Genomic DNA, 60948 nt, shown 5'->3' with positions numbered 1-60948 from the left:
TCAAATATCAAAATAAAATTCATAATTATTACTCAAAACTCAAATAACCTCCATATTTTTTATTATTACTCAAACATTCTTGAAAATAAAATAAAATACTTCATATTTATTTTTAAAAATATGTTTTCCAAAATAAACTCTTACAAAAATTCCTTTTTATGCGCAAGGTTTACCAACTGACTTTCCAGGTTAGAAAACCATTTTCAGTTGACTGTTTCAAGAACAGTTTCCAAACAGTTGATCATGATAATGCAAAGAAACTAACAAGATAAGCAAATGAATAATAATCTCAAAGATGAACAAAGGCATAAGAAATTGCACCTGCAGCCACTAAAGTTGGACTGCAATCACAAGGAAGAGAAATAAAATTTCTATCAACAACCTGCCAATTCAGCACTTTCGATGCCATCAAGCATACAGGAGTCTCACATACTTTGTTTTGCTTCAAATCCAAAAAAAAAAAGGGACAAAAATGCTGTTTTGAGTTCTGTATACAGCAAGAGGCAAATCCTACAAAGGCTGTATCTCCATGGTGGTGTGTTCGGTGTCATTTTTAGAAGACGGTGCAGCTTCCTGGTTTCCACCTGCATTCATCTCTTGAACTGGAGGAGGATTAACAATGGTCATGGGCATGGCAGAATTACTGGATAGATGTCCCTTCATCTCCCTATGCTCCTGACATATAGCACACCAGTGCATGCAGCAGTGCACCAGGCATGGGTCACACGGTGAGTTCTGCAAACAAGCAGTAGAAATATGGGTGAATAACACATGATTTTCCAGTATGAATGACACTGCTAAAGAGGGAATTCATAAAAGACCCGCATCTTCTGAAACGCCAAACTATAAAAGATAAGTAAGACAGCCAGATACTGTCTTTACACTTGCAAGTCTCAATTCTCAACAGTAGTGGTGATAATGAGGTTTGGAAACACATAGAGATCAATGGATATAATAATAAATTTCCAATATTGAAATCAATTTGGAAATTGCAAGTATTGAATCAATTTGGGGAAAAAGAGTTCACAGAATGAATAGCAAAACTGATAATTTCAAATGAAACTCCGAAAATTGTTAATAGATGCAGGAATTCATCATTACAATACAAAATATTATGAATTAAATGCATGCATAGTAAGCATAGGTCATGTAGAGGCAAAAAGCGTATGCTATGAAGTATTAAGCATATGCTAGAACACCCATTTACAGGAAAATCTAAATCCCCTCCTGTAAGGTTAAGCCTAGCTATAAGATCTCCACTCTATTTTAAAAAAAATACATTTCCCCCACTTGAGTTTTAGCCGAAGTTGCACCTCACTCCCTCTTTCTGCCAAAATGCTGATGGAAATTGCAAACTCATGGTTCATTTTTATTGTTTACCAGAGACACATACTACCTTGAGTAAGTCATTATTGTGCCCAAACACATGAATTATGTACAGAAGGTTCATAAATATAACTCCATTCTATTCCTTAATGGAATTCACGTTACATTACCAACAGGGAAGTCAATGCATTTTTGGAAAATGGAGGAAGGTTCTTGTAATCAAGCTACATGTCAGATGAAGGGTACAATTTCCCATTCATGTAATACTATAAAATCCAACCTTGTAAATATCTAGCAGCTTTTAATTTTATTTATTTATTTGATAGGTAAAGATCAAATATATTAACAGTGTCTAACAAAACGACACATGAAAGTATACACGGTGTAGACAAAGGGGCCAAAAGGCCAACCAAAATGGGGGGGGTACATAAGAAAAAAAAAAAAAAAAACTCCTTAACCGTACTTAGAGCTCAACAAATCAATAAAGTCCATTATGAACACTAACTCCAAAAAGTTATACATAAAAGAATTGTTTGATTACTTGATATGCTTTTTTGTATTATCAAACACTGTCCTATTTCTTTTCTTAGCAACTTTTACATTTGTAAGTGCAATAGAACATGAAAAACAGCAGATTGAGTTCCTAGGGGTTCATATATAACCCAAAGTGAAGGACTACAAAGAGTTCACAACTGAGGAGATCTTGAGACAGATCTCGACCAAAAGAGACATCAACGAGACATCAACCGAGATTTTGACCTTGTTGACAAAACATAAAACTAATACAATCCCCTCAAATAGGAGATACAAACAAGGAAATGACAATTATCTTCACTTCTCTTTGGAAAAATCCAATGCCTGGTTATCAAATGGTGAAATATTGGAATATCCATTAATTCATTTTAATTTAGCATAACAGCACAAGCTTAGGTCAAAAGAATTCCAATGTCAAACCAGGCAGTGCACTTCAAAGGCTGAGAAAATTCAATCCTCTCAACATTCAAGTCATACATAATAATTCAGATAAAATATCTGTTGCATTACCAGAAATTTCCAAGGTAAGACGAAAATGGATACAACTCCATAACCACAGAAAAAATAAAATAAAAAAATTCATTTAGTACAAAAAAAATAACATCTAAAGTGAAAAGAATCCTGGTATGAAGTGGAAAGTAGGAGTGTTGCATAAAATTAGTATATATTTATGTGTTTTGCATGTCATTTCACAATCAAAGGCATATTCTTGGGCAAACTCTCCTTGTGAAAGCATTCAGCGTTGAGATCCTAATAGACATAAAAATGGAAATCACCTTGAGATGATACTGCTTCTGCAATGATTGCCGAAACAGGCCAGTATAGATACCACACATCCACCAAGTAAATAGCAGGCCTTCACAAATGAGAAATGACGTTTTGGGATCAATGCCATGGAAAAGTGCTGTTGCTGCAGCAAGTGTCATTCCACCTTCAACACATAAGGCATGACAAACGCAAGCATTGGTCCAGGGGATATCTTCTCTCAGTTGCTCAACATTATGCCCAAACAACACACAGGGGCAAAACAGCCCAGTCCAGCCTGTGAGACATGGTTAATGGTTTCAGAATAATCAAGGATCAACTAAAAAAGATTCACATGCACTGCAGGAAAAGAGAAGTACAATAGAACATACCTGCCAAATTGTTCTTCATAATTAAATTTATACTATAAATAAAACTTTTTATAACGATGAGACTCAAATTGTTTGATAACAGGATCATTTTTAAGTACCAGTAGTTCTCATCATCATCACCATTGCCATCCAAGCAATCAGATACATAAGAGTCTGTATGGTGAATTGGCCTCTTAATTTTTCATATTAGAATCTTGAATATGTGCCCAGAACAGAAAAGACTGGTGCAGTGCTGCATTTGCACATGAAAAGATTGGTGCAGGCTAGCATTTACATGTGAATTTTGTCATACCCTTCCATTCAGGTGCCACAATCACCTCTTCTCTCACTGCTCAACTGACAGTCCTTATGCCGCCATCCTTAAGGCCATGTAAATGTTTTCAACTTAAAATATTATCATCTTTGATGGAACTAAAAAGTGAAATCTACTGCAAGTAAGAGCAAACGACTAAAAAATGACAAAGAATTTCAATAGCACTGTCTCTTTTGCCTTGCTGTATTCTAAGAGGAAGAAAATCCTTTGAGCAGTGGAAAGTAGGAGTTTCATTCAGTAGCACTATCCTCGCTCGACTTTTAGTATATTTGTATTCTTAATAGTAAATCATAAATACTATACTTGCACTATTTAATAAACTACAAATTTTAGTAAATTTGGCTTTTATACTTACCATGACTCATTTAAAGATAGAAGGATGAAAGATTTTAACTTTTTTAATAATTTATATATATTTTAAACTTCTTATATTATTTTATTTTTAATAATATATAAATTATATATTTATGATATCACGCTAACATCACTCTTTGACTGATATTGAACCATCAGTCCAACCTGTGACCCGATAACTTTTAACCGGTCTAGTTCTAAAAACATTGGTCCTTCCCACTTGCACTTCCCATGCTTCAACCTTGTTAGCCAACCCAATTTTGTAACCAACCTAATATACTTTCTATTTCACATATCTAACCTAATGAAATTTTCAGTTGCAAAAATAAATACAATTATGTAGTAGTTATGCTCCATAAAGCTCATAATTGATATAACAATACATAAAATGACTTTAGAACTTGATGAAAAAAATAGTAGCACATTGTAGAGGTTTGGCTTCAAACACAATGTTGCTACATAACCTTTCCAAATTTCTAATACAAGCACAATATGCGGCTTTGTGTCTTTATCTAACAGAAACAATGCAGAGAAAGCAAAAGGTATTTACAGAAAATGCCAGATGAATTGGTGAATGTGAAAATTTGTATGTTCACTTGCTAAAGATAAAGGCAGATTGAAGTCTTACAACTCTCCCTATCTTCAGCACAGCCACAAATCCCAGTTGTCCAATCTTCATCAGCTGGGGGCTGGTAGCTTTCAGGTAGGGGTTGCCCACATTCGTTGCATCTGTGAACAATCAACTGTCCAGTGACAGACATGATCAGCAATGCACAGAAAGAATCCGAAACAGTGGGCATTCCAAATAAGTAAGGAAATAATGATTGTTGATTTGAGGTTGAATATGTGGAAATCATTATCATTTACTGAGAAAACATGGATTGGATTCACACTGCACAAGTTTTCAATCTTATTCCAAAAATAAGGTCATTTTTCATTTTTAAGAAGTTTCTAATCCCATTCTGTCTCATTCTCGTTTGAATAAAATAATCTATTCCCTCCTCATTTTCATATATAAAATTTGCCACTTCAAATAAAAAGAAGCAAATAGTAAACAGCATAGACATCATGCAAAATCACAAAACCGTCTTGAATGGTCCACAATTCTATGAAATTAAGACAGAAAGGCATTCAATTTTTTCTTTCTCCTATGGGTTGTGGTTAGTAAGCCCTTTTTCATAGGCAGGCTTGCAAGACAATCAAAGCTGCATCCACCAACACTGAAGCTACATTCAATGATTTCAAATCCTAAACCATATCAAGCAAAAAAGATAAAAATTAAAAATACTGCACTGGTATTAAAATATAAACAGAACATTAAAACTAAGCCAAATCTTCTTCTTTTTTATTCCTAATAATTGACCTAATCCCCACCTGATAGGACAATCCAGTATTCTAGGTCCCAACTCACCAAACCCCAATACTTAAAAACGTCAAAAAAAATTCTTTCCCCACTTCCTCAATAACCAAACAAAGCACAGTAATCTGGGCAATGGCAACAAAGATCCGAAACAGAAATTCAAGATTCAAGCAAATCTCCATCAAACTGAAAAAGGACATAAATTGCAAATTCATGAACGCAAGATTCTGAGAATATGAAGCGCAATACAATTCAAGAACCATAATGATCTAACCTGAGGAACCTCAATTGGTTGATTGAGCTCTCCGGGTGTAATATCCTCCACTGGCGCCTGATCCTTCTTAAGCTTCACGTACCGCGAGGACTGTGCGATTCCCTCCGACATCTGATCCAACACAAAAATCAACAAAAATCAGAGAGAAAACTCGAAACCACCCTCTCCTTCGTTTCTCTCCCAATAAAAACAAAAAAATGCGAAAAAGGAATCATATGAAACCATTTTCTATTTGGTCACCGTCATTATATACCAGAAGCAAAGAAACAAAAACGCTAAATCTAAGACTATTGTTATTATTATCATTACCATTATTAATCGGTACAACGCAAAACAAAACCGCCACTAGACGTAAAACAAAAACCAAAACGACAAAAAGGAAAAATCCCATGCTTTCATTTTCATTAGGTGATTTTCTGTGGAACCAAACGGAAAAGAGAGACAAACCTTGAAGGAGTAGAAAGGCTTAAAAAATTGGCGAAATCTGGGGAGAGTCTCAAAGCACGAACCCCATCTCTCTCTCTCTCTCTGTATCCACTTCAAAACGCCTTTGTTTGTGTGTGAAGTTAAGCCAACGATTTAAGCTCCAATGCGACGTCGTTTTCATTTTGACGTTGCTCCCCTCTCACCTTTATTATTTCTACCTTTCCCCCCTGAGTTTTCTTTATTTAAAAAAAAAAAAAAAAATTGCCTTTTTTGCCAAATATGTTGGATGAAGAAAAGTGAAAATTTTTTTAAAAAAAAATTTATTCGTTTTTTAGTACTAATTTAAAAAATTATTAAAATTAGATGTATTATTAAAAGATGATATTATTCATAATATTAATAAATATAATATTATTATTATAATTCATATCTATATTATTGTATAAAATTAATATTATTTTAAAGTGGTTCAAACATTTTAATATATTTATAATTAAATGAATAAATATTCATAATATAAAATATATTCACCTGTAATAATCCATAAATAATAAACAAATAATATAATGTACTTACTAAAGGATTTTAATTTTTAACTATTTCATTCCTATTTTGATATTTTTATAGGTCCCTTATTTTTCATATTTATTCATAAACATTAAATAATTAAAATCTATAAGTTTGTAACTAATTTAAATTATATTTAATTTTTTTCATTTTTTATAATAAATCAAATATAATTAAATTTATATATTTTTAAAACTTTTTCTTTCTTTAGAATTTTCTAGAAATTAGTCTAATACATCATTTTTTTTTTATTCATGCTCTTGATAATTTATTGACAATGTTATGGAGTTGGATTTTCCATAGATTTGGTGAATCCTTGGGCTTAAAAAAAGTCATAATCATGTATTTTAATTAAAATAGATAAAAGCATGGATGAGGTCAGGATGTTGGTATTAAAAAAAATGTCAAGAAAAATGAAAATTTTCATGTTTAGTTTATTATAAATGTGAAAAAAAATGATTTTAATCTTTGAGCGTGTTCAAAAGTGATTTTAGAAAACGTTTTTAGTATTGTTAACACTTAAATAATAAAAAATTTTAAGTATTAAAAATAGGGAGAATTGTATTTTGACCCCAATTAGGCCCAAAAATTGACAATAGATCCATATATCATGCATATTTAAACCCAAGACCCAAATAAAGTGTGAAAATTAAATTGAAGAATATTATCCTTCATTAATCCCTAAAATACCCTTAATCCCTACATAGGCACATAATAAGTGTAAATTTTAATTTTTTTTTTGTCTCTTTTCTATTCTCAATTAAGTATTATTCATTTCTAACTTTTATTTTTTTTTTTAAAGATATTGAATCTTTTTACTCTTATTATAAGTAAGGATAAAAAAATTTCATATAAAATTTGATGGATAATCAATGAATGAAATTTAATTATTTTTATTATTTTCATATAAAAAATAGTACTAAGGCTTTCAATTTTTATTTTTAAAAATAGTTTTAATTTTTTAATTAAATGTTTTTTCAAAAAGAAAATATAAAAAATATAAATCATATTACCATTTTTTTATAAAGTATTTTTTAAAATAGTTTTTGCATCGTAATTTTTCTTTATTTATAATTTAAAATAGAAAATAATGTTGATTTTCAATTATTTATAAAAATAAATTTTAAAATAATGAAAAATCCAAATGGTTAAAATAAAATTATTATACTTGCATGAATAGTGGTGACCAACAAAGGTTATGTGAAAGGTCAATGGGTATTTTAGTCTTTTGATATTTTATATCATTTCCATCCATGTAAGTTATATGAACTAAATCTTAATTTTTGGGTCCAACTGAGCCCAAAACACAATTATCTCTAACCTATCAGACGCACTATTTATTTAGAATAAGAAAAACATATAGATCAAATCATGAAAAAAAAAAAACCATGGATTTAAAATTAAAAAATAAGTTGGAAAATTCAAATGGTTGAAAGATTGCATGAGGCTAATGCCCACACCCTAACCTAATGCAACTCAACAAACATGAATCGACAGGAAAGACAAAGAAAGCTGCCATTGAAATTTGTTAAAAAAAAAAACATTGAAGAGTGACAGAAGAGAGATAATGTATGAATAGTTAATTTAAGGTTTCCAAAACAGTGATGGATCAGCATTCACCAAAGAAGGATAGAATTTCACTAGTAACTCGTTCAGCTTTCTCAATTTGGATGTAATGATGGCCATCAATCACAACCACCTCCATGTTAGGCACCAGTCCCTTGAATGCTTCTCCCTTTATATATTCCCGTGTCCCAGCTGCTTCAAATCCCAGGTCCTTGTCCCCAACTATATATTTCGTTGGTGTAGTAATTTTCACTCCCTGCCATGCCCCTAGAAGCTCCCAACTCCTATCACAATCCCAAAAGTTAGGAAGCATGGGAAAAAGAGGAGAATTTGTTTTACTTTAAGAGTGTGCTTGGAAGTGATTCTAGAAAACGTTTTTAGTATTATTAGTACTTGCATTATAAAAATTTTCAAGTATTAAAAATATTAAAAATACTTTTTAAAATTACTATCAAACAGATACTAATTTTTCTTTCATTTTCCTATACCATATAGAATATTATGAAAAAAGTACAATACAAATCATGTATTTAATATGAATAATGTATGCACAATCCATAACAAATGTAGATAACATGAATTTGGTATGTCCAATCCACAACAAACCCATCCCAAGGTCGATTTATGAAATCCTAACCTATGTCAAATTTGTGGGCAATTCAAATTCCCATATGTTTTTATGGGTTATTAGACAAAATGATTATTTTAGAATCTATAAAAATATATCTCAAAATTATAAAAGAAATTATGAAATAAGACATGAAAAATTAAATATCTCAAAAACAAAATTTACTATTATTTTCTAAAAACATAAAATAAAAAGTGCATATGGACACTTGAGTATTCAAGACACTTTAATAATTTTTTAAAAATTAATAAACTCATTAATCTAAATGAATTAAAAACTAAGTGAAAGTGTTTGTTTATCTAAGTCAGTAATCTAATATAATTAAAAACTGAATAAGAGTGTTTGTTTATCTTTTCTATTTTTTAATATTTTAATGAAACATCATATAATATATTTACAAATAAATAATATGTGAGTTTGGATTTCTAGAGTTTATACAAACCTTGATCAACTCCCATCAACCTTAATGTACATCACACACGCCTGTTCCAAGAATCATTATTTGGGTGGCCTAACTCGAACCATAATCCTGACTTTGATATCAATTTTTGTATCAACTTTGATCATTTCATCTAAAAAACAATTGATGGTAATAGACCAAACCTTTTTATGACATTCAACATCGCTTAGACCCGTCAAGTCGCAACTCTAATTTTATTTCCGGCAAACTTCCCTAAAACCAAAGATAGACCACTAGTTCCTTTAATTTGTTTTATTAAGTACATGGTCTAAAAAACAACTTAAATGCAAGAACTTACATGTCCATGGCACGGTAGTAGTTCAAACCCCAGTAAATCCAGACTGCTGAAACTTGCTGGCACTAAACTGAAGCTCCTCCTCAGTAATCCATGGAGGCAATTCTGATGGGGTGTCGAGAAAATCAATGATCTCAACACCAGGAGGAGCAGCCAGAAGATCAGGCGCATTCACCAGTAAAAACTTCTTCAATATCGTCAAACAATCATACCTAGAAAATGACTTTTCTGCTCTTCCTGGCTCCTGAATTAATGCACCACTAATTAAAGATAATATCGAGATATTACTGTTTCAATATGAAGTTAAGAACATACCGACAGCAACTGCTGATATAAATGTACCTGAAACTGAATTATGTAGAGACTGTCACCAAATACTTGGTTCATGAATTTTGAGTGGTTTGAGCTCCGGTGAGCGTGGCCTGAAGGGAACGCCGAGGTTAACCAGTGCCTTGACCCTATCTGGCCTCAAGAGGCAAAGGTGCCAGGCCACTTCTGCACCCCAGTCATGCCCACTACAAATGCCTGCTCACCAACACCAGTATTCAGCACCATGTTTCACTACAAAAATGAACTACTTGTATCTCTGGTTAGAATTTAAAATAAGCACGGATGCAAGCGCGGTGGGACTCCGGAAAATACTAAGGAAAGAAAAGGAATAACAAAAGAAAATGATTTATTTAATTTTAATCTATTTTTTATTTTTTTTATATTTTTCTTTGTATTTTTTTTTCCTAACATTTTTTCTCAAATTTTTTGAAAATCAAACATAGCCTAAAAATTGGGCCGAATTTTGAATTTTGATGTATAAGTGTAAGCCCTGCTTGGGGATGTTCTCAAGATGATTATCAAAAAAACAAATTGAGACTAATTCTTAAAGTAGTTATAAAAATTATTTTAGAAAAAAAAATTAAAAATAATTTCTTCCTTTATGAAGTTACCATATACTTACATGATATATAAAATTTCTCTGTACTATTCATACGTTTATGTTTGTCAAAATATCTTAATCTTATTATAATCAATTAACCTTATAATTTATTTTAAGTTGCGTTTAATAATGATTCTAAAAAATATTTTTAATCTATTTAATATTTAAATAAAAAATTTTAAATATTAAAAAATATAAAAATAATTTTTAAAATCACTATAAAATAGGCTCTTATTTTTCAATTCACAACGTTTTTAAAATCATCATTTCTCCTTTTTTTCGTGAGAAGTAAAAGCGATTTTTTTATTTTTAAAATGTTGCAGAAATACCAAAGCCATACTAATCAAGTTTTACCATGCGCTTGAGCTTCCAAGAAAGATGATAGAAAAGCTTTTCCAAGATAGGAAGTGAAGTACCTTTTCTTCTCCGAGCTGGTCCAAAAGGCCAATTAGGTCTCCAACAAGGTGGAGTATGGTGTATGAAGCTGGATCAGGGGGGAATCAGAGTCTCCGTAGCCTCGCATATCGGCGCGACGACGCGGTAGCCATGCTTGGCCAAGTGGGTATCTGGTAATTCCATGAAGACCATAGCTCAGGGAAGCCATGAATGAGGAGAACAAGAGGTCCTTTCCCAGCTCAGCTACGTGCATCCATATACCATTGTACTAATTCTCCGATGGATTATACCCTCCGTACTCATGGTTTGATCTCTCTTTTCCTTTGCTGTTTCTTTTGTTCTGACTTCTGAGTGTTCATCGCATTGATAATTGAGAGATTGGGGCTTTCAACACTGGCGGCTTGGAAAATTCAGAAGACATTTACTTGAGAAAAAGGTTTTGTGCAACCCAATTTCTAGACCCAAGCCCTTATGGGTTTTCATGGGCGCCAATGTCTCTTCTCTAATGGGCCGGGTTTAACATTGATAATCATCAGCTCAATTGATGAGGGGTGCTTCGGCTCGTTTGGACTAGCTTGAAGCCAAAGGTTGTTAATAAGGCCTATTTAGAGTTTGTTTTAATTATTTGAAGGGAAGGAATCAAAATCATAATTTAAAATTTTAGCTGCTAAAAGTTAATTCTTACTTCATTTTGGGCCGAAACGCAATCCAATGTAACGGATTCGGACCATCCAGTTGGGCCCAAGCGGGCCCAAGTTCGAACCCACAGTATGTAAACTCTCTAAACACAGCGTCCTGACCGTGTAAAGCACCATAGGTTCATCGTTCCTCCACTTCATCGCCTGCCAAACCGGGATGGGGAAGAAGAACAAAACGGAGGGTGGCGGAGGAAGAGACCATCAATGTCCTTCGACTGTGTTCGTCTCCAACTTTCCTTACTCATTCACCAACTCTCAGGCATTATCGATTAATCTCTCCTTTCATCCTCCGTTTGGTTTCTGAGAGAACCGCAGAGCATGAGGGGAAATTTTGGACCTTTTTTTTTTCCTTTCCTTTCTACATAAACTAAGGAGATAATATTTGTATTCCCTCAGTCGAGTGGAGTTTTTTGCTTCATCCCTGAAAATCCAGAATTCAAATTTTTGCTTCCTGTTTCGTGGACTAAATTTGTATATACTTTTTGTTTTTTTATTTTTAAAAACGAAAATAGTTATAGATATTATTTAAAATGTACGCTCTTAAATACTTGTCTTTACTCTTTAATGCTATTTTTTTTTTCAAAAAAGCATGAAAGAAATTTAAAAAGTGCTAAGTTATGTTTAGTTCCCGGGAAATAACAATAAAAGAAAATTTAAAAAATTAGAAAAAAAATAGAAATATATTTAAAATCAATAAATACTACTTCAAGCTCAATTAACTCCTTTTAACTTTTTTATATAATGAATAATTTGAAAATATATAAATTATTGGTCAATTTTAATTATATTTAATTTTTTTTCGTAATAAAATCATTCTTTGTTTCTTTACTTTAATACTTTCTCAAACCAAACAAGATAAGGAAAATGATTTTTTTGTTATATTTAATTTATTACAAAAAAATAATAAAAAAAGTCAAATATAATTAAAATCAAATTTATATATTTTTCAAAATATTTAGTATTTGTATAAAAGTGTTAAAATAAAAATAAAAAAACAACTTTAATAATAATATATAAAAATAATTTTTATTTTTAAATTTACTTTTTAGTTTCAATTCATTTTTTTTTCAATTTTCGTAGAATGCAAAATAACTTAAAGATAATTATTTAAAAAAAAATAAGGTATTAAAAAATTTTACTACATAAAAAAAGGAGTTAGTATTTAAAAAAAAAAAAAAAAAGGAAGTGCATCCAAGTGAGATAGACTTTGTTGCTACTATCAAAACACCCACGAAAACAAGATAAACACACAAATTTCCATATCCAGAAAACCACAAATGCATATGCACTAATCAAGTTCAAGAAATCAAAATAACAAAATTTCGAGGCTAGCAATGTGATAAGCTCCACAGTTTAGATGCCAGAGAGAGTCTATAACAAGGTTCATAATGAAAACAAACCATTCTGAGCTCATACTGAAGATAACAAGTTCGGAGGAAACAAAACGCAAGCAAGAGATCCAATGAAGAACTGCCGAAATCAACGATACCGACGAAGGGAGAGCGTATTGTTCCTTTTCCAAGTGGCCCTGCGAGAAGGGCGTGCTTTGTGGTGCCGGTGACCCTTTCCACGGAGTCCTCTGTATTTCTTTCCTGCGGATGTGAGACCGCGAAGCTCCCTGTGTTTGTGCACAGGCTTGCAGATCCAGTTGATCCTTGGATCATTTCGAATTGCATTATGGGCAGCATCAACTAGGATTATCTCATAGTATTTGTATGTAGAATCCTGAATGGAAAATTTTCAGAGAAATTAGCTACCGACTAGGAGCTCACATATGTGTATGTCCCAGCATTATACATATATGAAAAAGAGACGAATTGAGAGCTCCACATGCGTGCGCGAGTGAGAGAGGGGGAGATCAAGAATTGAAAGTAGGATTTCATACTGGCTTTCTCAGCTGTTAACGAACATTTCTTTTTCTTGTTATTTTATGCTTTGACAAAATCTAGCTACCAAGAGTATTATAGCTCAAATCATGACATAGCCAGTTGGAAGGAGTAAGCATGCAGAAAATAAACCGCACAACCAACCTCATTTATCCAGTACGAGTTGAGAACTTTCAGACCACCTAATTTCCGGCCAGCACGTTCTTCAGCAACTGACCTCTTGCTACGTTGGAACTTCAGCTGGGTGACACCCTGGTTTGTAGGCTTTCCATAAACAATGCCCTTGGGAACAGGCCTCTTCCGACCACCACGTCTAACACGAACACGATAGATAACATACCCCTAAAATAGAAGATAGTGTTTGGCATTATAATCAAAGTAAAAAGAATCATCGTCTTGATGCTTATCAAATTAATGGGCCAGTTTGTCATAATTTTAAACTAATGGGGAAGTTTATAAGCCACTGAAATGAGACTCAAAAAAATGGTGGGGAAAGAAAACCCCAACAATGCTTTAATCCATCTTAGTTTTGAATCATTTTGCACTTCTATGGGCAATTTTAAATTATTAACTAATGACATGATAAGATACCAATTCATGATATCTCTATATCCAATACCCTGACAGGCGCAACTGGGTACCAAAATCAAACAAATGGCTAAAAGCCTTTTTTCAAAAGAAAAAAACACTATTGTCAACATTATGATAACAATTCACATGCAGGCTAGATGACAAAGGAAACTCCAATAATCGGTCAATCATCATCATGTACACTATGCTTGGACAAGTAAACTTGTGTCTTGAGAATAGGCTCATATTCCATCTCAACAAAACACATTAGAAGGGATCTAAATGTGTTTTTTCCCCTTTTCTTTGGTGGGTGGTAGGAGTTGTAACAAATATGCATACCTTCCCTTTTAGGTAGGCTTGTACACAAGTAACTCAGATGATTGCATTTCCAGTAGAAGCTACTACTAAGTATCTTAATACATTTGGTTTAATCTCAGCACCCAGCCTCAGCCAAGTTGAGACAAGCTATAAGGCCATAGTTTGAGGAATAGTCCACCTATTAAAAATGGGTGCATGAATAACCAAACAAATAGACACATGTGTGCGTATGGCCGTAAGTTAGCAGCAGTTCCACTTTTAAATGGAAAAAGACAACATTTGAAAGTAATCTCAAGACACAACCTTACAAATAAGGATATTTTCCTTATTCCCCATGGGTTTCTCCTCCTACTCGACATCCAAAACCAATATTGAGAAGCAAAAGGAAAACCTAGCCTTGCAGGAACACATGAAAGTGAGAGAGAATCGATCTGCTTTCACTAATTTCCATTTTACACTACTTTTACAAATTCCAGTGTTCAGGAGAGATAGGATGATGAATAGGATAAGTCATAATACAATCAAGAGAATGAGGGAGGAAAGCTTAAAAGGGTAATGCCGCATAAAGAGAGTCATGTGGTAATTAAAAACCAGAAGGGAAATAGAGATTATAGAACTAATGAATTTCCCCACTCCCTAGAAAGAAATTTGTTTTTATCATTCAGAAAATAGGGAGATGTTTTGGAGATAAGCAAAAGAATTCAACTGTTTTTAATATGTCTGGGAGAACTGGATCCAAACATCAATCCTGTCTCCAAGATTATACGAACCCACAAAATAATGCTGTTGTCCCAATGCCCTCCCATGGAGGTAGACCTTCTGATGGGGTAAAGCATTTAATGATAAATTTTCAAAACAAGGAGGTTTCGCATAAGAGTGTCTGTAGCCTCTCGGCTCAATTAGAAAATAAAGCAAAACTCGAAACTTTAAAATTGAAGCTGAAATTGCCAACATATTATATTATGTATTTCTGGGATCATATCACCAGCAATCCTGCACTTTCTTTTCATGATTGTGATTTTATATTGTTTATCCTTTACTTTGAAATAAGAATTAACTTATTTCAAGATGGAAAATTGAAAAAAAGCAAGTGATTGCAGAAAGCATAAGGTCTTGTATCAGCTAAGGCGTTCCAAACGAAGGCAGAACTGACAATTTCCTAATATGTTCTATGTAAAATGGAGTTCTTACATGATCAAAGGCAACAATGCTTATACAGAATACATCATGGTTAGAATCAATGTATAGACCAACTCAATTCTTACCTGCTTTGCTTTATACCCCAGACGGCGAGCCTTGTCAGGTCGTGTGGGCCTCGTAACACGAACAATTGAAGGGTGTTGGCGATACTCCCAGCACCTGACCCTCTGCAGAAACCTCATAACATCGGACTGCTTCTTTCTCCATAATTCAGAAACATACTTGTAAGCCCCTGACATCACCAAAACCGAAAAACCTCAACTCAAATAAAAAATTTTAAAATATAAATAAAATAAAATAACTTAATAACACTTTCATTCAGTTAATTTACACCATTGTGACACATAATCAAACAGTAACATATTGTTCACCAAGACAATGAAATGCCTAGCCAAAGATAGATCAGAAGCATCAAACTAATCAACAACCTTTGATCCTCCAGAAAATGCAGAAACGAAAAAAAACAGAATCTTAAGTCATGTTTTCGTTGTTTCTTATTTCAAACAAAGAAAAAAATGAAAACCTGATCAAGTGAGCCAAACAACTCTATCCCACTCAGTTAGATCAAGCTTTGCTTTTATTCCTAGCATCCAAACAAAGAAGGATCAACTGATTCAACCTAGATTCCTTTCACTTTCCTACATTTCCTCCAACCAAACACAGCCCAGTAATCGGGGAAAAACACTTTATGGCATCAAGACTATAAAAATCTAAACGTGAAACCTTACACAATAGATCAAAGAATAGAAACCAAAAAACCATACTTCGTTGTCTGCGTCAGATCAATAAATCAAGATAAAATAATAACAGAAACTAGGGTTCGTAGCACAGATATGTACAAGTAAATTACACTGAAGCATCAAATTCTAGGGTTTTTGAGCGAAGGAAAATGCTTAGTTGCTTACCCATAATTCACAGGCTCAAAGGTCCACAGCCTCTGGAGGTGCTCTCTTCCTTCTCTTTAAATAGAGGAGAGCTACGTTCTGGTGTAACGCCCTAGTGTTATGAACGAAAGAAAAATCAATGAAGGATGGATCTTAGCCGGCCATCTGTACAGCTTTCAGATTCGGCTAGGCCTAATTTGAGGCCCAAATTAGGTGGGCTTTTCTTTTGGGTTAGGTCTGAAATTTGACGGCCCATTATTTTGTGAACAATAAATATAGAAATATTTTATTAAAAGGGATAGAGTTATTGGTTTAAAAAATCAATTTTAATTTAATGTTATGTGGAACATCATTTTTTTGAATATGAATTTTCTAAATATAAATTAATAATTTAAGAATAATTATATGATTGCATTTTAAATATTTCTTATTATTTTCTTAATTAAAAAAAAAACTCCAAGTTACATAAATTAACTGTTTTTTTAGTTCTAAATTATTTTTAAAAATTATTAACCCCATTAATAAATTTAATACAAAATGCCACTTAATTTGAAATTCATTTCTCTGACAAGAAAATTTAGTAATTATATATATTTTTGAGTTCTAAATTAATTTTAAAAAGTACTAGACCTATTAATAAATTTAATATAAAGTATCGCTTAATTTGAATTTCACTTCTCTAATGAAAAAATTTATAAATATATAATCTTGTATTGCAAAAGAAATAATAGAGTTGTTGTGAACTAATTTTTATCCATAAATTTTGTGTCTCAATGAGTTTATTATTTGAGTTTCAATTTATTTTTAAAAATCACTTGACTCATTAATGAAATTAATATAGTAAGTATTGTTTAACTTGAAGTTTATTTGCTTAGTGAAAAATTTCGGAAAAAAGTTGATTCAATGTGGTCGAGAAATAATTGAATGGTGTAAACTAATTTTGTTCCATAAATTTCTAATATTAATTGGATCATTGTTTTAATTTTAAGTTATTTTTAAAAATTATTATACTCATTAATAAATCAAACACATTAAGTTTTGTATAATTTGAAATTTATTTGTCAAATAAAATAATTTATAAAAATATGTTGTATATAAAGAAGAAACTAATCTAATTATTTAAAATAGATTGTAATGTTATTAAGTTTTATGACTTTTTAAAATTAATTAAATCGGTTTTTAAGTTTTAAATTATTTTTAAAAAAATTAACAAATTTTGTGTATCAAGTATAAAAATTTATTTGTTTAATAAAATTTTTTAGAGAAGTTCAAAGAAATTTAAAAAATAAACATGTAATTTAAAGAAAGATTATATTTAAATATTTTCAGTATTTGTATTAGACGGTGGAAAGTGAAATTTTTTATATAAAAAAAAATAAAATCGTGACAATAATGTTTACTTTTCTTTAAAAATTGTTATCTATTTTACTTTATTTTTAAAAGCCGAAAATAGAGAACTGTTATCAATTTTTTAAAAACATTTTTTATGAAGACTATATTTTAATCATAGGGCGAAACAAACTCTAACAATGTTAACCACAGTTTAAAACCAATTTTAAATTTGGTCTATTAACAAAAGCAACTTTAAACCAAATCCAAAATTATATGGTCGTTTTGAGTCAATTTTAAATTTGCTCTAAAAGCATAGTTGTGGGGGGTTTTAAATCAATTTTAAAATTACACGAAAGCCAACGTTACCCAAGATTGGTTTTAAAAAAAATATCACATGGGTCGAAATAACTACTTTGACAATTATTATTTTTTAAACTCAGTTTATGCCTACAATAACTTCTTCTTTTTTTTAAAATATAATATATATTTGTTTTTTTCAATCTTAAAATTCAAATCCTAAAAATATTTCTTAAAAAAAAGGTCCTACTAGGCTACTACTAGTAATACCTTTTAAACTACAAACACAAACATCAGTAAGTACACGAAGCATTCTACGTGTACTGTGAATTAGAAGTGCTGAAGCCCAGCCTAAAAAATAATGAAATTTTGCAGAAATTTTAAAATTTAATCAGATGTATCCTTTTTGGTAAGATTAGAAGAATTCATGCAGACAGCGAAACATAAGAGTAAAGAAGGATAAAAATTTTAAAAATAATTTTTTTATATTTAATTATCTTGTAAAAGATATTATTTTTTTTAAAAAAAATTTAAATTATTTAATCTCAAAAAATTAATATAAATAAAATAATTTAAAATAACATATAAAAATAATTTATTAACTTTAAATATTTCCATTTTTTATTTTTTTCCCTTTTGTTTTTCCTCTCTATTCTCTTTTCTTTCAAATGTTATGGAATCAAACATAACCGAGTGGGTGCACAGAGGACCCCAAAGCATCATTAACCTACCGTCAAGGCAATACTAAAATTTCAGGAAACAACGGGAGGCCTCCTAAGAGCTTGTAAGTAAAGATGTGAAGGTTTCTAGATGCATATCCAATAGTAATAACCATGGAACCCAGCAATCTCACATTACGTTGCAGAAAGAAAGCTTCACTGTGCTACGATGAAACAAGAAGTATTTTTCATGAATCACCCAAACCCACCTGCTATTCTCGCAACCATGCACAATTTGCAAGGCAGAATAATAAGCCGCCATCTAAAACAAACCAATGTTTATACTTCATCATCTAAACCAATTGTTGATTAAAGATACAAAATAAAGCACATTCAACTGTGCTTTCCTATTTAGTATACCATTTTAGGCCTCTTTCCGGACAAAGTAGAGCTTGCCCATGACATGGAGAATGGCAACAAAAGCTATAAAACCAATGCTCATGACAAGTACAACATTGGGAGAAATCTTGAGCCCAGGGGCATCATCTGTGTAAAACTGCAGCATGTTCCCACTGGCACCTCCAGCAGTCGCACCACTTGTTGTCCTCCTCCTCCTAAGGCTGGCAGCAGCTGCTGCACTTCCTCTTGGGGGAGCTGCTCCATTTTGAACCATCTGTTACATCCATTTGAAGTTTAGAAACAACCAAAAACAGTTTGGTAAAGATATCCATAAGAGCAAGCCTCTGGTCACTCAAAATGGGTAAGATCTAGGTGTCTTAAACCATTTTCTTTTAGTTAATTTTGTCACATCAATCCTATGTCAAAGCACATTTTATTAATGTAACCATGAGGTATACACTCTTTACTAAAGCCATGTTCCTGGGATTCAAAACATGAAAGGGATCAGACAGATTTCGTAATTTTATACAAGCAAATGCATTTTAGTCACTTGCATATGAATCTAAAATACAAAATGATAGAAACCACTTATAAATGGAATGGCTTTCAACAAACAGCATTGAAGGTACCAAGTTTTTGGGTTTCAACAGAGGATCAATCAAGGTTGGGAGCCATTAGTAAAAATAATCTCAAACCCTGATTGATCATGATTACTACCATAGAGCTTAGTCTCAAATTGCAGGAAAATACTTGCTAGTTTCGGTTATACATATAAACATCAATAAAGTATGTAAAGAAAAAAAAATGAAATCCCTACCTCTGGTGTAATAAAATAAAAAATTTCCTTTCTCAAAAAAAATAATGGAAAGAAGAAAAAAGATTGATAAAAGAATGGGGCAACATAGGAAAATCACTTGAAAAGACATTGCACTATCCTACATTCTCTCCCTGCAACTACCTTTACACTTTGTGCTCCCATACCCAAACTTCTGAAAGGAAATCTGCTTAAATGGGTAATCTTTCTATTGCTCTCATTACCAAAGGGTTTCCCTTTCCAAGAGTGTGTTTGGTTCATCAGCATCTAAACTTGGGAATAAAAATGATATTTTTGGGAGTCAATTCACAAAATAGAATAGGTATAAAGATACCTGTAAAACAATTATTTTTCTTTCGATAGGCAACTTTTCTTTTCCAGGATTGGGAAAACATATCCAATATGAAGTGACCTTTTGAGTTTTTTAACCCTATGCCAGAATCAAGCAACCAAGTTTGTCTGAATCCCAGCAGCTTTTATCCCCAACCTTATCTGGGAAAGTGCAATCATTCAAGAAACAAGGATTAAACTCTTTCCTTTTTCTAAAGACAAAGAACCAGAGCTCCACCAAAATCATGAGCATTGGGTCACTTTTTAAGCCATGGAACACTAGGTAGATTGGTCACAAACAAAAAGTAAAGTTTTAACAAAAAGATAGGTAAAATTTGCCGGAAGAAATCTGTACCTATTGACAACTTAATTTTGCTCTTGTTAAAGGAAAAATCTAATCATGCAATCATAAAAATAAGCTTTTAGTTGACTTTTACATCAACCTTATGGCCATGTTTGGAATGCTGGAATTGAGAATAGGAATGGGAAATCAATTCCATCTCCTGTTCTTTCACATGTTTGGATTGTCTTTGAATCAAAATTCATTGTTGTGAAAATCAAATCCTACTCTCACTAGCTTTTCGATTCCTCTTCTACATGCTATCATCATTCCCCTCCATTCCCATTCATTTCCACGTACCAAACGCACCATAAATGTTTTGTGTTTAAGCTTGTCATATGCACGTATCAAATACGCCATTAATGTTTTGAGTTTAAGATTGTCATACGCAATAAAAATAAACAAACATACAAAATACCAACCAAATTGTGAATTCAGTTTCTAAGACTCAAAATTTGAATTTTTTTTTTCTTTGTTTTTTCTTCCCTTATCTCGGAAACCAAATAGAAAGAGGCAATCTGGACAGGAAAAAATAAAAAATAAAAAATAAAAAAATCAGATCCAACCACAAACATCCCAAAATTCCAATCAAAACCCTGAACCATATTCAGAAACCCTAAACCAGGATGAATTGGGCAAAATCAGATCTGAGTATGTATTCTATGGGCGGGGGTTTTGAGATCAACTATAGGTGTAGGCTCCTTCCGCCCTTTTTGTTTAGCTCATTCGTGGGAATGAATGAGAAAGAGCGGCAAGGACCAACAACGATAAAAGAGAAGTTGGAGTAGGAGCGAGGATTCTCCCGATTCAAAAACCTAGAATCAAAACCCTAAAGCAATCATCATAACACTAATGATCTACATATCTGTGATTTTTACATCAGAAATCGTGGCCAAAATCATATAGATTCTAGAGAGAGAGGAATAAAGTTGGAGAGGAACTCACGTTCGAGGCTTCGAAGTCGAGAGAATCGCGATCGGAGTTCTGAGTTTTGACTCCGTGAATACTCGGCTCAAGCGTTTTCAATGGCCTTTAATTTCGTACAAGCGTGTGGGGACCACCACACATTCCACGTCTATTCAACCAATTGTATTTCGCCACGTGGTACAAATTCAACGCAGATGGTAGATCTCTCCTTTGTTCCGGTCGGATGGAGAAATCTAAATCAAACTACAATAACTAGCGTAGACAACATTTGATTAAAGACTGTTTAAAAAAAAAAAAATTATGGATAATTTTTTAAAAACAGTTTTTTAATGTTTTTTTTAACATAAAACACTTGGAATTTGTTATGTTTTTTTTAGTATTTTTTAAATATCACTTTTATATATAATATTTTTAAATAAAACACATGGGATAGGATATTACCATTTAAATAATTGCTTATAGTTTTTATTAATTTTCAAAATAATAATAATGATAATAATGTCATGTGATTAGTTATTAAGAACTTTTAAGACATGACATAAAATCTCAATTTTTTATGTTAATATATATATATATATATATATATATATATATATATATATATATATATATATATATATATATATATATATATATATAATTAAAAGAAAAAATTAGAAGAAGAAATTGGAATACTTGCAAAGAATTTAATATCATATTTTATGTTTTATTGATAGTCAAGAAGAAATTTACATTAATATAGAGATCATTTATAAGTTCTTACAATACCACAAATTCTCATATTTTTATAACTATCACTTTGATGACCAAAAGAATAGGTTTCATCCAAATCTGATTAAGAAAAACCTAGTGGGAAAAATTGTAATGAAGAAAAAAAGTACAATATTTTTTAAATGATTTAACCATTAAAACTTCTCATTAAAAATCCTATCAATCAAATCCAGTGAGACAAAACTTGTACGAGGGAAAAAAAAATTCATAATAGTATTCTCTTCTATATGCATACATGATTATGTTTTCTTCAATATTACATTTTGTAGATCTCTGAATTTCCACAACTAATGTTGTTATTTCTTAACTTTTTCAATGTAGTAGATGATAACTCTTTTGTGAATAGATATGCTAAATTATCACACAACAAAATTTGTGGAACATCAATTTCACCATTATCTTAGAACTCAAAAGTATAGAAGAACTTAGAGGAGATAAATGTATTATTTTACCTTTTATAAATTCTCCTTCAATTTGTGCAATATAAGAAATATTGTTTTCATATAACTTGACTAGATTATCATAAATGGAGGATAGTCCATAAGATCTCTGAATATGTTGAATTATTGACCTTAATCATGCACATTCATTATTTGCTTCATGAACTTAAGGTATCTTTGAATGATTTGAAAAAGTGTCTACTATTGTTGGTTTAAGTAATCTTCACATGCAATATTGTTGTATTACCATAAGTAAGTACATATCCAATTTGAGATTGAACTTTGCACATGTCTGAAAAATAACCAACATATGCATATGTAATTAATTAAAATTTTGGTTTTTTTGAATAAAAGAAACTCATGTTGGTTATTCCATAATGATATCATAGAACAAGTTTGATTTCATTCCAATGTATTCAAACTAATGCATAATTGTATCATGCTTGCAAATTGGTTGAGAATGCTACATCTGATCATATACAATTTGCAAGATAAATCAATGCATTAATCACATTGAGATATGATACTTTTGTACTAAATAATTCTTTATTTGCTTATCCAAGATTAAACATATTTTTATTCACTTCAAGTGAACAAACAATCACAAGGTAGTTAAGTTAGTGTGATTTGTCCATATGGAAGCATGTCGAAACTTTCTCTATATATGTCAACTGATAAACTAACATGCCATTTGAAAATACTTGATTTGTAGGCCAAGACAAAATTTTGGTTTTTTAAGATCTTTCACTTCAAATTCTTTCATTAAATAATTAATCATTCTTATAAATTCTTCAGAAAATCTAATAAGATTGTAACAATTACAAACCTTTACTTTAATCATACAAGGACATAATTTGATCAAATATATTATCATTGTGACTTGACTTAGAATGTGATATGAGATTTTCATTCATTTTTTCAAAAAATTTAATTCTTTGAGAAATTATTTGTTTAAAGCATCTTAATCATTTAGGGAATTATTTGCTTTAGACATTTTAAATTATTTATGGACTTGGATTCATGCCATTTCATGCAGAGAACAAAGAAAATTGGGAGAAAAACTTTTATCTTTCTCATTCACCTTGATTATCTTATATATATCAGAGTCCTAAATAAGATAAACTCCTAAAAGAGTACAATAAGAAATCTTCTAATATAGGAAAATATTAACAGTAAATATATACACAATAATATTCGTGAAATTATGCCTAATATTTCATCCTTCAAACATTTTTAGATAAGCATGGATTTATATACATTATAAAGTTTATATCACGTCCTTCGGGAATGATCAATCATGTTAGTTAGGAATATGATTGAGTCATTATAGGAGTTATAGAAGGTTTGTGCATGAAACGTTATGCTATAACGTTTGCTTTATCTCAATTACACTTTTGGTTAATAATCCATTGGTATCAAACAATTTTTACATCTTCATGCATCAACTTCGTATCCATTTGGCTTTATATCCGCAAGTATTGGACTTTAAGTCTTGATGCTTGTATAGACAAGTTTAGTCCTTTATCAATTTTTTTTTTCACTTTAACCAATTATTTTGATGTTGACATTCTTAAACATTAGTCTTCCCAGTCATATGTATAACCAATAAAGATCTTTTTCTACTTTTGTGTATACATACCTCTTTAATGTTATTGTTCAACTTATTCCTCTTTTGAGGGTATCCATTCAATTTGTGCATTTTCAAAGGCAATTGAATTAATGTTTCCTTAGTGGTTATATATTTAATTAATTATAAATAATCAACCATTATCATTAATCTTCCATTCTTATCATTTCCTCAATGAGTATGACCTCTTCTCATAAAAATTATATGCATGATTTAACATAACTTAAAGATTACTAAAATCAAATAAATTTATAATCTAAAGGATGAATTTTGGAAAAAATAATTTAAAATGTTTAAAATATTTTTTGTGGAATGTGAATCAATTTAAAATATTTTGTCTCAATCAATTAAATTCTTACAACCCCAATTGTCTAGATCTAATTTTATTATACAAAACTCTATCCTCTTTGTGTTAATATCATAACATGGTATTTTCAAATTTTGACTTGCATCATTTAATGGAATAAACCTTAATCATCATTTGTAATTAAAGAAGAGGCAAAAAAAAAAAAAACCTACTATGAAGTTAAGCTAATCCACATATGTTAATCACCCAAGAGGGATTGAATTAGGTGAGGTCTAAAGTTGCAATTTTTATCCAAACGAATGCAATAAACTAAAGTTGACAACAATATACAATTAAATTAGCAATGACATAAACTAAGAGAAAAGATAAGAAATGCAAACTTAAAATTTATAGTGATCGAACCCAAACCCAACCTATGTTCACTCTCTCTTCAAGTCAGTTGAGGATTCCACTAACTTTTAAAGCTTCAACCAAACTTTAATCTTGTACACTTGGATTCTTAATTCTAAGTGTTGGGAAAACAAGCCATGGATATAGATTAAAGGGTGAATGCAACTAAGATCCTACGTGTTAGGATAGAGCCTTAGAAAGTACGACATAATATGACAGTTTGAGATTCATTAATAAATTTATTGATTTATGTTTCTTGTTTCTTTTTCTATCCATTTTGCATTAATTGGTTATCCAAGCATACACACTCATATCATTTACATTGTACATTGCATTAAGAGTTGCATAAAGAATACAAATCATAGGCTCCTTACAAAATGATAAGTTGTTCATAATAGGTTTATAGGTTTAGGCAAGCCAATAGAGATTGTAGTGCATTACCTCCTAATTGAAGAGATGACTTGTCTTAACCATCAAAATGAGATTCTTAACGTGAGTGCACTAGTGTCTACCGTTACATATTGGACAGGGCCTATGATAAATCATGACCTAAGATTATCAGGTTGTTATGATTCATTAAACTACTATACTACATTAACTCTCAACTTTAAAAGGATATTGAGTTTGTGTTAAAATTAACAAGAGATTTTTAACCTATGGGAGAGACCCAATGTAGTCATATATCCTTATGGATTGGGTCACTAATAGAAGCTAGAAGCAACATGTATTCTCAATAGCGACACTATGATATTTTACAAGATTGAGATAGTGTGTCCCCTTAAGTAACCCAAATGACATGTGATCAAGAAGATTACGGTAATAACATTTTCTTTAGTGGAATTTGACACATGCTCATTGGAATTAGAGTATATCAATGTGGTCACATAATAAGTGAATATGTAACTTAAGGATTAGAGAGATAATCTTGATAGGTTGATAGCATTATCTTGTTAGATCACGAGTGCTAGCTCAAGAGGGGTTTGCATGTAGTGGATAGTAAGGCATAGACTTAAGTTCTGCCTCACTATAATTTCATAAGTTATTAAAGTGCAATTGATTTTTTATAGTGAAATGTTAAATCAACTTTAGAATTGAATTATAAGGGAACTAGTGTTTTCTTATGGATCTCAGTGGTCCTCGATCAAGCTCCTAGTTCATGGCAACATGTTTGTTTTAAGAGATTTGGGTTTTAAGTTCATAAGTGTGGCTAAAGGCGTTTTGGTAAAAGCATAAGGTTATATTTAATCTAGCACAATGGGTCATATTTAATTAATTAGTCCAAAGGGCTTGAATTAACTAAATAGCCTAAAAAGAAAACCCATAAGTTATTTAATCATAAGTTCTTATGCAACCTTATGCTTATAGAAAAACACCCTTTTGTATATTTATAATTAAGTACTAAAAGAAACCCTCTTAAAATAAATGCTACGAAAGAGTATGAGCTTAAAGAGTGATTGTTAGAACCCATAAGAAAATATTGACTCTCTCATAATTAAATTTTAAAGTTGACTCAACATTTCACTAAAGAAAATCATTACACTCTAGTATTCTATGATATTAGACTGAGATGCAAAATTTGGGTTTGTGACCTATTATCCATTACATGCAAGTTTCCTGTGAACCAATGTTCATAGTTCGACAAGATATTAGCTATCAACCTTTTAGGATTACCTCTCAATACTTGAGTTCAAATCCTTTTATATTATGATCAATTGACATACTTTTGTCCACAAAGGACATACGTCAAATTCCACGGAAAGAACTACTATGACTATAAATTATATGATCATGAATCTTTAGGATCACCTAGTGGGACATTGAAGGGAATCCCGGATCACTAAATCTATCAACATTTTGGCTGTAAGTCTTCCATGAAAACCACACACCAAACACCAGAACTACCTCGCATGACACTGTAAGCTTAATATATTGAAATATTTGCATGTATTTATATCTATGCTAAAAATCTAAGGCTGGGCTGGAGAAGTCATCACAAAATCTTATTCAAGAAAAATTGGACATGACAACATACAAATGATAATCAACATGGGAATTAAACAAGAAATAGTATAGGACTAAGATGATCAGTTAACTGTATTCCTTCCTTTCATTTCAATGCAAGGAGTCCTTTCCCACTTTCAACAAACTTCAACAACTTCAATTTTCAGAATGTTCCATAACTTTTTGAAGGGTTCGCCAGAAGTCCAGAACTACATCATCCTCACTCAGAACTTCCAAAATAGTTGCTGGGGAAAGGAACTTCATTCACTCCAAAGAAAAAGAAGCAGTGCCATGCACCCTAGATGTATCTCTTGTCATATGAAATCTACTTGGTAGAGACTGACTTCAACAAAGATCAACTCATCCAGAATTTTGGACCTACTGATCCATGCTCTGCAGTAGGACCTTGACTCGCAAGCTTCTGAATGCGCGAGTTAAATTCTTCAGCCTGATACGAATTAACGTCAGTGTTCTAGCAATGAAAATGGAAGTAATGAAAAAAAACCTTCTATTCTATAGGAACATTTATGGAAATTACAATTATTAAATCCCAAGTTTTAGATTTATTCCAAAGAATTAAATTCTTCAGACTGAAAAGAATGGTATTAGAATTCTAGCAATGGAAATAGAAGTAAAGTTAAAAAACCTTTTCTTCTATGGGAACATTATTTAAATCCCAAGTTTTAGATGTATCCCAAACTGTGACTACAAAAATTGACAACTTTCAGCAGCATATACTATAGAGAATTTTGCCTGGAAAATTCCTAAGCTATCAAACTCTGAGAAACTCTCATCAGCTCAAAAATAATGCTACTACTGTATCGTTTGGAAGACAAAAATCCATGTGTTTGTGTGAGTTTGGATAAATGAGCTAGAAAGTACCTATCCAGTTTGCCTTGATTTAGTTTTCCCTCCACAGGAATCACTTTTAAGGCAGCTGCTATATTGAGTGCAGTGATATCATCTTAGGCAATCAATTCCTGTATTTCCATGATTGGGTCGTCGAACATTGATGACTTTTTTGCCAGTGCACATTGATGCAAATGTAAAATGCAAAACTTAATGTTAGCAGAGCTATCAATTTGAACTCTTTCCTGGCCTAATATCAAACCCAAGGACTCAAGACTTTTCTAAATAAAAACTTCAAAATATGGCCTATGAAAATAAAATCTAGGGAAATTATGCATGATGATACAAAATGCTAAGACAGACAGACCTGAGATAACTCGTCAATGTAACACAAGAGCAGCAGCTATTATTTTGAAGTTCAGTTTTAATAAAATAGCAATTTTAGTTTTAGGTTTGTAGCTCACTGATTGGCGTCTCGATCTTGTAATCCTAGCACTTACTTTCACCCAATCCATACACCAGTAAGTCTCAATCTGCTGATTTGCCTCTGTATACTAGCAAAATTCTCTGCAGCAGGTATATGGAACATTTCTCCAACACCACATTAAGCACAATGATCCTCTCTTCTTTTGAAGAACCAGTCCTCTGAATGAATTGAAGGAAATGGTTGAGGCTTTCCTGAACTTCAGGAGGCAGAAAGCTTCTCTGGTTTTGAAGATGAAGTGTTGCGGATCATAAGCATACTCAGGGAGATAGGATCATTCTCTGCAGAATCAGGCAGTACAGAAAATTTGATGTTGTTCATAGTTGGGTGCATGAACTAAAAGACATAATCAATGAAATGGATTATTCTGTTGGCGAATTCATAATTCTGATGGATACACGCAATGGGCCTGATCAGATGGTGTTGATTGATGATTTCAGACGTGAGTTGCAAAACACAGGTTTTTATCTAGCTGAAACTGTACATAGAATGAGAGAACTCAACAATTCAATTAACATGGGAATGCTTCAAGTAGTAGATCATCCAGGCAATGGAATCAAGTTAGTGGCACCCTCTCATTATAGAGAAGTCTCTCTTCACTATAAAGGAAGAAAAGTTCATCCAGATTCTAGCATCCCCCATACTGTTTGCTGTGTTTCAATCCATTGTGACATGACGCAAGTTGAGCCTATCTTGAATAATGTCCAAACTGGATCTTCCTTACTGTTTGGTAAAACAGATTCTTCCGATGAAAATTGGAATTGGCTAAATCTTTATGGGTCAAAACTTTGTGGGAGCTGGATCTGGAAGATTCCAAGATCAAGCACTTGCCAGATGAAGTGGAAGACCTGGTGCACCTAGGGCATCTATGTCTGAAACAGACAGGTATAAGTGAGCTTCGTGAGAGACATGGCAATCTATGAGTCCTGCAAACTTCAGACATCAGATGATGTGAAAACCTTACAGCAATGGAAACTGGGGTACTAAATCTTCTGCGATTAAGACACCTCAAAATGTTCAAAAGCATAAGCCTTTGTAATGGACATACCAAAAGGGATGGGAAGAATTAAAAGCCTCCTAACCCTTACTGGCGTATATGCTGGTGGCAGCATAGCAAGAGAGATTGGCAGCTTGATTCAGATAAGAAAACTGGGAGTGATGCATGTCACTGAAGACAATGTATGTGAGCTATTTTCTCAGTTATGAAGATGCAGGAACTGTTATGCTTCTCTCTCCAAGTAATTACAAGAAGACCCATAGCCAACTGCAGTCCAATTTGAGAATATCCATAATGTTATCTCCAAGTTTGCTTATATCAACAGAAATTGGATTGAACAGACAGCAGCATTTGCATTCTTATCCCCATCTGTGGAACAGTCCAGATCCCTACCAAAATGGTTACATCCCCTAGCCCCACCCCTTTTATAGCTGAAACCAAGGTATTAACGGAACTGCTTACTCCATCAAAGAATGCATAGTCAAAAGGGAAGTTGGCATTCCCATATAGACTAAGGGTAAATATTTACAATGATAGGTGCAATATTCTTGTTCAGGATTTTCCAGGGAGCTGCACATTCTAGGTCATGAATTCATTGATGTCAGATTTTCCAGGGGGAAAAAAACAGAAGAGGAAAATTTTCATGTTTTTAGCTTGCACCAATTTCCAAAGTATTTAGTGATTTAGCATAAATGCTGAAACAAAAAGTTCTCTGGGCCAACTATTGCACTAACATTGTTTGCTGAAAACTAATTACACTAAATCTATAAATTTTCCCGACTGCTCATGGCTACTGTGCGAATTTGTCATATCATGGATGCACCATGTCATTATTTTGAGCAATTAAACACAATAAAAAACTAATATCATTATTATTAATATTTACTAATACAGCAACAATTAATCACAATAAAAATTCTACTAACAGGATAGCCACAATATCCAACCAAATTAATCTTTTCCAATAAATTTAATTTAGTCATAAGCAACCAATTTGGAAATAATGTAAAGTTTTTCAAATTGAGTCATAAGCAACCAATTTGGCACCACACTTTCAAGTTTAAGCTGCATGCAAGAAATAAAATCAAAGCATAAGAATTTAATTATACAACACAATCAGGATTACCAATTACATCAGCTTCAAAAAGATGAACAAGATTTTGAGGACCAGGAGATCGAATTACAGGATCTTGGCTCTCAATGCAGGCTAGTAGAACAGCATGCACAGGACAAAGCAGAGAGAAAATAGTTTTCAGAAAACCATACCAAAAGAAACAAGATAACAGGTTTTTTTTGCAAACATCCTGAATGGAAGCAGTCATACTTAACACAGATATTCTCTCATACATGAACTCGGTGAACCCTTTGGAAGTAACACTCCCTGAAAATAGAAGTAACGACTGAAATAAAATTTCTGCAAAAGGAACTGAACCAACAATAGAAGAAAGTAATGTAGTTGAGATTGATGTCTGAGCATTGAAATTTACATCCGATTCAAATCCAGATCATCATGGACACTTACAATCATAGCCTAGCAGTAAACTTCATATTGATTCTCTGAAGATCACAAATCATAACAAGGGAACCACTCAATTTTTCAAAAATAAAAAATCATTTAGGGACAAAAGAATGCAATGTTATAGCTTTAAAAAAGAAAGGAAAACATAACAAATAACAAAAACATTCCTGAAGGCCACACTAATCCTATTCTCACCTAAATCCGTCAGAACTAGTTAAAAACGCAGTCAAAATTTCTCATCATTGCTCCAATCTGCAAGTAATTAACAGCCTTAATGTGGATAAAGATAAAAATTCATCTGCACTTCAAACAAGAATCAGTCTGTTTCTGATTTAAAAAAAAAGAAAGAAAAAAAAAATGAAGAAAGATGAATGAAGCCACAGGCAACAGAAGCAATATTTCAGATACCACACCCCTGTTTCTTTCCCTGCTTTGACAGACCTAGTGGAGCCAGTATGTACTTGAGCTCCTTTACTTGAAAATATGCCAATTTGTCCCACAGGATGAGAATGAAAAAGTGTTGCTAATAAACACACTGCCAAGGAAAAAATCTCCACCGATCCTAACAATTTGGTCGTACACATTACTAAATTAAAAGTTCCCTGACATAGACAAGAAGCACTGTTCTAGTGACAGTTCAAGAAAATTTCTAGGGTTAAAAGAAAGATTTCCTGATCAATAGAGGGGGGTGGGTGGTTTCGTAGCATTAAATGAACTAATTTATATAAAGCCACATCATTCTAATCATATCTATCAAATGCATTCAGTAAGGCATTCAAAATTGAAAACCAATATAGCTAGACTGAAGGCCAGCTTGATGTCACGGACTTAGTCGTTTCCTAAGCTCATGCGGCACTTAGACAAGTCAAAACGCTTGATCTTGCTAAGTCAACATTACTCCCAACGCTTAGCTTGCTAGGCTAAGATGCTCACGACTCAGAAGCTTAAGAAGGCGTAGTAGGCAACTCTTAAAGAATAGAAGCTCTTATTACTCAAGGAAGCCTTTACAAGTGCTTTGAGGACTCACTTGCTTGGTTAGGAAGTGATTTGGGTGGTGCCTTGGCCAAATGAGGGTCTCACCTATTTATAGGTACCAATGGAACTCTCTAGAACCTGGGAGGGTTCCTTACAAATCAAGAATATTCTAAAACTCTCTACACTAATCTATGTACAACCTTATGTACAAGAATATACAAGAAATCTCTAGAAAGCCTTGGACTCCTCTCATGCCTTCCACCATAGTGTAGAGATGTGTGGACATCTCTAGGCATCTCTAGAACCTTCCACACTCTTCCCTCCAATGGCTTAGTGTAGATGGCTCTAGGAGTCTCCAGAAGCTTTGTGGACTCTATATAAACCCATGAGGAGGCTCATTTGAAGCATCCTATGACCTTGAGCTCATCATTACACAGAAAAACCTGCCAACCGAAGCTTGTGAAAATATTGAGTTCAACTCTGAAGAGAAAGTAACAATGGAAGAGAAACCAACAATCGAAGTAAAAATAATAAAGAATAAACTGAAAAGTGATTTTGTAATATAGTCCTATACACAAATGGAACAAGGGAAGCCAGTAAAAGTTGAAGGATAATGCTCAAAGATTTGGATAAATATGCAATATGTCATTCTCAAGCACATAACTATGCCATACTTAAAGCATATATTATGCCCAGACTCTTTTCTTTCTCCAAAGGCATAGCTTCTACACTGGGATTTCATTTGTTTGCATATATAAAGGATAAAAATAAGCACAACTTTATAAAAAAATCTATATTCTAAGGTACCTCTTCAACAGTTCTTCCAGTTGTCACTGATAGTATTTTCAAAGTAGGTGCTACCACTGTTCTGACAATTGAGGTTGTCCAACAGACTAATAGGGGGAAAACAGAGACACACACTGAGAAAAAGAGAGGTTAACTCAGATCCATGATATGTTACTAAAAATTTTTCAAACGGAATAAATGATGAATACGAAAATTTAATCTTACCATGTGGTTTATGTGCTAGATACTCTGGGCAACCTTTGAGGCAAAAAAAACAGCAGTAATGTATTACAATATTTTAATATTATTTCTAGTCAGTGGTTTTGCAGAAATAAAAAATCTAGCAAAACCTAAAGCAAAGGATATAATATGATATCACAATGAAAATAATAGAGAAAAGAATGTGCTTACATTAACTGATGAGTAACAGTCACAAAAAAACATAGAATTAACTTGATGTTTGGTATATGTACATATATTGATCAGCAAACATAGAATTATTTAGAAAAAGGCCTAATAAAAGAAGGGATCAAAACCCAGCCTGCAGTAAGTATATAAAGGGCAAAAGGAAAAGAAAAAGAAAACATCCTCCTATTAACAAGCCCAACCAGTCAAGAAAATCTAAAAATAGACAAACATTTACATCCTACAGTGAGGCACTTTCTAATACAAAGGACCAGATACAAAAATGAAGGCATGTTTGAGCAGCTGAATTATTTGCTTCACAGCTTAGAAGGATCCACATGAATCAACAACAATTTCTTGCTGCATCCTCCTCTTCATCCATCACTGGTTCATCAGGTTCTTCCACTAGAAATTGCTGCACGAACAGTGTTTCCATTTGGTAATTCATCGCTTCAAGTTTATCATCGCATCTGTTCAGTAATTCCTTCAGCTGAACCACAGACAAGTTCTTTGGTTCTGTACTTTTATTGCCTTCCAGTGTTTTCAGTCATGTTGTCTTCTTGCTATTTCTTTTATATCAGTTGATAACAGACTTCACCTCTTTTCGGTTTGGAGGCCAGAATACTGGCTCCATTGGCCGCTCATCATCACCCTTCCGATCAGAGATAATCAGGCATGCCTCCACACCACAGAGTTGAGAGTTCATAAATTTATTTTTTTCAATCCCATGGCTCTTGTTTTGAAGCATATTTTTCGAAACCTGGCCTTAGGAATGAGGGCCAGTGGCTGCCTTGAGTGAACCATGACAGATAAATCTTCTGAAATATTAGAGAAAAAAATATTTACAATAGCTGAAAAGTAATTAATCTTGCTATATACATGATCACACAAACTGCTGCTACTTTATCTGGGTACCTCAGCATTTCAGGAGTGAGCAATATGGTTACTTGAAGGATAAACAAAAGCAGAAATTAGCACTCAAGAAAGATGATACTGACCCTCTACTGGGAGCTACTACTGGGGGTGATGATGTCTAAACAGCAGTAGTACTGGAACCGCAACTTGTTACAGCTACAGCAGTGGAAGTAGGAACACCTACAAAAAGATATACATGATCACACAAATTGCTGCTACTTTATCAGGGTACCTCAGCATTTCAGGAATGAACAATATGGTTACTTGAAGGATAAAACAAAAGCAGAAATTAGAACTCAAGAAAGATGATACTGACCCTCTAGTGGGAGCTACTACCAGGGATGATGATGTCTGAACAGCAGTAGTACTGGAACCGGAACTTGTTACAGCTGCAGTATGGAAGTAAAAACACCTACAAAAAGATATACATGGTCACACAAACTGCTGCTACTTTATCTGGGCACCTCAGCATTTCAGGAATGAATAATATGGTTACTTGAAGGATAAAACAAAAGCAGAAATTAGCACTCATAGAAAACATAAAGAAATGAAAATTCATTGTAGATTAAGAAACCTTGGGACAAGGGTGCTATCTCCTGACATAATACAAATGCAGGGACTCATATGTGATAAAGACAAGAAATAACCTTTGTAACTGAATTTATTGGAAGGAAAAATAATATCAGACAATCAAACACCAAACAGCCATAAAATGGATAAGATGAACGAACTTATGCAAAACATATCTAAATTCAATCCATGAAAAGGTACAAAACAACATATTTAGGGATTCATCATTTTTGAACAAGGGACTTTTCGCATCACTTCACACTTTATATTTACTTAAAGATTGCTAGCTTGTTATACATTGTGGGTCCATATCCTCACAGCTTAAGTTTTCAAGTAAGTTGGTAATTTAACATGGTATTAGAGTGATGATTAACGACATTTCTCTCGTTAGAGCCTCTCCTAATGTTTATTTATTCTTCCACTTTTAGGAAATTGGTAAAAAGGAAAACCAGACATCAAAATAACCATACAGCTACCAGAATTAATAGGGAAGATAGTCAAAACATATTATCAGCAATTTGGCTAATTACTCTCATTAGCAAAACCAAGCACAGCCAATCATCCAAGAAAGGAAAGGCTGGTAGTCACAACATAAAATAAAGAATAGGGATCAAAGCAATGCAACCAACAGATTGTAGTGCTAAATTCTGTTGTTGTCCATGCTTCTGAGCAACATAATAGTGCTAAAAATCTTCTCTAGATGAAATATAACACTCAATACAGACAGAACATAAGGAGCACCAACTATTAGCCTGAAAACCAAATTGGCATATCTATTATTAAAAAATTCAAGTTGTGCCCTATTCACAAGAAACTTGATTGATGAATTTAACAACCTTAGGCAATAAGTAATTAGTAACATTCAGAATTTCAATATAAATAAGTTAACGGCATAGCTGCAAGCTCTACATAGGATGAAACATAGAAAAATATCAATAAAAACAAAGCACCGCTTATGGTATTCCCACAAAAAATTGATAAAAAGGAATACTAAGAATGGCCTATCAAAAAAAAAAAAGAGAATGCCAAGAACCCCATCTTCAAACAATTCTGGATTAGGAGAATGAAAAGAAACATCCAAATTCAAATCAAAAGCAATCTGATTTGAAAACATCCTCATATTAACGAGAGCTCAACCAGTCACGAAAAATCTAAAATTGACAAAGATTCCATGATAAGGGGCTTTCTACCCCCCGGCCTCAAAATTTTGATGCATTAATTAATAGTTCTAAACAAAAAGATTCTAATCTATAACAAAATTCAAGCTACATTCTTATTCCTTTTCAGGGTTCAAATTTTCATTTTCCCTTTCCCTTTTTAGGGTTTTCTCAGCAACCAAACGGTTTCTAAAAATTATCAGAATTCGTCTCTCAACCTCGGATTCATTTCTTAATCCATCGAGATTTAGAAACTAAAGGGATTTAAAGGGATTTCGTTGTTTGAGCTCCAAGATCATACGCTGTTTCAGCGGACCGACGTAGGAAGAAACCAGAGGGGTGGTGAAGATGCTCCTTGAGGACGTTATCAACAGATTCAGCACTGAGCAGGCTGATCAACGGCGGGAGAGTGGGAGTGGTTGTTAGGGTTTGTGAATGGAAAGCATTGCAATCAAGAAGATGAGAGTGTTCTATAGACTGCAGAGAGTCATTTAGGGCTTGCTTTACTTGGAATGAATACTTTAACGGTCGGTTTTTGGATTCAAATTTCGTGTTTCGCGCCTAAAGTACGGGTGCTAATCGTCTGATTGGAATTTGTGTGCGTGAATTATTGTTTCTTTTTTTTTCTTTTGTCAAGTAAAAATCGTTATAAAATTTTAAAATTAATCCATAAATAATTCAAAACAAAAAGACTTTTCTAATTATTTGACGTTTTCATAATATTAAAATTTTACATATTAGTCCTTTCTTTATGAAATTTATTTAATTAAAATTATAAATATAATGAAAATAATTTTAAAAATAGAAAATAAATTTGAATTTGAAAAATATATTGAATAAATATTCCAATTTATCTTCTCCAATATGACAATAAATTTTTCATTAAGGGTGCATCATTAATAACCTGTTGGACTGGTTCGAAGAAGCACTTCTAACTTTTATAATATTTAAAATATATATATATATTATTCAAGTGTTTAGAAAGTCTAAAAAGGTTTTTTAAAATTAATATTAAATGTATTTTAAAAGTGAGTTTAATAATGATTTTAGAAAGTATTTATATTATTTTTAACATTTGAAAGTTTTTATTTTCAAATATTATAAATGTTAAAGACATTTTCAAAAATCACTGTCAAATATAAGAATACGTATCGGAGTGTTTTTACTTGAATTGTTTTCAATAAAAGTAATTTCACATAAATCATTTTTAAGAGAATCACAAGGGTGTCTCCAAAAAACATTATAAGTGATTTTTCAAATTTTAAAAGATGTTTTATAAATTTTTTCAAAAGCTTAATGTTTTTCAAAAACACTTTTTATACTAAAAAAAATCTTCCTAAAATTACTAATAAACAAACTCTAAATTTTTTTTTTTAACATTTTTACCATTTATTTTATGTAAAATATTTAGAGTGTGTTTAGCAGTGATTCTTATAAGTATTTCTAACACTTAAAAATTTTTACCTATTAAAAATATTTCCTAAAATCAATGTCAAGTGTACTCTTAGAGTGCATTGAACAATGATTTTATAAAGTATTTATAATATTTTTAATACTTAAAAAATAAAAACACTCCCTAAAATCACTATCAACTCGTTTGGCAGTGATTTTAAGAAGTGCTTATAACTTTTTTAACACTTTAAAAATTTTATCATTCAAGTGTTAGAAATACTATAAGCTTTTTCTAAAATCACTACCAAACACACTCTAGTTAGTGTTAGAAATATAAAAAATTTAGGAAATGTTTTTAACTTTTCTAATACTTGAAATGTAAAAATTTTTAAGTGTTACAAAAGTTAGTGTTATAAAAATTAGGCTAATCCAACCTAAGGTAATCACTATAGAGGGAGGGGTGAAAAGGGTGATGATCTCATTTTATAAATTTAAAAAGTTTAAATATAAGAGACAATTACATGCAACTATATGATAAAACAATATAGAGACAATTGTATATAAAGTAAAAGAGTAGGGAAGAGATAATGTAAACACAAGATTTTATAGTGGTTCAGCGCAACCCGGCCTACATCCACTCTCCTCTAACTTCAATCCCAAGCTTGAGGTTCCACTATTTCAAGGCTTCCAAACCAAATCTTCAAGCAATACAATTGGATTATGGTTCTAATCCATCTTCTTGGACTTTTGGCTCCAAGCACCCTTTACATGTCTCAAGAGATACCCCACTATTGAACAACCCCTCAAGTGATACTCCTCACTTGAGAATCCCTAAGTGATACCTCACACTTAGATTTTTCTTCTCAAAGATTTACAAATAATTTAACAAAATCTTAGTACAAAACTTTAGGCTCAAATGATACAAGAAAACTATGATTGAATAGTATACTAATGATATGCAAGTTTTAGAACAATGGTGCACTTAAAAACACTCTTCCAATGCTCAAATATATTCAAGAAAGATTTAGGAAGGTTAAGCTCATGAAACAATGAAAATTGGAGCTTTTTTATAGAAGAAAACGATCAAACTAGTCATTGGGGGTTCTACCCATTAAGTTAGGGATCGACCGATTGACTAGCCGTTAGCATTTAATGTTTGGCAGATGACCGTTGGACCTCGATCAACCCTTGATCGAACCTCAACCGGTTGAGGTGGGGGTAGACCGGTTCCTGTTAAACCTTGATCGATTGAACAACCGTTCTGAAAGAGATATAAAGTTTTTTTTTTGCATCCTTCAATTGGTTGAACTGGGGGTCGATCGGTTCCTCATCCGGTTCAACCAATTGAACCATTTTTGGCTCAACAACCAACTTTTTCAACTTAAAACCTTTTAAACAAGTTTGGAAAATATTTGACACAAGGTTTTTGTTGAAAACATGAAATCATCCCATTTTAAAATATTTAAAACAAAATAACTCTTGGATGATTTTGGTGCATAAGTAAAAAAATGTAATGCATGAAAATCATATTATACCAACAACTTTACAAATAAATTTTATAAAGTTTGGGTCTTGAAAAACACTTCTCTTTGAGGTGGTCTTCTTCTTCATGATTTCTCATTGACTTGATTTATCTTTGTAATTGCTACTTTGAAAATTGTCTTGCCTCAGTTAGAAACACTTCTTAGAATCACTACCAAATGCACTCTTAAAGCCTATTTGATAATGATTGTAAGAAACATTTTTATCCGTTCTAACACTTAAAAGATAAAATTTTTCAAATGTTAAAAATATGAGAAACGCTTCCTATAATCACTACCAAAATAAAAAATTTGAAATATTAAAAATATTAGAAATATTTTCTATAATCACTATAAAATACACTTAATTTTAAAATGATTTAACTAATATGAAGTTTTCTTCTACAATTTGCAAGGGGGAAGTATGAAAAATTAATAACTCCCGATAAAGATTTTTCCTAAACATCATACCTAATACTCACCTATTGCTCCCTGACACAAACACGAACATATAGAGTTCATATAAATGCCTAGTTTTAAAGCTTTTAATTTTTCCAACCGTTTTGTTGAATGTTATAGACATTTATTGATTGAAATGTACCTCGACTGGATCCATAACGTGTTATAATGCCCTAATATTAAAATCTACATTTTCTCTAAATTTCCATAATTCATTTAATATGTCATAGACATCTAACAATTTCGTATCTTAAATGAATTTGACTTTTGAGCAACTTCAAATAGCCTACAACTCTCGTGAAACATAAAATATAGCGGATTCAATGTAATAATGGAACAAAATTATCCATCTAATGTAACACATCATTGATTCAATATAATGAAAATATTATCTAAATATATTATCATACTTCATTTTTTTGGTTTTTATTTAAAAAAATTAATTATTTTGTAGTATTTATAGATATTAAAATCTTTTTTATTGAAGTTTTATCTTAAAGTTAAGCTTTTCATAAATTGATTTTTAAAATTTCAAATCCTATAAAGGATATGAGAGATACTATAGAGAATATAAATAGTGCCCTATAATCCTTTATATTAAGATTATTTCCGATTGATCGGATAAAATACATTATAGAGTAAAAGATGAGAAAATATATTTTATGAAATAAAAATAATATATATGATTATTTAATATAAAAAAATATTTTTAATATATTTAATAATATAATATAATATTTTTTATTTATAAACTTTAAATGTTTCAATTATAAATATTATTAACAAAAAAGGTATATATTAAAAATTGATTTCCAAAGATTTTTGGTGACATAATGCTTTCTTGCATTAAAAATAAATAAATAAATAAAATCAAAAGTCCATAACAGTGTATAAAATTAGAAAGGCATAATTATTCCGGGAATCTAGTAATAGAAAGTTTGTTTATTGGGCAATTATTAGATTAAGAAAAGGAGTAGTGATGAGATAAAAGTCAGAGGCCACATGAGAGCCCGTACAATAATGAGGCAACGCACGTGTCACGTGCCTTTCCACCTAAATTAATGCTCATTTCCCTTTTATTTACAATTTCCATCCTAACGCCAACTACATTCATTTCATCAAAACTTAACCGAGATAATTATTATTATTTTTTCTGACATTTTATTTTTTTATATAAAATTAAATTTTATAAATATTTAATTAATTATTACGTTAAACTTTTAAAAACAAAAATTATATTTTTCTTTTTTATTTTCTTGAAGTATTTTCCGTTTTATTTATTTTACCGTGGTAAAAAATTTGGGTAAAATTGAATTTTGAATTTGGAGTTTTTTTTTTTTTTTTTGAGAAGAAAAGGAATGGGTAGGGGCTAGGAATAGAAAATAGAGTTGCCTAATAAAAAGGTGACACGTGGATAAAGGAAAGGGAAGCAACATGAAGGAACATTGTAGCATGATGGAGCTGTCTCCCACCATGCATGCCTCCTGACGCAATCCATGTGCCTTGGGCTACCCTTTTATCTTATCTCGTGCATGCTGGGCCCCACTCCCCATATTCAATATACCCGACGTGTCCCTCCTCCATTTCTTCCTTAAAATCTCACCGACATTGACACTTATTTATTGTCCACTTGTCATACTACGTGGAATTAACTTTATAAATTTTAAAATAATAAAAAAAAATCTTTAATTTCAATTTACTACCATATAAAAAAAATAATTAAGATCCATACCTTCGCATTATATCAGAATGAATATTATATGGGCAGACCAAGACTTTTAAAAAAATATTTGATAAAGATTGGAGTATTTTAATAGAATAAATCAGCCATTACTAAATATTTGATTGCATTTGTTTAATACATGAGCACATGATGTGCACGTGCCACTCTGTCCTCGGGATCACCACTGCCCTACCATGTCACGTGATTCGAGATCTCTCCCATCGACGCTTTAGAAATTTCTCACCTTTCCTATACATAATTTATTTCTAGACTCTTTTTTTGTTTTTCTTTATTCCAAGATAGGTGCTGAGAAGATACGTTTTGCACTTGGAAATAGAATGAATACAATATCATGTGGTAAATTTTCTTGTAATAATAAAAATGAGAATTTGTGATTACCAAGTTTGTGCATTTTACGTTCATTATGAATTCAAATGATTTTTTTAATTTTAAAATATATTTATAAAATTAAAAAAGATTTATATGAATATCATAAATACCTTTCTTATGAGATTATGAAAATAAACAGATAAATATTTTTACGATATCAAATAAATTTTTACATTGGAATTAAAAATCGTTCTGATATTATTTATAATGATTTATATTTAATTATATAAATATTTTTTTATTATTTTTTAATAAACTTAATAATATATTATTTATAGTTTTTATAAAATTAAAAGTACACGTTAATATTTGATGTTCACATTTTAATTCAAGACATCCAGTGGCCGGATTTGAGTACGGTAGACTACGTGAAGGGAAAAGAAAAAGGTCAGTGGTGATGCTGACATGGAATTGGCAAGTCCAGGCTGGCAAACAAATTTGTGTCCATGTCAATGGGAGAGGTACAGGTCAGATCAAATGATAACGTACTTTTTGGGAAATATCACTGTACGGAATGTACTTATAAAGTCGGCCTTCATCATCGCCGTCTTACTCTTTTCCTTGCTTTCTCTGCTACGTGCCGTCATAATAATCTCGATTAAGCCGCTATCCTTTTCTCCTTTCTCGCCAGCTGGATCCAGTAATCGTGTCGGTAGTAACGGCCGTTTGAAAATCAACGGCGATGCATCCATGCCATGTGGCTCCCACGTGTTTCTTCCCTACCACTTCTCTCCCCCCCCCCCCCACTCATTTAAGAATTAGGAGGTGTTTATTACTTTATTTTGCCTTAATATTTAAAACATTTTGAGATTAATTTTTATAAATTTCTCCTTCAAAAATTAAAAAAAACATCCAAGATCATTAAATTTAGATTATAGATTAATTTACTACAAATTTTCAAAAGTCAATAATAACAAAACCAAAATAAACTAACTTTGTTGAAAAGAAAGGTGAAAAGGGTATATTTAACAAAAAATTTATTCAATTATTTTTTAATAATTAAACAAGAAAAAAATTATAATTTTTCTTTTATAATTTACATTTTCTTCAAATTTCCATTTATAAGAAATGAAAGTAAAACATTACCTTATGTTTGGTTCATAGAAAATTTAAGTAAAAAAAAAATGCATTGGAATGGCAAAAAAAAGTTGTCTTATCTTTCCCATTTAGTGCATATTTTATCTTCATAAAAAATAAATAATAAAAATATATTTCACTTAATGTAAACTTTAAGTCAATTAAAAAATATTTTTTTCTCATTGAAATAACATTTTGACTTTTTATCATTATTAGTAGAAGAGATAGTAGGAGAAGTAGTTATAATTAAGTTATATATTAGTATTTTTTTAAAAAAATCATTAAAGATAATTTTTTGATTTTTTAAATAATAATTAAACAAAATATGCTTCTTACTTAACGTTTAAGAAAAAAAATATGAATTTATCTATTTTCTACAATGTTGATAGTATACAAAAAAATCGATTATTAAATATGTGACACATGGTTGAAGAAAATGTAAGAAATAGTACTTAAATAGTAAATAATATTGAAAAAACCGTATATATAGGTATCGTTATTGAATTATATTTGATTGACTGTATTTAACAAAAATAGATAAGAAAGGGGATAACGTATCATATCCCATATTTAACCGATGAGATAAAATAAGTTATCTTTTATCATATTCTATATTTAACTAAATGTGTTAATCCTAACCTAAAATATATAGTATAAATTCATTTTTTTTATTAATTATCTGGTTTTTATATGAGTTATTTTGCAAAATAAAATTTTTTATTATAAAATTAAATATATGGTTAAAAAAAACTAAAAAATATTTTATTTTCTAAAATAAAAAATATTATAATGTAATATAAATTTTATTTTAAATATTTAAAAATAATATATATTTCATTTTACTTTTTTATTCATTTCATAACCTAAATATAACCATAATATAATATATCTCATTGGATACTTAGATTTAATATTAAGGATATTATATTCCATTAGAAAATATATTTAAGATATTATATTCCGTTAGAAAATATATTTTAAGATATACATTTAATGTTATATTTTGGGATATCTTAACCCGTAAGTCAAGCATAGCTACACTCTAGTGTATCTATATTTGATCTTATTCATTTGTGTCTTATTTTTTTTTTTTTTTAAATATTTTGTTAAACATAATGAAATAATCTTTAAATCGTGAATCTAATAATTCCCTTTTTTTTAAAAAAAGTAAATTATTTTTTACATAAATATCATTCATCATTACAAGTATTTATATATAAGTTTAAAAAAATGTTATTTTTCCAATAAAAAATAATGAGATCGTTTTTATTTAAATAAGGCAAAAAAATGATGGGATGTTAAATTTTTAAAATTAGATTTTCATATACTCTTTTAATCAAATAACCTTTTTTTTTTTGGTAACTTCGTCAAAATTTATATACATTCAATAATCGAGATTAGGAATTTGAGAGATACGAGTCTAGTATTCTATTAGCTTTATACATTATTAGACACAAAGAATAAAATAAGTAAGAATACGATATAATTTCATTACTTTCTCATCATTGACTTTGTATTTAATTAATAAGACTTTGATCACCAAATTAATAAGTGAAATTATCGAATTTCTTAATCTTAAAACTCTAGTAGTCAAGGATAAATAATATGGGTGTGGTTAAATGAGAGGGGGAGGCATTAATTTGTCGGTGGTGAAGGCTAGTAAATTAAGGGGAGGAGGCCTGAGGCCATGGGAGAGTGTCGGTGGTCCACGACTCCATGGTCAAATGTATCAAGAGAGGGACTCTCGTGATGTTTTTCTCTTTTACATTATTCAAATTAATTCAATTACAATATTTTACTTTTTCTTCATACTTCACATGCCTGCATTTTGTAATCTATGAAGCTGTGGAAAATCCTAAAGTTTGCACCATTAATCAAAGACAAAACAAAAATGAAATTAAAAAATAAAAGATATGAAAATGAAGAGGTTCGAAGTAGAGCAAAGCAAGCAATAAAGAAATGAAGGTTTTTTTAAAAAAAAAATATCATATTAGGCATGAAAACGTGTCGGTTCGAGACGGGTCACCGTATCATAATTATTTAAATCCATTTTATAAAATTAAATAGGGCATGGTAGGAAAGGGTTGAGAATTTCCCATACCCACTTATCATCTTTGCCCCTCCTGTCCTTTTATTTATATATATTTAACTTTGAATTGTAATTATATTCAAAATAATATTATTTCACAAGGAAATGAATATGATAAAATTTTATAATTTATTTTATAAAAAATAAAATTTTATTTTAAATATGCTAAATGGGGTGGGATAGAAGGTGAAAATGGACAAAACATTACTTAAACTTATCTGTTAAAAAATAATCTATTTATTCTTATATCGGGTAAATAATATTGATTTTATGGAACGTTAATGATTAAAAATAAATTAGAGATTCTAAAATATAAAGGAATGTTGGTATTACTTCTATTTTTCAATTTTTATTTGAAATCATTTTCAACAATTTTTAAAATTTGATAACAAAAATTAACTAGGTAAAGGATGAAAATTCTTTTAATTCCCAAATTTAATAAAAGAAATTTAAAATAATAACTCAACACACAATTCACTTATATTTTACTATTATTTAGTAAGTATGCCTAATGAATATTCAAAAATTGTAAAAATAAAAATTACTAATGAAAGAAAACAAATATTAAGGGAAATTATTTTCTCCGATTAAGTTGGACTATAAAAAAATATTAAATAAAATCAAACATAATTAAAATTAGTTAAGAAACTTATGCATTTTAAAATTATTTAATTTTTTATATTAAACAGTTAAAATAAGTTAAATAAGTTTGAAATATTATATAAAAATAATTTATTGATTTTAAATATTTTTATTTCTTTTTATTTATTTATTTTTCCTTTTGCTTGTCCTCCCTATTTCCTTTCCTTTATATTTTTCTTTAAATTTTTTAGGAACTAAATATATCCCGATATTTTTCCTCAATTTTTTCAGGAATTAAATATAACCTAAAAAAATTTAAACTTGTTATATACTTACCCTTTTTTTATTTTTTGAATAAATGTATATAATTATTTTTTATTTTTTTAGTTTTTAAAATAGTTAAAACATAGGTGTACAAATTCAAGATATTTTTATTTTGTATCATTTATGGTACCAAAAAAAAAAAGTAAAAAGTGGTGGTAGCTCATATGTCAAAATATTTAACACCATTTGAAGGGTTTTATCTCTTGCTTGGAATTTTTGCTTGTTTGTATTTTTTTTTTCTAAGAGAAATGTTAAATATATAGTTATTTTTCTAATTTTTATTTTTTTTCATTTTTTTTCATTATAATCTTTTATAGAATTTTTAAAATATTTTTGTTAATATCATTTTAGGGGGAAAAGAAAAAGTTCATTTTCAATCATTTTCCACCACATCTTTTTATCCTGTGATTTGGTGGGATCTGAAAAATGTTAATCGAAATCATGAATATTCTCACAGCTCCTTTTCAACTTTCAACTATGAAATGATGGTGGTTTGTGTATAATTAGAAAAAATCTTAATCATCACACATGGAGGTATTATCATATTATGCATTTATGATTATTTTGAAATTTTGAAACTTTGAAAAATCTGATTTTCAAAGTAGAAACTCACATTGAAAATGTCAATTAAAAATATTTTAAGAAAATATTTCTTATATTTAAAAACTTCAAACAATTTTTTTTTTTTTTTTTGAGAAAATTAGTGTATATTTTCATAAAAATATTTTCTTTTTATTGATAAATAAAATAAAATAAGGTTGTGCATAGTCAAAAGACTAAGAAAAAAAGGATATGGATGTAATTGAGAGAATTGGAGACTATGAAAAAAAGTTCGGCAAATGGGTTTGGCGATATATAATGTATTCATGATTACACTAATAATAGGAAACAATGGTGTGACATAGAAGGGGAAATTGAAGGTGGAGTAATGTATAGTATTGTACAAAGATGCAAATTCTGAATTATTTTTCAATTAAATGGCTTTTTTATTTTTATATTATTCAATTAATTTTTATTATTCGCAAATACTTGTAATAACAAGCTGAGATAACGATGTGATTGAATATATATATTTAAAAAATAAAAAAATTCATAAATTATTAGAATTCATATAAAAAAATAGAGATTTATGGTCTTGAAAAATTATTTTTAAAACTGGATTAATCGATTAAAATGGATGAAATAATCTCAATTTTATAAAACTACTATTTTTCATTTTTTAACTTAAAGAATAATTTATTTTTCACATGAATACCTGTCAATATTTTTATTATTTATATATGTGATAAATTTTTATATTTTTTATTATGTATTTTTTTAGAATCGGTTAGGGAAATTGATTATTATTAGATTATGATGAAATTAATTTTTATGTATTTATTAAATTCTGGATTAAAAATTTCAATACATTTTAAACTAACCCCCCAAATTAAAACAAATTTGATTTTGATTTGGTTTTTATTCCGCTTTTCTTCTACCAAAAAGTCAATTCGGTTTTGTTTAATTTTTCAGAAATTAGGAAAAAAAAGGGCAACCACAAACTCTTCCTTATTTGAAGGGATGTTACATGTAAAAATAAAATTAAAATATGGGTGTAAAATAAAATTGAATTTGGAGGAAAAGGGAAGGGAAAAAGGTGAGAAAGAGGGGGAAGTGAAAAGGGAGAGGGGGAGGGGAGGAGGAGGAGGAGGAGGGAGAGGGGGAGGGGGAGGCCACATAAGTGATAAGTGAATGCATGTCAAGCCATTTGTCTATTAATAAATGAAACAAACAAACCATGCACTTGCATGCACCTACACCTTAATATTTAATATTAATGGGAGTTATATATTTAGGTATTGTGAGAGTCTAGTCTTTCACTCACTGCATGCTCACACTCGCTGCGCGTTCCTCTGCCCCTACCCCCACCCCCTCTCTCCAGTCCTCTCTCTATCACTCCTCAGCTATACAGGCTGAGCTCAGACTCTAGAGAGAGGGAGCCCCCCGCCTACTTCCACTGCTACTATTACTACCCACTACTATTACTTTGCTACTTTCTCTGCTTCTTCTTCTTCTTCTTCTTATTCTAGGGGAGAGAACTTGCTGGGGATGGACTTGTACGGTCTACAGACGTCCGACTTTTTTCGTATCGATGACCTACTCGACTTTACTAATGACGAACTCTTCTCCTCCACTACCACCGATTCCGGCAATCTCCCTCCGCCGGAGATAGCCTCCGGCAACCGCTCTTTGGCGGCCTCCGGCAACCGCGACCAGTCTAATACTTTTCATTCTGCTGATTTCACTGACGACCTCTGTGTTCCTGTGAGCATTACGCTACTCCCTCAAAACAAGACCTTATGTCCTACCTTTTTCTTTTCTTTCATTTTTTTGGGGGAATTTTGTGTGATTTTTGTTGTGGTTTGGTGGTTTTTTCTTTGGTTTGTAGAGTGATGATGTTGCTGAGCTCGAGTGGCTTTCGAACTTCGTGGACGACTCATTTGCGGATTTTCCGGAGAATGAACTCGCCGGAACCGTAATGGCCCGGCCTGACTCATCATTTCCAGGGCGGACACGTAGTAAGCGGTCCAGAGCATCGTCGACGAACAAAGTATGGACTTCGTTGCCGGAATCTGAGATTCCGATGATCGGGAAATCAAAGATGAATAGCAACAAAAACAGTATTGTAAAGAAAGAAAGCTCATCGTCATCATCTGTGATTAGCGGAGAGAGATCCTCGTCCTCGTCGCCGGCATCGTCGCCCACGGGAGCGCGTAAGTGCACGCACTGCGCTTCGGAGAAAACGCCACAGTGGCGCACGGGTCCTCTAGGTCCAAAAACACTATGCAACGCGTGCGGCGTGCGTTACAAGTCAGGCCGACTGGTTCCGGAGTACCGACCGGCAGCGAGTCCAACGTTTGTGCTGACTCAGCACTCGAACTCGCACCGCAAGGTGATGGAGCTCCGTCGCCAGAAGGAAATCCTCCGGCAACAGCAACAACAACAACAACAGCTCTACCATCACCACCACGACTTCGAGGTCTGCTGACGTCACGACAATACGTGTCGACATCTCGTGTTATCATCACCATCATAACCAGATCACCAGATAGTACTGTCTAGTTCGATGTTATCAAAGTCTCCCCCTTTTTTTTTTCTTTTGCGTTTTTCAATTTCATTTTCCTTCACTTTCTTTGTAATTTTCTCAGAGGAAGTTTCATTAAATTTTCTTTTCTTTGCTTTGATGCTTTAAAATCTTCAACTACCAGTGAGAGAGAGAGAGAAAGAGAGGAGAGAGAATATTCGGTCAGCCTCATCTGCAGGGAGGGTCACGTGGAAGGCCACTCTCATCACACAAACATTACCCCTTTTCTTTGTCTCTCTAGAAAGGGCGCTCACATGGAAACTGAGGAGGGCCAACGGCGAGAGGTTTGCAGGGAAAATTAAGAGGTGTACATTTATGGATTTTAGAGAAATCGACGGTTGTGATTCGATCTTATCATCTTTTGGGGACAATTCGCTTAAGATGAGGTTGTGAGTAAATATTAGATTGATTGATATTTAATGGGCCCTGACTCTGGATCAGATGGTGGATTGTGTTTTTTGGGCTTTGGGATTGGTCCAGTTCCAGATATGGATTCAGATTTGGGACCCACTGTGCGGGTCTTTCGAGTTTGGTTTTGGGTGGGGTAGTCTACTTCTGGGACCTCCAATCACCAACCGAGTAACTCTTTCAAGTAAAATTCTTACTGGAATGGACAGGTGTCGATATTTGAGATAATTCTCTTTCTATTTTCATTTGGAGTCCAAACATAAACGTGGTAAGGTAAACCATCTGAAGAATAGGCACATAGGTTAGAGATAATTTAAGGGTAAATATAAGAAAAAGAAAATAGGAAAAAAATGAATAACAAATAAAAATTATTTTTATATACTAATTTAACTCTTTAATGTAAAAATTAAATAATTTAAAAATATATAAACTTCTTAATAATTTTAATTATATTTGTTTTTCTATATTTTTTGCAAAACAACTAAACATAAAATAAAAATAAAAAGTATTTTTATTTTTCTTTCTTAATTACTTTTCAGAACCAAACATAATAACTCAACATTCATAATCGCAAACTCACTGAGGGTTCCAGCCTTTTTTTTTGTCAGTGTAAAATTTTGGCCATACAATACAGGCACTGGACCATTTAGCTCTAATTTAAAAGTCAAGACAATTGAAGACCATCAATAAACACTTAATACGTTAAAATAAGGCGGTATTGAAACATCTAGATTGTTAACAAGTTCACCTAATCCAAGAGTGAGCTCAGGCACCTTTGATATCATTTGAAACTCCAAAAATCCTTCATCAGTTCAATGTTGAAAAGATTTGAACCAATTTGCTCTTTGTAAGATGCAACCAGCAAGGCCAGTAAAGAACCTGGATGACCTCTTTAGTCAACTTCCGGGAGGGTAAGGCTACAACATGGCGGACCAAATTACCTCAAATTTGGGCACTTTTGTCATTATATATCCCTATGATGTAACTATTCATTATTGTACTGGTTCTTCCAAACGTTTGGACAAATACCACCCCAGCAAAAAAGGATGTACAGTTTGAAACAAACTTGTGTCACCATTTAACAAAATTCGGTGAATAAATGTTATTATATAGATTGCATTTATTTCTGAAAGAAATGATGCCATCATTTTAGACGCAAGATCTTGTAATTATCACCAAAGAACTCCAGTGCATGAGCACCCAGAGGGCAGCCACAAGAATTCTCAGACAGAAATCCCATAGTTACTGATTTTTGAGACCTCCTTGTTCAAAGCACTCCTTTCTCGTTTGGCCTCAGAAGCAAGATTGGAAACCTGCCAGCAAGAGTGTCTTGACATAAGCGATTTCCTCAGTATGCAAACAAAAGAAAATTTATCAAAAGCTCACAACCAGGCAAACATCTTAAAAGGCAGTAAGGCAATAAGCAAAATATATCACCAAATACAGGCATTATTCAATTCAAATTTGACAAGGAGTAAACACCAAAAACTTAAATAATAATAATAATAATATCCAAAGTATCAAATCTTCAAGTCTAATCAGAACAGTTTTATAATGACTCTTGACCTAATCCTAGGATTCCTGAAAAAACTCATAATTGCTGCCAGTGGAAATGAATAAAAACCACATGAATGGTCCACTACTTCCAACTTCAACTAAGGCAGAAGAAATGAGTGTTGATAACCAAGAAATTTACCTGTGATCGGAATCGAGATGCTTCTCTACTTGGAAGTTCTCCAAGAATATCTTTCAAGCCTGACACAACATAGAACACTTTCAAGATAAGATATAGATATCTCATATCCACATTTTCAGTCTTGTGTATGTGTTTGTGTGTGAGAAAGAGGGAAGGAAATTTTGCATACCCCTTGCTTGTCTTTCAATCTTATAAGCTGAGCGAATGACACTTTGAATCTGATTCCCAGCTTGTCTGTAACAGAAAAGAAAAAAGTTCGAATGACAAATCAGCCTAGTTCAGGATGACATGAAAGGCACACTCTCTTCATAGCTTTTCATCTACCTGAGCTTTGTCCTCCCTCGTTTCATCTCATCTTCAGCTTGTAATGCCCTCTTCTGGAAACAATAATTATATATTTATCAGTTGCATTACAGTAACTTATTGTTTAGGAACTGATACATTGACTTAAGAGCAGGCACTGGTTTAACTGAGAAATCATAGCACAACAAGCATTAGGCCAAAGGCCTAGCTGCATGGTCAGGTATGTAGTGTAACATATGAGTTTCTTATGGATTAGATTTTCTGCAAATCTATCTTTCCATTGTCACATCAAGGGAGCTTTTGTAAAGGATTCTTCACTTTTTATTTTTTGGTTGACTGCTAAATAATGATAGCCAACTTCAGCAAACAGTCCCATTCAATGCAGGTTGACTAAAAAAAGCAACTCTTCCCATTTTCCTTTTATTCATTCTCCTTTCAACATGGCATCAGAGACACCCTCCATGATCATGAGATAGCTCTTGCTCGCTAATCTCTATATACATTACAATGGGAACAACTTGGTTACTTATGAACAAATTCAGGCTTAGTCAACTCAAGGTACAGCCTATGGGGTATTTTGTTTTTTAATCTCATTATGACCGGAAGAAATTCTTTCTCGATCTCATGAAAGTTGAAAAGAAAAAATTAATAGCTAACCATTCTGCTAAATAAGACAGCTATCAGAGTGTCAACTTTGTATAACAACTTTCTCACAATGTTGATTTTAATTTTTAATTTTTAATTTTTTTAATGAGATCATGTTTTACAAATGTCAATAATGATTTGGGTAACTCTCATAAATGAAGTGCACCCAGCTTGGCTGTACAAATTTATGTTATGTTGCAAATGGAAGAATTATTGAATGGGATTTGCAATTGTGAAAGCAAGTTCTTCTTTCTAATTAATTTATTCTTTCATTTTCCTGCCCTGAATTTTAATCCTTCATTTGGGAGGGTCTTCCTTCCTCTCTCTCTCTCTCTCCCTCCCTCTCCCTTTTTTCCCAACACTGATCATACAACATATTTCTATGAGTCTGCCAAACCTTTGTTCATTCAACCTCAAACCAAACAACCAAACAAACCCCCCCCCCCAAACCAAAAAAAAAAAAACCTTTTTTTTTCTCTCTGTCTCTCTCACAGTGAAAAAGGAACCCAGTTGTCAACACAGAGCAAAAGGAGAGAAGGAACTAATACACGACCTCTCTCTAGACACACACACAATCGAAAACTCTCGTAGTTAGAAAGCATCAACTCTCTGCACACACACGGAAGAAGGAAACCATGCATGATAGAACACACTTTCTCTACCACACACACTGAGAAGTGACTGAGTCAACCTCTGTATATATTGAGCAGTGTAAAGGAACAGACCTGTCTCCAGACATATGCACACAGACACATAAGTAAAACAAACTGATGCATGATACAACACACACACCCTCCCCACCTACAGACTCTCTCTCTCCACACTGAGAAGTGAAAAAGAACAGTTCTCTAGAACACAAAAGAAGTAAAAAAAGAACCAACACATAATACGATATAAAAGCATTGAATTGAGAACTGATGTAAGGGATTGTTCATCACCAATTCAACTGACACAAAGTAAATGGGTCACCTCCAATTTCTCACTTTCAGCCTTCAGAAGGTCAATTGATTTCCGCAACTCATTCACTTTAGCATCAGCTCTGGCAACCATGGACTGCACCAAGAAAGGAAGACCTATGAAGCTATTGTCAATTAAAATTCAAAATCTGACCAGTGTAGTGAGAAGATGGCCAACATGCTTCTTTTTTGATAGGTAAAAGCAATTGTATTAAGAGCGCCTAAAACAGGCCTAAAGTACAACATGCTTCTTGAGTTCCAGCATGATACTTCTTGAGTTCTTAAGGTATAACTCATATAAGCATAAAAAAATCAATCAAGTGATAAATGCAGATCACTATTGTTGGTGCCAGGAACAAATAAAGAATATTTTCCAATGAAAATAAGTACCAAAAAATGGCATGTCATCTTCCATAGGCATTCAAGGAATATTTCGTGTATTATTGAAACCCCACACTCCAACCCATAAAATAAAAATTTTTTAAAAATCAAATAAGCCTCCAATTATCTCAATGCACATACTACCATGGAGCTTGGAAAATTTAATCATGTCTCTTCATCTGGCTTCAGCAAATAAAAATCTCTTTAGATTTGAAATTTATTTTATTTTCTCAGTTTTTTTTTTTTTTTTGGGTTGAAACAAATGAAATTTAAACAATTTTTACAAACATTGGGCAAAAAAATGCAAAACTGCCATTAGCAAGTTCACAACAACATATTTTTTACCTCTTCACCATGAAAACAAGGATGTAGAAGCATGACATAAACCCCTGCTTCAATAACATTTCAGATTTTCACATGTGGCCATGTGAATGACTCACATTCATAAAAAGCAAATAAACCCATGTATTTCTACTTTTAGCTTAGCTAGACCATAAACAGCATTTAAAACAAGGAATTCTTTCAGATAATCTATAGTGTGAAAAAAACTGAAAACTGCACTTATATTTATACACACCCACCTCTTCACTGACAAGAAGCCGCAAGGTGTTATAGTATAAGAAATGCCTTGGCCCTGCAGATAATAAATACATTATAGGCAGGAGGAACAAATTGATGTCTAATATGACATCAAACCATTCAGAATAGACTATTTTGTAATGTTTCCAGGAATATATGTTGCATCTTGACATGAAAATATAAACCTATTTATCAAAAAGAAGGCATTCTAGATACTCGGTACAGAAATCAAACTCCTGACAACGATGTACTGAGACTAATCCCATTACAACAATATTACGAAACTTATTAACAATGTTTTGATAGGTGACTTTTTTCCATCCATTCAGTTGAAACTGCAACCTTCTATCCCCACCCAACCTGTTTCCAGCCGATCCAAGACTAAGAGCCTTGCAAGAATTATTAATATGGTTGAGTGAAATTAATATACAATGCCAATGAGCAAGAATAGAGAAAACAATCTTGAACACTAACAAAAAAGGATCTCTTAATTTTGACAAAGATATATTAACAACGATATTAATTGTCATCTATTATAGGTAGCAATAGGATCAAGCTTCAAACAGTTTTATATGGTTAATTTGAGATAAAGATTAATAGGTTAAAGAAACACACTTTTTAGCAGCAAACATCCCAAACCAACACACACCCCGGATGTAATCAATGGATTTGATGCTGCAACGAGAATACCCTCTGCAACAAAATATTATAATGAGTATTTGAAGTATACGCATCTATAAACACTATAACTTAAAATCTCAAAAAGAAAAAAAACCAATTATTTTCCAAGCAAGCATGAACTTGGAACAGACCTTTAATCTTTCCAACAGCAAGATCCTCGTAGACATCATATTCAGATTTAACATCTTTCAGAGATTCCTGCATTCACATTTTAATACAAAGAGCAAGTGAATAAAAAAAAAGTCATATGTATAAGAAAAAGCTCCATTTTTGGGGAGGGTTTGTGGGAGGTTCCAGGTTCAAGTCCCAATGGAAACATGAAATTACCTATAAAAAAAGCTCCATTTGGTTGCCAATATACATATATATGAAGATAAAGAGAACAAAAACCAGACTCAAAATTTTTGCGCTCTTTTCACTTCTATTCCTCCATCAACAGGTTCGAATCCAACCACTTGGCAGAACATTAGAAATTCTCCATATGGTTGCCGAGAAAGGGTAGGAAAGTGAAAGAAATAAAAAATTTGAAATTTCTTGCCTATGATCTGGTGAAACCAAAACAGTAATAATAATAACAAATAATAACTATTTTGCCTAGTTTAATCGAGTTTTCCAATTTTTATCTCCGTTTTTTCTTACATTCTTTCCCTCTGTTTTCTCGGCAACACATTTCAAAAACTTACAATGGTTTGTTGGAGATGAGCAGAAGAAGTGGACAGAATTTGAGAGAAGCGAGATCCAGAGGCTTCAATGAATGAATTGACAGTGTCGTCTAGGGTTTTGTGCAAGAGCTGAGCTTGATTGACCCCGTATTCGATCCATGACGAGGCTACTTCTTCTAGGGATTTTGGTTTTTCGTCGGGAGGATAATCTCCAGGTGATGGTTTTGATTCGCATTCTGCTACTGTTGTCGCCATTGGAGGAGAAGGTCCAAAGTTTAAAACCCTTGCTTTTGGATCCGTTTCAGAAAACAGTTTTAAGGAAAACCTGTTCGCGAAAAATAACGAGGATAATTGAGAATAGAGTGTTCTTCCTTCTCCCTTTATTTATGTTGTTAAACAAGAATAAATCCGAATGAAATAAAAGTAGATATCACTGTATATTACTTTAATAGTATATATAAAGGGGAGAAAGAAAAGAAGTGTTGAAAGAATGAAAAAAATAAAAAATAAAAAAAAAGAATGAGAGGAAGAGTGAAAGCTTTTTTTTTCTCTTGATGCTCCTTACAAGGGGTGTAAAAAGTTTTTTATAGGCTTCACCATATGAACTCCCATTACTCATCTTAAAAGATGAGTAAATCGAGTTCATAAATAACCATCAATGTGGTCATTCACCACTTCATTTACAACACTCCCCCTTTGATGATCACCATATTAAAAGAATATGTCTCATTAAAACCTTATTATTAAAAACCCTACATAAAAAACCTAGAGAAGGAAAAATAGTACAATATTATTTTCTTGGTATGTTAGAACTGCCTCATTAAAAACCTTGTCAGTAAAACCCAATAGGACAAAACCTGAACGAAGGAAAAAAGAATACAATACAATAACACCCTTTTACAAGCATACTCCCCCTCATGTCAATATCCTTGAGTTGATGCATTCCAATCATGTATATTAACTTCTTGAATGTTGAGGTTGACAATGATTTTGTGAATAAATCTGCTAGATTATCACTTGAGTGTATTTGTTGCACATCAATTTCACAACTCTTTTGAAGTTCATGTATATAAAAGAATTTTGGTGAAATGTGTTTAGTTCTATCTCCTTTAATATAACCTTATGTTATTTGTGCAATGCATGCAATATTATCTTCAAATAATATTGTCGGGTCACCTTTGATAGAGGAGAGTCCACGTGAGTCCCGAATATGTTGGATCATAGATCCTAGCCATATACATTCACGGGCTGCTTCATGAATTATCAGTATTTCTAAATGATTTGATGATGTGACTACCATTGTCTATTTGACAGATCTCCATGAAATAGCAGTACCATTGCAATTAAACACATATCATGTTTGTGACCTACCTTTATGTGGATTTGAAAGATATCCTACATCTGCATATCCAAGCAATTGTTGTTTTGATTCCCTTAAGTAAAATAGACCCATGTCAGTAGTTCCGCAAAGATAACGCAATACATATTTGATACCATTCCAATGTCTTCGAGTTGGAGTAGAACTGTATCTTGCTAATAAATTGACAGAAAAAACAATGTTTAGACGTGTACAATTGGCACGATATATAAGTGCACCAATAGTACTAAGATATGGTATTTCAGGACCAAGTAATTATTCATTTTTTTCGTAAGGACAAAATGGGTAATTTTTTACATCAAGTGATCCGACAACTATTGGAGAACTTAAAGAATGTGTTTTATCCATGTAAAAACGATTCAAAACTTTCTTAACGTATGCTGATTGATATACTAAAACTCTATTTGGAAAATACTCGATCTGCAGGGCGAGACAAAATTTTGTTTTTCCAAAATCTTTCATCTCAATTTCCTTTTTCAAGTAATTTGTTGTTCTTGTGAGCTCTTCAGGAATTCCAACAAAATTTAAGTCATCAACATACACTGCAATAATTGCAAATCTGGTTTTTGATTTCTTAATGAATATGCATGGCCATATAGGGTTATTCACATACCCTTCTTTTAGTAAGTATTCGCTAAGGCGATTGTACCACATGCGTCTAAATTGTTTTAATTCATACAAAAATTGTTGTAACTTGATTGAGTACATGCTACAAGGCTTTGTACTATTTGCTTCAGACAATTTAAATCCTTTAGGAATTTTCATGTATATATCATTATCCATGGATCCGTATAAATATGTTGTAATAACATTCATGAGACGCATATCCAGTCCTTCTGAGACTGTCAAATTAATTAAGAAACGAAATGTGATTGCATCCATGATGGGAAAATATGTTTGTTCGTAGTCAATACCAGGTCTCTACAAGAAACCTTGTGCTACTAAACGTGTTTTATATCTTATGATCTCATTATTCTCATTTTCACTTTTGTAAAAATACCCATTTGTACCCAATAGGCTTTACATCTTCAGGTATTTGGACTACAAGTCCAAAAACTTTTCGTTTTGTTAATGAGTTTAGCTTTGCTTGTATAGATTCTTTCCATTTTGGCCAATCATTTCTATGTCGGCATTCTTCCACATTTCGTGGTTTGGAATCTTCATCATTTCTTATGATATCGGAGGCCACTTGGAAAAAGAAAATATTGTTAATAACTGCTAGGAATTTGAGGCTAATCCAAACTATGGTAATCACCCTAGAGGGGGGGGAGGGGGGGGGGGGGGGGGGGGGTAAATAGGGTGATGATCTCTTTTTCACAAATTTAAACTATGCAAAAATAAGAGACAATTATATGTTTTGCATAATAAACAAAATAAACACAATTGCATATAATTTAAAAGAGTTAGGGAAGAGAGAGTGCAAACACGAGAGTTTATAGTGGTTCGACACTTCCTTGCCTACGTCCACTCTCCTCAACCTCCTAACCGAGTGAGGGTTCCACTATCTTGAAGCTTCAACCAAGCTTCCAATCTCTTTACAATTGGATTATGGTTCCAATTCACCCTCTTGGACTTTTGGCTCCAAGCACCCTTTATACTTTTTCAAGAGATATCCCACTCTTGAACAACCCCTCAAGTGATACCTCACACTTGAGAAACTTCCTTTCAAAGGTTTACAAATAAAATGATCTCTCAAAATCCTAGTAATAAAACTTTAAGCTTAAATGATACAAGAGAAATTAGGATTGGATGGTGCACTAAAGATATGCAAGTTTTGGAATAATGGTGCACTCAAAAATACTCTTCCAAGGCTCAAATATAATCAAAAATGATTTGGGAAGGTTTTGCTTATGAAACAATGAAGTTTGAAGCCTTTTTATAGAAGAAAAAAGTCATACTAGCCGTTGGGGGTTCGATTAGTTGAGCTAGGGGTCGACCGGTTGACTAGCCGTTAGGGTAAGTGACCGTTGGGCCTCAACCGGACCTCGACCGAACCTCGATCGGACCTTGACCGGACCTCAACCGGTTGAGGTTCAACCTTGACCGGGAAGAGAAGGCCACTACAAGAGAGAGAAAGTTTTTTGCCTCCCTCAACCGATCCTCGACCGGACGAGCACAATCGGTCGACCGGTTGAACCGGTTGAGCCATTTTTTTGGCTCAACACTCAACCTTTTTCAACTTAAAACCTTTTAACACAAGTTTGAAAATCATTTAACACAAGGTTTTAGTTGAAAACATGAAATCATCCAATTCTTAAGATATTTAAAATAATATTACTCTTGGATGATTTTGGTGCATAAATAAATAATGAAATGCATGAAAGTCCTAGTGCACCAACAACCTTACAAAGAGATCCTAAGAAGCTTTGGTCTTGAAAAACTCTTTTCTTTGAGGTGGTTTTCTTCTTCATGATTTCTCCTTGGTTTGATTTGTCTTTGGATTGCCACTTTGGAAGTTGTCTTGCCTAATCACACTTGAAATATGATCATTAGTTCTAAACCTTGTTTTGTTATTATCAAAATCAAGATTAACCAAACTTTGGTTTCACAATAACAATATTATTTCAATCCCATTTTTCTCCCGTGTGTACATAACTTATTGAGATTTCACAATTTTCAAGTACATATGCCTCTTTAAGGGCTTCTCGTTCAATATATGCCTTTTTAAGGGTTTCTTGTTCAATATGTGTCTCTTCAGGGGCTTTCTGCTTTACTTGTACCTCTTCTAGGGCTATAAACTTATCAATTTTAAACTAATCAATCGTTTTGATGGTCTCTTATAAAGTGCCAAGTTTTTATTGGGTTATCCTCTTCCGAGGAGTTACATCATTTGAGCCGACAGGTTTACCACGCATCGGGTTTATATTATATTCATTTGTTAACTGTCTTACAGGGACATAAATCCGTGTTGGAGTATTTGCAACTAGGATATGTGACTTTGTCACTTTCTTTGTATCAATTAATGCATCTGGTAGTTGATTTGCAAGATTTTATAAATGAATGATCATTTGACCTTCTAGTTCACATTGATTTGTACGAGGATCAAGATGGGACATAGTAGATGTCTTCCAACTAATTTCTCGTCGTTCTTCAGGAATCGACTTTTCTCCCCATAATGACGGGAAAATACTTTCATTAAAATGACAATCCACAAAGCGAACTGTAAAAACATCATCTGTCAAAGGTTCAAGATATCTTATGATAGATGGAGAATCAAAACCTATAAATCCCAAATCTTCGTTTGGGACCCATTTTAGTGCGTTGTGTAGGTACAATTGGTACATATACTACACAACCAAAGATTCGTAAGTGAGAGATATTTGGTTGTTTTCCAAACACAAGTTGTGAATGAGAGTATTCATGGTAAGTTGTAGGTTGAATACGGACTAAAGCTGCAACATGCATAATAGCATGTCCCCAGACAGAAGTAGGTAATTTGGTTTTTATTAGTAATGGTCGAGCTATTAATTGGAGACGTTTGATGAAGGATTCTGCTAAACCATTTTGGGTATGAGTATGAGTAACATGATGCTCAATATTTATTCCTACTGACATGCAATAGTCAATGAATGTTTGAGAAGTAAATTCTTCAACATTATCAAGACGTATTGTCTTAATTGGATAATCTAGAAATTGTACTCGTAATCTAATTATTTGTGCAAGGAGTCTATCAAAGGCAACGTTACGTGTAGAAATGAGACAACATGTGACCACCTAGTAGAAACATCTATTAAGATCATAAAATAACGGAATGGTCCACATGGTGGATGGATAGACCCACATATGTCCTCGTGTATTCTTTCTAAAAAGACTGGTGACTCATATATGACTTTAGTAAAAGGTGGTTTGACTATCAATTTACCTTGTGAACAGGCAGCACATGAGTATTCATTGGGCGAAAGAATATTTTGGTTCTTTAGTGGATGCCCATGTGAGTGTTCGATTATTCGACGCATCATTGAAGACCCTGGGTGACCTAGCCTGTCATGCCAAAGGATAAAAACTTTTGGGTCGTTGAACTTCTGGTTCACGACAACATATGATTCAATAAACTTTATAGTTGTATGATACAATCCAAAGAAAAAAGCTGAGAGTTTTTCCATTATAAGCTTCTGACCATATATAATGGAAGTAATGTAAAGATATTCTATATTATCTTCGTTCATAGTTTTAATATGATATCCATTTCTGCGGATATCTTTAAAACTGAGCAAATTTCTTATGGATTTGCTAGAATATAAAGCATCATTTATATGGAATCTTGTTCCATTTGGTAGCGTTATGTTTGCTCTTCCAAAGTCTTCAACTAAGTTTGTAGTACCATATATGGTACTTACATTAGCTTTTATTAATGTCAATTCGAGGAAATATCTTTTATCTCAAAGAATTGTGTGCGTGGTTGCACAGTCTACGAGATTACATTATCCTCATTCATCTTGAGACCAAATAACGCATGGATTTCAGATATAACTAAAAAGACATAATTTAAATAACAAAAGAAAATTAGATGTAAATATAGGATATAATAATATATTATTTGATATATAAAGTAACATTAATCAATGTTAATCTTCTCATCGTTTATTAAATGATTTGTTTTTTCACTAGGACCTCCAAAGAAATCAATATCATAGTAGGTTGTCCAATCCATCACCATCGGTAAAGTTCATCTCTATCTATTTTCCTTTTGCTTTTATTGATGCTTGGTAAAGATCGACCAAATGTTTGGGCATACGATAGGTACGCGACCAATATCCCTTCATACCACATCTATAACAATTATTCTCATGGTTCTTGGAGGTTTATCTTGTAAACACTTCTTATTTTTTTTATTTTGCCTGAGTATTGTTCCACTTTTGGTGGTGCAATGAGACTTTCATTTTCTGAGAATTTGATGAATTATTACTATAAAAACCATGGTATCGGGGATTTCTTCCATGACCACGACCACGTTCTCGTCCTCGTCCATGTCCACGAGTTTGGGACGATATTGTATTCACTTCAGGGAATGCTTCAGATCTAGTTGGACGAGACTTGTGATTTCTCATCAAAAACTCATTATTCTGTTCAGCAACAAGAAGACATGATATTAATTCAGAATATTTTTTAAATCTATGCTCTCGATATTGCTGCTGCAGGAACATATTCGAAGCATGAAATGTAGTA

At 32.2% G+C, this 60948-nt stretch overlaps 5 protein-coding genes, 1 long non-coding RNA gene and 1 pseudogene across 7 annotated transcripts; 1 reads left to right on the top strand and 6 right to left on the bottom strand.

The window, feature by feature from the left end:
• Positions 1–308: 308 nt before the first annotated feature.
• Positions 309–5829, bottom strand: LOC117931750 (cell number regulator 6-like). Of its 2 annotated transcripts, none has more exons than XM_034852801.1 (5): positions 5745–5829; positions 5298–5408; positions 4292–4406; positions 2637–2902; positions 309–735 (listed from the first exon to the last, which is right to left on the bottom strand). In XM_034852801.1, the coding sequence occupies exons 2-5, from the start codon at positions 5406–5408 to the stop codon at positions 511–513; spliced, it is 717 nt and encodes a 238-aa protein (XP_034708692.1). In that variant the 5' UTR covers positions 5745–5829; the 3' UTR covers positions 309–510. The 2 variants fall into 2 exon arrangements, with proteins under 2 accessions (XP_034708692.1, XP_034708691.1); XM_034852800.1 differs by lacking the exon at positions 5745–5829 and adding an exon at positions 5607–5624.
• A 1953-nt stretch (positions 5830–7782) lies between these two features.
• Positions 7783–11405, bottom strand: LOC117931920 (annotated as a pseudogene).
• Positions 11406–12501: 1096 nt separating this feature from the next.
• On the bottom strand, positions 12502–16243 carry LOC117932204 (60S ribosomal protein L15-1). The gene is made up of 4 exons (XM_034853316.1): positions 16144–16243; positions 15304–15470; positions 13295–13492; positions 12502–12989 (listed from the first exon to the last, which is right to left on the bottom strand). The coding sequence occupies exons 1-4, from the start codon at positions 16145–16147 to the stop codon at positions 12744–12746; spliced, it is 615 nt and encodes a 204-aa protein (XP_034709207.1). The 5' UTR covers positions 16148–16243; the 3' UTR covers positions 12502–12743.
• A 2367-nt stretch (positions 16244–18610) lies between these two features.
• LOC117932205 (protein transport protein Sec61 subunit beta-like) lies at positions 18611–21333 on the bottom strand. The gene is made up of 2 exons (XM_034853317.1): positions 21239–21333; positions 18611–19083 (listed from the first exon to the last, which is right to left on the bottom strand). Exon 2 carries the CDS (start codon positions 19081–19083, stop codon positions 18835–18837), a length of 249 nt encoding a protein of 82 aa, XP_034709208.1. The 5' UTR covers positions 21239–21333; the 3' UTR covers positions 18611–18834.
• An 11519-nt stretch (positions 21334–32852) lies between these two features.
• LOC117932683 lies at positions 32853–35856 on the bottom strand. Its single transcript, XR_004654205.1, has 4 exons — positions 35715–35856; positions 34003–34098; positions 33770–33866; positions 32853–33589 (listed from the first exon to the last, which is right to left on the bottom strand). It is a non-coding gene; the product is annotated as an uncharacterized LOC117932683 (long non-coding RNA).
• Positions 35857–46824: 10968 nt separating this feature from the next.
• LOC117931666 (GATA transcription factor 2-like) lies at positions 46825–48203 on the top strand. Its single transcript, XM_034852665.1, has 2 exons — positions 46825–47273; positions 47398–48203. The coding sequence occupies exons 1-2, from the start codon at positions 47058–47060 to the stop codon at positions 47995–47997; spliced, it is 816 nt and encodes a 271-aa protein (XP_034708556.1). The 5' UTR covers positions 46825–47057; the 3' UTR covers positions 47998–48203.
• A 985-nt stretch (positions 48204–49188) lies between these two features.
• Positions 49189–54775, bottom strand: LOC117931554 (RGS1-HXK1-interacting protein 1-like). Its single transcript, XM_034852530.1, has 9 exons — positions 54426–54775; positions 53874–53940; positions 53677–53754; positions 53064–53116; positions 52115–52198; positions 50522–50574; positions 50367–50431; positions 50198–50256; positions 49189–49814 (listed from the first exon to the last, which is right to left on the bottom strand). The coding sequence occupies exons 1-9, from the start codon at positions 54657–54659 to the stop codon at positions 49725–49727; spliced, it is 783 nt and encodes a 260-aa protein (XP_034708421.1). The 5' UTR covers positions 54660–54775; the 3' UTR covers positions 49189–49724.
• Between the last annotated feature and the right edge of the window lie 6173 nt (positions 54776–60948).

The sequence above is a fragment of the Vitis riparia genome, chromosome 15, assembly GCF_004353265.1.
Source record: "Vitis riparia cultivar Riparia Gloire de Montpellier isolate 1030 chromosome 15, EGFV_Vit.rip_1.0, whole genome shotgun sequence".
Lineage (NCBI taxonomy): Eukaryota > Viridiplantae > Streptophyta > Magnoliopsida > Vitales > Vitaceae > Vitis > Vitis riparia.
Note: the sequence above shows the minus strand (reverse complement) of the source record. Positions and strands in the feature narration are given on the sequence as shown.

What these genes read in the sequence shown, in the direction of transcription:
- LOC117932204 (XM_034853316.1), bottom strand. An exon ending in TGGGGTATAAAGCAAAGCAG is followed by an intron (nt 13,493 to 15,303) that starts GTAAGAATTGAG and finishes CTTCTATTTTAG; the next exon opens with GGGTATGTTATCTATCGTGT. An exon ending in ACTCGTACTGGATAAATGAG is followed by an intron (nt 12,990 to 13,294) that starts GTTGGTTGTGCG and finishes TTTTCCATTCAG; the next exon opens with GATTCTACATACAAATACTA.
- LOC117931554 (XM_034852530.1), bottom strand. Translation starts at nt 54,659, where the DNA reads ATGGCGACAACAGTAGCAGAATGCGAATCAAAACCATCACCTGGAGAT. An exon ending in GGCTTCTTGTCAGTGAAGAG is followed by an intron (nt 52,199 to 53,063) that starts GTGGGTGTGTAT and finishes TTCTTGGTGCAG; the next exon opens with TCCATGGTTGCCAGAGCTGA. An exon ending in CTGAAAGTGAGAAATTGGAG is followed by an intron (nt 50,575 to 52,114) that starts GTGACCCATTTA and finishes TATTGTTTCCAG; the next exon opens with AAGAGGGCATTACAAGCTGA.
- LOC117932205 (XM_034853317.1), bottom strand. Translation starts at nt 19,083, where the DNA reads ATGGTTCAAAATGGAGCAGCTCCCCCAAGAGGAAGTGCAGCAGCTGCT.
- LOC117931666 (XM_034852665.1), top strand. Translation starts at nt 47,058, where the DNA reads ATGGACTTGTACGGTCTACAGACGTCCGACTTTTTTCGTATCGATGAC. An exon ending in CTGACGACCTCTGTGTTCCT is followed by an intron (nt 47,274 to 47,397) that starts GTGAGCATTACG and finishes TTTGGTTTGTAG; the next exon opens with AGTGATGATGTTGCTGAGCT.
- LOC117931750 (XM_034852800.1), bottom strand. An exon ending in AACCAATTGAGGTTCCTCAG is followed by an intron (nt 4,407 to 5,297) that starts GTTAGATCATTA and finishes GTCACTGGACAG; the next exon opens with TTGATTGTTCACAGATGCAA. An exon ending in AGAAGCAGTATCATCTCAAG is followed by an intron (nt 736 to 2,636) that starts GTGATTTCCATT and finishes GCTTGTTTGCAG; the next exon opens with AACTCACCGTGTGACCCATG.